This window comes from Dermacentor silvarum, chromosome 11 (assembly GCF_013339745.2).
Source record: "Dermacentor silvarum isolate Dsil-2018 chromosome 11, BIME_Dsil_1.4, whole genome shotgun sequence".
Classification (NCBI taxonomy): Eukaryota; Metazoa; Arthropoda; class Arachnida; order Ixodida; family Ixodidae; genus Dermacentor; species Dermacentor silvarum.
This window is the reverse complement of record NC_051164.1, coordinates 101,041,394-101,111,882: the sequence shown is the minus strand read 5'-3', so window position 1 is coordinate 101,111,882 and position 70,489 is coordinate 101,041,394. Positions and strand designations below refer to the sequence as shown.

Sequence of the window (70,489 nt, the reverse complement as noted above, 5' to 3'; positions counted from 1 at the left end):
GTGATAAAAACGGGGCCGCACGTTTTAGCTTCGCTGGTTAACCAACTGTACGGAGTGCTTGGGCGGTGATACTTTTTTTTTTTTGTGATTGTTGCTATGTGCGACGCGGCTGACGCGAGGGAAATTTGTAACGGCGTTCTATTCTTCATTTTAGGCACGCGTCCATGGTCTATTGAAAACGCACACACAAACACACACACACACACACACACACACACACAAAATCGCCTCTATTCTACCTTGTGAAAGTGAATGTACAGCAAATCTGTGGAAAACCGCTACTGAAACGGCTGAGGAGGTATTCTTTATAAATACGAAATCATTATATGACCCATGAAGCGACAAATCCGGCGTTAGCATTCGATGGTACCAAAATCCATGTGACCAAGTAGTGACGTCATCTCTGACATGTGACGAAACGTGATTACGTCAAAATCTCAAACGTCGCGTGATGACGCCATCACGTCAAACGTTACTTTACGTGATAACGGCATCGTCACGTCACGATATCGCCTGACGACGTCATGTGATGATGTCATCACGTCAAACGTGACGTCACACGATGACATCTTCGCCAAGTGATGATGTCACCTGATGACGTCATGTGATGCCTCTTGGAGAAGCAGCACACTTTGCACTGTCTCCGGAATCGGCCCACATTTTTGGGTGAGCAAAGGTCGCCCACGCCAGACACGAAAAACCCCCACCAACTAGAGGCTAACAGGTTCACTGTAAAACAAGTCCCGGGCCTAAGTTAGAGCATCGGGATTATGTGCTGGGTGAGCCTGGCTCAAAACCAACCATTGGAATTGTATTCACACAGACACGCACTCACGCACACATACAAAGAACACAGACACATATGAGCCCATGCCAAAATCACACAATTGTCCAGATAGAAGCATACAAACAGCGAAGTTGGTGGAAGAGCCAAAGAAAGCTATTTCTTTAAACGACACTTTAGCAGGACGTTGTAGAATTAAAAACTGTAAAGAAAATGCAATGCGAACAAATGTGCTTACTTTCATCCTACGCAATGAAGACAAGGGAATGTTTTATACAACACTGCGCGCCATTTAGTGCATTGAGGCTAACTTGCGGTGCGCATCGGTGATAAACGCGTCTATAACTGCCGCATCTTTAAAACGCATCTTTAACTGACGCACTCGCATACGCTTGCCAAGGATTGCACTGTGTACTCGATGCAGACTGGCGGCACCTTAACTGATGATGATGATGCTTTTTTGGCATACCCCTTTGAAACGGGGCGGTGACAAATAGTCACCTATAGCCTGCTCGAGCTAATCAAGTAGTTTAGTCGGGAATTTAGTCTACATCTCCTTAATCTTTTTTATCTTCCTTAAAACTTCTAGAGCTACCTTGTACGGTTACCTATGCTTGTAAGGGATCCGGCCCTACCAGTCCCTTCGCCCACCAATACTCTAAACGTCTCTTGCTTACGTAGACTGCATGCTGCCCAGTTAATGCCTCCATCTACTTTAAAAGGAAACCGTCCCAAGCGCCACTGAGCGGCCACGAAGGACATCGCCGCTGCAGCACGCATTCCAAATTACCGTGAACATCATCACTCCAACGTAGGACCCGAAGTCGCCTGAGCGGATCACAAGTCACGGACTTCCTCACAACGCACTTTATACGCCCTAACGCCTAAACAGAACTGCGTAGGAGCCAGCCACGCCAACCATCTCCGCAGGCCGGCCGGCCGGCCGGCAGGCCAACAAGCCGTGAAAACGATATTGCGCGCTCCAGAACGCTGTGATCCAAGCCGTGATGTTCGTTCGGACGCGTTGTGCGAGCGACGTTAACAGGGTGCGTGTTTTCTGCGTGTCGGACAGAGCACACATGCGCCGCCTGGCGGGCGAAACGCTTCGCACTCGGTCGCTTTGAGCGCAGCGTTCTGGCAGACTCGGCGAGGCTCGAGCGCTTGCGTCGGGAGGGTGGCCCGCCAGACAAATCCGGGGGAAACGGAACTGCTAATTATGTCCGTACTCTAAAACGCATTACGGCGCAGAAATTCGCACCAGGCGCCCTCGTCTACAACTGCTCGGCGGGGCAGGAGGCGGCCAGGCGAGCAGACGAGTAGGGCCGCTAGCAGACGACCGACGCAGACAGAAATGGCGGAATAACTACCGGACGCGGCGGAAAAGGCGAAAGGGAAGGGGGGGGGGGGGGGCTTGAGGGGGCGTCTACTGCTCAGCTTGCATTGACATGCACGTTCCCTCCTTTCCGACTCCACCTCCCTCTCTCTTGCGGTAGTACGTGGGCGATGGTGGTGAGATGGAAGTACAAATGGGTCGTCGTCGTCGACATGACTGGAGCGCTCGCCGAGAGAGACTGTTAGGCCTAACAGAAGCGGGAGGCATTTCAGATTTCAGAATGCGTGTGGCGTCACGCGCCCGCCCGCGCTGGCCTCGTCTGCCATCTCCGACGAGCAATCAGGGAACCGGAGTGATGAAAACTGCATTAACGACAGACAACTCCCGTTCACCTCCTCGGACCGTACGCGAGGATGTTTGAAAACGGCTAGTACTGAATTCGGATGCGCTCGGATGGCAGCAACTAGCGAAACGTCAGGCGGAGATGCACTGGTCAAAGCCCTCATATCAGCAGAAGGCACATTCTGCGAACGAAGAAATGATGCGCACGGATTAGCGCGCCAATTAAACCTCTATATAGTTAAAGGGACAGTACATAAAAATTATTTTGAGGCCGATTATTACATTAGCCTTCTACAATAAAAATAAAAGCCACTCTTGCTGTGACAGAGAAGACGCGCGCAAAAAAAAATAAAAAAAATAAAGCAAAATATGCGGGTGCAGACGCCCCCACCTTAAGGTTCCCCGCACCAGCTTGCAGTGACGTCATGAATTTTGATGGTATCAGCTCGGGCCTAGTTAGTTTCTATGGGTAAAGATGGACTACATTGTATTCTAAAAGAGTCAAACATTGAATTAAGCAAGTTCGGAGAAGTACTACATGAACCACGACAGCCCAAATTAAAAAAAAAAAAAAGCTTTTGAAATTTGTCACATCTACGGACATACCAGCAGCGGGCTTCCGGCGTGAAATTCAAAAAATGGAACTTTCATTTGCTATTCTAATATGCAACCTCTTACCGCAAAATGCACGCAGCTAACAATTTGAAACAATACTTGATTAGTCTAGAATGATTTAGTGTTTCTATTTAGTATCCTTTTAACTACGGCATTCAGTCCTCAACAGCGACGACAAGAGAACATCACGAATCCTCTTCATTAGGCAACTCGAGGCCTCAGTTGTGTTCCGTGCGACAGAGTTAAACAGGACTGAATCGAAACCTTCCTATTCTCTGCATAGACCCTTTTAGGAAAGCTTATTCTCGTACCCCACGCGAATAGGCTCACAAGGCCGGTATCAAAACACTCCATGTCTGATTGAAGTTCTGCATCCATATAGATTCTATACGCCCTTCAAGCTACTTACAATACATTGAGGACAGAGGTCGCACCGACTACTAACATGCTATTCTAGCAACATGATGCAGAACGGAATCGCCAACATGATACAATCTACCAATCTATGAGTTTACATATATCTCTTAACCACACGTCACACGTATAGTATATGCAGCATCTCGGATTTATGGGTATACATGTGCAGCAGCTGCGGTACTTGTCGAGGAGCAGTTGTTTGCAAGTTATGTCCGCCTGAAACTAGCAATAATGTTCCAATTGGCGCGTAACAAACAAGTATAAGCGAGAGAGCAAGCAAGCTAACCAGTCATGAAGCCAACAAGCCGGTAAGCAAGTTAGCCAATCAACCATCTAACAAGCAAGCCACTGAACCAGATGGGCCGCCAAGAAGCAAGCAAGCAAGCAAGCAAGCAAGCAAGCAGCAAGCAAGCAAGCAAGCAAGCAAGCCAGCCTCCAAGTCAAAATGCAGGTAAGCGAGTCAGCCAACAAGTAAACACAAGCAAACAAGCCAGCCAGCCAACAAGCCAGCCAACGAGCAAGCTGGTTTTCTATTATGGACACTGTATAATTCCGACATGTTGTCGAATTCCTCCAATTTGGCCTATTTAGTAGCAGCCCTGTTGACCAATTACAGCTGACAAGATGGCGACTTTGACAATATGGCCGAATGTGACCATGTTTCTTGCAATACCAAAGCAAAGCAAAGCAAAGCAAGCAATCAAGCAAGCAAGCAAGTCTCATCGAGTAAGCAACGCAACAGTAGCTATGATATAAAAGTAGAACCGGAAAGTTTTCGCGACTTGCATCAAACCAGCCACGGAAAGAGTTCATTGTTGCCCGCTGCATTTGACGGATAGCAGGCCGGAAGGACAGACAATCTCCATTAGCTCTTCCTTGGCAGTCATAACTCACTTCTATGTCAACTTCCTCCTTTTCGAGATAAATAGAAAGAAAAGCGTCAATCTTGCAGCGGATAGAAATCAACAGTCACAGCGAAAGAAATGGTATAGCTCGGCCGTCGGAGTGGTGTCATGGAAAACTCATCCTGATTCTTACGAACGCGTACGTTTCCCCTCTCCCCTTCTTCCTCTTCAAAGAAAGCACAAAAACAGACAATGGTTTCCGTCCTGAAGCTCCAAGAGACGACCTTCTCAATACAGACCTGCGTCAGATGTTGCGTGCAGCGCAGGCGTGATAGATATTTCCGTGCAGCCTTTCATGTCATTGCGCAACTAATCCTGTCGTATACATACATCGATAGCCTCACTATGCCACTTCGTTTCTTTCAGCCGATATTACATCAATGTCTGACATCGCTGCAGCATTTGGTACGCCAAAGCAATTAGTTTAATACTAATAATCATGCAATATGAACCAAGCGCTCCCGTGAAACACCCACAACCTACACACCAAATCAACGCACCAAATCGCATCGCTCTGGCTTCTGTCATTCTGCACGGAATTATCAACGTGGAGTGTATGCAAGTAGTAGAGAAAATAAAAGAAAATACGCGTCAAGCAGTCATGCGTGCTTCCAAGAGCTCGCGCAATCGCGCAAAAAAAATATAATAATAGAAAGAAAGATTTTCTCGCATTTCTTGCACATCTTCGCTGACTCGACAAGATGCCGCCAGGCTCACGTCATAAGAGGACTAGTATACTGCGCTCCGTTATCTTCACCCCGGCGGCTTTTCATTCGCACTTCTCCGGCCTTATTGCTTTTTCATACGCCTGCAACGGGTAGAACCCACCGCATCATTACGGTTTCTTTGCTTCCGCGCGCACGTCGCTTCAGCCGTTGTCTGGTTCTCCCTTCTGGATTTCTTAAGTAGTTTCTTAAGTACCTTACGCAAAAAGGCTCGCGCCTCTCGCGAAGCTGTCGACGCAAGCCTTCCGCCGGCGTGCATTAAACCGAGCAGGCCTGACGGCGATGATGGCCTCGAGTCGAGTCTTAAGACGGGCGGCGCACGCCGGCGGTTTAGGTCGGTCGCTCGGTCGGTGGGCCGCACCGGCTCACGGAGGCTTCCGCGTACGCGTCTTGGCGGTCACGAGTCTCAAGTTACGCGAAAGAAAAAAAAAAGTTTTGTTTGAAGCAACGGAGCTTAGGGCCTGCGGATGCCAGGCAGTAAGTCAAGGTTGATTATCGAGCGAGACCCGCGTAGCTTGCTCAACTAGACGATGGCTGACGAGGCTCACGACCGTTAATGCATACATAGCCGAGCCGCTAACAACGTTTACACCCTGCTTCATGTCTCAACGCGCTCCTCCTGACGCTTATTTCGAAAAGAAACGGCCTGCAGACCCAGAGGCAAGGGAGAGAAGGGTTGTGGTTGTTAGCGTATAAGCGGCATCGACATCGTGCGCTGCTTCTGACTATCTGTTAGAGTGAACTACGGAGGAAGACAGAGAGAAAGAAAGACCTCTAACGATCCTTTGTTCAGCGTTCGGGGTTGTAAAACGGAGATGGGTATTCCTGAACACCCTACAGCAAGACAGCCTATACACTGCGGAAGAAAGAAGCACTGCTTTAATTTGCAGAGGCGTGCAGCGGATATTAGCATAGCAAGCCTTGCGGTGGAGCCACCAAAAAGTATGAAAAGAACATGACCAGATCGCCTCTGAGCTATAACGATAGCTTTCGATCGCGCGACCCCTCAAAGGTTGAATTGGTAACGAACAACGAAGAGCTCGCTCTAGGGATAATTCAAATTTGAGTCTACACGCAGGGCATGCAGGGCGTTGTAAGAAGCATACACATATAAGGCGCACACGATCACTCTTGGTGCAAGAAACGGGCATGAATGCACCGCACAAAAGAGCGAGCCGGTGCCAGAGGGCGTTGCGGATGAGGTTTAGCGAGAGGCTTCGAGATACCGTATGCACTCGTGCAAGCTAGGGCCGCATTCTTCTATTTCGTGATCTTTACGAGGGGTGGCGCCTATACGGGGGCAGGTCATTTCGGTCCAATATTTTTCTGGCCGCGCTTAATACACATGACACTTCTGTACCGAGAGAGAAAACTTCCTGTTTTCATAACGTTTATTTGTTCACGTATGCACACGAAACAAATATAATTCCGGTCTAGTCCTCAGCACTGACGTTGTCAACACTGCCCAGACTCAGTTCAGCCACCCACTCGTGGATACAGTCGTCCTGCGAGAAATCCACGGCGTTAGATATTCCTGTGGCAATCAAAACGTTCGCAACAACGTCCCAAGACATTGCACGCTACGCGCAGTACCTTCGCACATTGAATTCTTTTTTTTTAACCCTTAACTTGTAGGCTGCCAAGTTGGACGTCCGAGTCTTACAGGAGTGCGGCTGTTAATCGAGTGTATACGGTATCCTCCGTCCTCTTTCAGGGTATCTGTGAACCCCTCTTCGCAAACCCCCCTGACTTGGGCCTCTGGGGCCCTTTCTATTTGCCGGTGTGTCAACTGGGCCCCTAGGGCTGTTCGTTAGGCGCCAGAGGGCAGCCGTGTTCTCCATCTCCCCGCATGCCCATCCGTGCAGCCCGCAACTTTCCTAGCGCAATTAAAAGAACGGTGTATATCTGACAGTGTAATGGGAAACGCCGGGGTTCAGACGCGGTGTCGCCGTTTTTTTTTTCGATTTTCTCTTCCTCTCTCTCGCTCTGCTCTGGCCCCCATCAGCGGAGCCGGTGAAACTCGTGATCCGTTACAAGAATTCATTTCACACACTCAATAAAAAGTCTACAACCGTTCTTTGTATTTTGTTTCTGAGAAGTCTATAGATTATTTACAGACGGCCTGAGAAATTACTCCAAGAGGTGTGGCTTCTCGGATACTTTTTATTATGTAGTTGTTTGCAAGTCAGGCCCCATGCAACTGGCAATAATGCTAAGAAACCAACATGAGCGAGTAAGCGAGTAAGCCGTGAAAGCCAGCCAAGCCAAGCCAATTAGCAAGAATGCAACCTTGCAAGATTCGTTGGTGGATGTTTCTAGACTGTACAAACAAGACACACCCCTGTTCACAGACTTCTCTTCAGAAAATAATGTAGAGCCTTTGTGTAGCCGGCAAAATTTATAAGGGAAAAAAGCCTACAAGGTCCGCAATACACTGTGCGACTGAAAAAATCATTTCAAAAAGCGTGGTTAGCAACCTGAAAGTTTCACTTTGGCAGCTGCTCCTATGAAGGTACGCTTCCAAGTGTTTCTGTGATGACTTTCTCCAAGTGATGATTGTGATGATGATGATGATGATGATATTTTCTTATGTGGGAGAACAATTTCGCTATGCAAGTATCATCTGTTCGCTAGCTCAAGGAGGCCGTGAACTTGTGGCTTGAACGATCGGCTCAAGCACTCCCTTAGAAACATTTTCTTCGACTGTCGATAAAAAGCCTGTATACATTTGTCAATAAATTTACAGACCCTCATTAAACATTTTAAAACAAGTTAATCGAGTCTATGATTTTACGGATTTACTATTGTACACTACTCTATGATACGAGTATGTCTATACCGGCGAATGTCTGTAGACTGTGAACTTATGGCTTCACACATTTTGTAGACTACTGTCTATAAAATGTTGACAGATAAGTGTTTACAGATTATTTCTATAGGCCAGTTTATAAGCTCACAACCTCACCCTTTTCGTATTATAGTCTACAGACTTTCTATAGACAATTACTATAGACCTGTCTATAGACAGTTTTTAAACTTGTGACCTTCCACTCTTTATCAACTATTGTCGAGATAAATTTTTGTGCTGTTTGTATATGAACACTCGCTTATACGGGTTAATTTATATTCAGTCTGCAATAAAATTGCTATAAATTTGACTCGCCTTTATAGAAACGTTCATATTAATTATTTCAATTCTGGATGTACCTTCATTATTATTTTCCTTCTGTATTACATTGTGCAAACCTGAAATATAGCATGATGAGTGAAGGAACGAACGAATGAACGAACGCGATCGTACGCTACCTACAACGCATAGCTGCCGCTGGAAGTAGAACAAGTCACTGCAAAAACCAGCCACGGTAAGCCCTAAACCTCCGTTAACGGTGGCACCGGGACTGTGCCTCGCTCAGCCTTCACTATATCATTTTTTGGGTCCTTCGAGAATAATGGGAACCACGCGCAAAATGTAGCAGTTGCTTCCACGTGTGCCGTTCTTCGTTTAGGTAAAACATTAGGCAAATCCAAATACGCACACAGAACCACGGGCGCTGAAAGCAAATAAAGAAAAAGAAAGGAACCCTACTTTTGCTCTGGCCAACGACCCTACTGTTTAGCCGGCACTACTCTGTTATTAATGACGTACAATACCTTTTGTGCCACGTTCACAGCAGTTCATACAGCAAAACGAGAAGCGAACAAGAAAGAAAGGTCTCCTAGCGAGCGGAAATGAGCGCTACGTATACAACGCACGGATGATACATTGTCGATAAGCAATAGGGAAGGCGCAACAGCCGCATGGCCGAAGAAATATGTCCGGCCGCGCTTACATGCAAAGCCTCAGGTGCATCCAGTCGTTCTACACACAGACAACAAAGAGAAAAAAAATCGTACCAAGGCGCTAAGCTTGGCCAGTATCCTAAGGTCTGCGTGTAAACGGCACCGGACAAGACGGCAGATGTCCTCGGGGGATTCAACAAGCTCCTGAGGGAAACGCGAGAGGCAGGCAACAACAAGCGCCCTCTGGTGCCCGGCGAACGCACGAATAAACGGGCTGTGAGCGCAGACGTTAGCCGTATATCACCCAGCAAGCCGCGATCCATTATAGCAGAGCCCCTCCGCGTCAGCCATGACTCGATGCGCACGAGAACCTGGGAGAGCGCGGCTCGCTCGATAGTCGGCCGTGCTGATCGGTCGCTTGGCTACAGGTAGACAAAACGCACCGCATCTCGTCACTCGGTGACGTCAGCCGGTGGCATGCCGTCAGCCGGTGGCAGTCAATGTGAATTGAATTGAGCATAGGAGGAGGTGAATGAGACAAATCGTTTATCCGTGCGATTACTTTAACGATCAATATAGACAGTTTTGGCGGGCACCGTGTTGGGGCCTGCTCCAACTGTCTATATAAAGTGGCAATGCTTGTTGGCCCTTGAGGCAGTTTCGCCCCAAGGGCCAAGCACTGCCGGTGATTCAGGGTGTAAGTGAATCAGGGTGTAAATCAGTTTATTACTCACAACCTTACGCCCAAAAGGGTGCAAAACTAGCTGTAAGCTAATTCACTTTAAGTGTATTTTAACTGTATATGACTATGAAATCACTTTCGAAATCATATACAGTAATTTCGATCACGATCGAGCCCAATCCGGATCGAATTTCTCGGTCACGATTGGCGCCTCTGTGCGCAAGCTGTGGGATGGAGCTAATCGCGGTCGAGAATTTCGATCCGGATCAGGCTCCATCGCGATAGAAAGTGGCTGTGTGACACCGGTATAAGTCTACCCTGGCGTGACGAGGCGTGACTGGCATTGAACGAGTAATGAGACAGAAGGAAAACAGCGAGCGTTTGTAGCTCGAAGCGTACTCTTCGTTGCGTTCAGACAACGGCATGAACACAGCTGAACAGCTAGCACTTGTCAGCACGCCGCTCGCGCCAGCAGTGCGAAGCACCAACGCTGCAGAGCTGACTGAGCAGAGCGTGCGTCCAGTCGTCTTCGTCGTTCTTGCATCCAATTAAACGCACTGCGCAGGCCGCACGTGCGCCACCGATACCGTGACAGCACGGCGGCGGCGGCACCGATAGCGCGAGCGCGCCTCGTGTGTCCACTAGAGCACTGCACGGGCCGATTTTTTCAGCCCGGGCCCGGCCCGGGCCCGTTCTTACGTTGGGCGGCCCGCCCGAGCCCGATCAAAACTTAAATGGCGAGACCCGGGCCCGGCCCGGGCCCGGAAATAATCTACGTTAACCGCCCGGCCCGGCCCGCCACCCCTCTACCTTAGGCCCGAGCCCGACCCGAGCCCGACTCGAAACCGGCCCGAACCCGGCCCGAGACCGAAAAATAATGTTTCTTGGAGTTGAGACGCCCGAGAATAACTCGCTGCACGTTAGATGCACACCACCAGAAAGCCCGAGCCCGGCCCGGGCCCGCATCAAAAAACCCGAGCCCGGCCCGGGCCCGAGTCAAAAAGCACACACCGTGCCCGAGCCCGTGCAGTGCTCTAGTGTCCACGTCCCTGCTCTCGCGCAACAAAAACACATGCAGCTGCATATATGCGTCGCCGAAGTCAAAGTACACATTCGGGTGCCCATCGCACACATGTTAATGTGTACAGAAAAAAGTGGCGCTTAAACGACGATTAAAGTCGACATGGCTGGAACTAGAGAGAATAGTTGCTGGAAAGACATGGTGGCCAGTGACGGACTTAATCCTAAGCTGTCCGGTCCGACTACCCTTGTTTCACTGGTTAACTCGCTTAATACTGTAAATTACATTTACAACGAAATCACTCAGACAGGAAATATACTTCGTAATGAGCGTTTTTTCGTTAAAAGCGGAGAAGGTATAACAGAAACCATAGAAATACAGGGAAACTGCATTACAACGGCCGCGGAACCCTTAAAACATATCGAAACAAAGCCGCACCCGGTCGTGGCGAGATTACAGCAGAGAAATTCTGCTGAAGTCCGTGAGCAGCTGGCCATCACCTGAAATAATGGCAGTAAAAAGTACACTCGCAACTTACAACTGCGACAGTATTACGTGGCCAGGTAGAATTGCGAACTGCTAGGACAACTCAAGGTCATCGGTCATCCTGAACGAGACGAAACATTGAATGGACACGATAGAGGAAAACACACACGCACGCACACACGCACGCACGCACACACACACCACACACACACACACACACACACACACACACACACACACACACACACACACGGGCGCGCGCGCGCACGCACGCACGCACGCACGCACGCACAAAGCGACGTATCAGGTCTTTCGAAGAACTCCGTAATCGATATCAGCGGGGAGATAACTATGTGACGCAGGAACACGGCGCATTCTCAAACCTTTTGTTCTCAGCAATCTTCTGGGCTCTCACTGCCAGCATTAACCGAAAGCGGTGAAACACGAGAATGAATAGAAGCGTCGCGATGCCCGCGTCGCACGTGTTAATCATCGTGGCGGCAATCACGTGTTGTCTGCTGGCGACGCGTGCCCGCGGAGAGCAGGTCAAGTTCAACCGCTCGTTCACAGTAGACTACGACAACGACCGCTTCCTCAAAGACGGCGAACCGTTCCGATTCGTTTCCGGTTCCATTCACTACTTCCGAATCCCCAAGCCTTACTGGCAAGATCGCCTGCTCAAGATGAAGATGGCCGGCCTCAACGCGATCCAGACGTACGTCGAATGGAGCGGCCACGAATCGGAACCAGGCCAGTACAACTTCGAAGGTAACTACGACCTGCTGACCTTCCTGGAAACGGCGAAGGACCTCGGCCTGTACGTCATCCTGAGGCCCGGTCCTTACATCTGCGGCGAGCGAGACAACGGCGGGCTTCCGTACTGGCTGCTCAGGATCAACCCCAGGATGAAGTACAGGTCCTCGGACGAGACGTACATCGACGCGGTGGACCGCTGGTTCGACCTGCTCCTGCCCAAGGTGGCGCGGTACTTGTACAAGAACGGAGGCCCCATCATCACCGTCCAGGTGAGGCAAACTGTTTCAGACTTGGCCCATATCGATAAAACCAGAGATTCTATAGCTTCCGCCGCTGTCACCGATGCGCTTATTTGTTCTCTATGCACATCACAGCAGAATGCACAAACGTTGCCAACTATTCTCAAACCGTGGAACCCGCGATCGCAGATGACGCCGGGTTGTGTAGTTTGGGCACTCAATGACATCTCGAAAACTCCAGCGGCCTGGAGAGTTTTATTTCCTATCATTGACGCCTTAAAGGGTTTTTGAATCGAAGGTAGCACCCCACTTGACCCCAATGTCACGCTTTCGTTATTTTGAGCTGTGATGTGAACCTGCTCTGTTTACGGGGGAAGTTCACATTATCTGTGCGCATAGATGCCAAGGGTGGCCCCAGTTTGGCAGGGATTACCTCGCTCAGTACTCCATATTTGTTCAGGAATCAACTCGCTTCGTTTGCCAAGGCCTCCAAGTGTTATTTTCTAAAGACTGCTATAAACGGCTTAGTTGGGGCTGTGTAGTGTGTTTGTTGTTTACAATGGATGAATTGTGTACGGACTGTATTAAATTGCGTTTAAAATAAAAATAAATGTCTTACGCATTTCGCATTCATTTGTTTGTATTACATTGTCTCTTTCTTGTTTTGCTAGTATACGTAGATTGTATTTCGAATATATTCCGCCCGACATGCCCAGTTTATTGCGCTGTTCCTTTGTGCATTACACCACCAGAGGCCTTTAAGACCAGATAGCGATGGTGATTACGACTGTTTATGATGATGAAGCGGATAAAGTGTTTCGCGCCCTCGGATATATACTCAATGAACGGCATACATGATGGTCTGCACCTTCAGGAAATTACAAGTGTTTGTTCAACATCGGCCCAGAACTCCAGTCAAGGCTAACACAATGTCTACCACGGCATCTGGAGACCCTCTGTCTCCAGCTTAGAATAGAGAGATAGAGAGAAAGCAAAGAGAGGAAAGGCAGGGAGGTCAACCAGACGAACGTCCGGTTTGCTACCCTACACAAGGAGTAAGGGAAAGGGGAATAAAAAATGGAAAAGAGGAAGAGAGTGAGCATTGTCTGTGCAGCGAAGCACCATGACTCCAAAGTCAAGTCCCATAGCTGGTGATGTGCGTTGAAGACATCTGACATGAACCAAGGGCCAGTGGTCGTTGCGTGAATAGGAGGCTGCGGGTGAGCCATGGGGCTTACTTAGAATAAACGTTGCATAAACGAACCGTCTACTTTTTGGAAATGGCCACACTACAAGTCTATGTGGCGATAACTGCGGCGCCGTGGAATCTCTAGAGCACATCTTGCTTGTGTGTCCAACTTACAGGGGGACGAGCGACACCGATATAAAATGAACATAGAAAACCTCGACCAAGGCCCCTTGACATTGACAAGGATGCTGGGTCCTTGCCCTTGACCATCAAAACAGATAGAAGCCTCGGACTTCTTGTTTTTATATATTGAGTCAATAGGGTTGCTGTCTAAACAATGACCCACGCACCTCGGCTTATCAAGGAGGAGGAGGAATAAACTTTATCTACAGAAATAAGCCGACGGTGAAATCGTTCGAGGTGGGCGGCATCCCCAGTCCAGGAAGCCGTGGGCCTGAGCCGATAGCTTGGCCCTGCTCACCAGGCGATGCTTGTTCGATGCTTCAGGCCTCGGGCTTGTTCGGCTCATCAAGATTGTGACTTTATTTTCGTTTGCATTAACCGTTGGGTTTTACCAAGATTATCTATCTTCATGGCATCCTACACTTATTCTACTGCCGATAACATCACAAAACCTGCATTTTGTTTTTGTTTTCACCTTTTGTCTTCAGGCCACCTTCTTCTAGGGCCTTTCGTTTAATTTGTCCCATTCCCTGCAGAGTAGCATACAAGCGAAAATACGCTGGCTAAGCACTCTGCTCTTTCAATAAAGAGCTTCCTCTCTCTCTCTCTGGGGGGGATTAGGTGGAGAACGAGTACGGCCTCTACGACGTGTGCGACAAGGTATACATGCGACACCTGGTGGACAAGTTGCAGCAGCACCTGGGCAAGGACGTGGTGCTCTTTCGCACGGACACGCCGTGGGACAAGGCGTACGAGTGCGACCACGTGGACGACACTCTGGTCACGACCGACTTCGGCCCCACCAAGTCCACGGTGCAACACGCCTACGAAGCGGTCAAGAGGGCCCAGCCACACGGGCCGTTCGTCGTTACGGAGTACTACTGCGGCCGACAGGTACGGTATAATATACAACACAATGAGAGATAACTGAAGCCCCCCCCCCCCCCCCCCTCCCCGCCTCCCCTCTAGCTAATCCCGCCATCTGAATAGCGAAAAACGATGGCTGTTCGAACGCGTAATTTCGGATTCGAATCGAATACGCATATTCAACAAAAACGACCTTCGTACTAGAATGAATTCGTCCCACTCAGTTGTTGTCTATGTTGTTGCTAATTATTTCTAATGGGGAAGGTCCAGTCTACTTGGGAGTGGACTGTAGACAGAAAGTTCTGAAAAAGTAGCTTGAGGACACCTGGCGCCCAGGAAACAGGCACAAACATACATGGCATGCATCATACAGGGGCGGTACAAAGGCACTATCTATGTCAGCATGCAATGAAAAAAAGAAAAAGAAAACATTAACCAATAAAGGACCCAAGATACAAAAAGAATCATTGGGAACAAAAGATGTATGAAGAAAGAGCACACGAGAAAAAAAGTGAACTAATAGAACATTAGCAAAGCAGTATTTTTGGATAGTACTATTAAAGTATAGCTTAAAGAAAGCGAGAGACAAAGTACAGACGACAAATCGAATACCGATTATTTCCAATTGCTAAACAAAGTGAAATACATAAACTGCGTGTAGACCATACAGAAGAAAAAAAGTTTACATAACACATATATTGCTGTTAAGCACTCGATGTCAGGTCAGTGGAAATGCCTGTAAATGAAAAAAAAGAAAAAAAAAAACCGTAAACTGATCGTATACCTACTGCACCACAACGACAGTTATGAAACAAAGGAACAGTCCGTCACAACGTGAATGTAGTTAAGTGCTGTTTTTGTTGAAGGATATAAGTGCAATACCATAGCATTGCACACTGGTTTAAAAGACTCGCAAAACGGTGAGAGTGGCCAAACAAATTTTGTTTACCTGAATCGAGACATCAAATTCGTACGCTGCCTAAGGCAAGCGAGTGTTCGTGCAGGAGCCGGCGCGTCTGTGCGACAGCTCCGGTTTGCTGACAGCAGAATAATACGCAAGAGTCACCACTTCCATTGGTATTTCTTTCTGTAGGCTTCAGCAACTGTTGTTATACGTTAGGGTAACCGAACAGAAAATATTCGGTAACTTCGAATAGTGAATTCTCGAACCAAATAGCAAAGAACATTCGATTCATACCCGAAATGCGAAATTTTCGCACATCCATACGAAAAACTCGAGTGCGCTGGATAGCCAAATACGACATCCTTTTTTTTTTTTTTTGTATCACCTGTGCCAAATCGTGATGTTTGCCGCTGCGTATCTTGGAGCTTCATTTTCGTTTGATCCAGCGACGTTGTGATGGTGCTGACCTCGGCGATTTCATTCTTTCTTTCTTCTTTTATGATAGAAATACAAACGAAGGGCGAAAGCATCTTTGAAACACCATTTGAAATAATATAGTCGAAACAAGAAACAATTCCAAATGCGAATACATGGTCACGTAGCCTTTAACCCAATACATCAAGAAAAATTAAAACAAGTTGTTCGCCTTTATTCTTAGCCATAGAGAGCACATGTGTACAAAGAAAACAATAAATTTGAGTAAATACCTAATAAGTATTGCAATTATTTGTTAGTAATTTTGGCCCTTGCACCACAAAACACTACCACATCATCATTATCGGTAATTGATTTTCAAACTCTCCAGCACTGAAACACAGCCCGAGCGTATAAAAATGCTACTATAACCTATGCGTTAAGTTTTCGTGCTTGAAACATAATCTGGAGCTATAAAACTTTGGGTAGCGTAACTGATACGTGGAGCATTGCAGAGTTCAGGATACGGGTGCACGAGTTCAGCATTTATAAACGCATGCCCACATCTCGAGGCTCATTGGTCCAGAACGCGTCCTCTCTCTTTTCTGCCGGACAGGACGTCTGGTCGTTCATACACGACAAGGTGGACAAACGGCGCGTCGTCGACACCTTCGAGCAGATCATGTCGCAGTATAACGGCTCCGGTCAACTTCTACATGTTCCACGGCGGCACAAACTACGGCTTCGGCAACGGCAACCGCCCGCCCCCGCAGCTAACGAGCTACGACCACGGCTCGCCGCTCTCGGAGGCCGGCGACCCCACGGACCTGTACTACATGATCCGGAACGCGACGGCCAAGTTCCTTCCGCTTCCGCCTGGCCCGGTTCCGGTTCCGGCTCGCAAGTTGAACATCGGAAGTGTATCGTTGACGCGTAGTTCGTCGCTGACGGAGGTGATGGACTGGTTTCGGAACCGGGGCTACCTCAAGACGGTGCGCGCCGAGCATCCGCTGACGTTCGAAGAGCTGAGCCAGGCCTACGGCTACGTCGTCTACCGCACGCGGGTGTCGTTTAGGCCCAAGAGTCCGTCCATACTGACGGTTGCCGGAATTAAGGACCGGGGCTACGTGATGACGAGAGTGACCCGAAGCGTTCTCAGCTGGGACGAGAAAGTGTTCAGCGTGTCCGTGGTGACGGCGGCGGGAGAAACGCTCACGATCCTCGTGGAGAACCAGGGTCGGCCAGAATTACGGAGAAGGAAACCACGACCCCAAGGTGAGCGTCAACGGGTCACTTTTTCGCCGTTGAACAATCAGTTCACTTCTATGCACATGGCGATGATTGTTCAAATTCAAAGACGTCAGCTTGAAGGAGTTTAATACGGGTGCAGGTGAGAGTGCCTTGCAATATGGACCGACAATTTCGCTCAGCAGTATGTGAAGAATTTATGTGATTATATGTGAAGAACGAACATCTTTTGAACAATATATAGGCCCTTCCAGGTTTGCATGACTAGGTGTAATTTTTACTGGTTAACTGGCTGCTGGGGCTCGGCGTCCCAAAGCAACGTTGGGGCTATGAGTGACGCTGTAGCGGAGGATTGAAGCAGTCTTGGCCAAGCTGCAATTCTGGTAGCAGCCCTATTTTTCTATCACGTACACTGTTAAAAAGCCAACGAGGGTTTACTTTCCAGTTGTCTGTCGTTAAGTTCGTGTACTACGTCATGCATGCTTTTGAAAAGACGCCACAACGGCCATGGGTAGCGCTGGCCAATACTCCCGGGGCTAATCTTTTACAGATGTAAAAACACGCCCACAAGAGCCCTAGGAAGTGCATGGGAGTGCACGTAGTACCTGTTTGGGAACAGGTTTGGGAACAGGTACTACGTTTCGACGACACATCATGTATCAGTCAAGGCGTTGAGCAAAATGTGAGCGAAACTGCATAGGCGCACTGAAAGTCCCTAAGTGTGGACGACAGGTGTACGCATGTGTCAGGCGTTTTCTCCGCACTGATAAGCTCACGCGCTTTATTGTATTGCTCGACTACACAGCATATATTGTCCCGAAAGCTTATCAGATAACTTGAACCGACGCCGTACCGGCTACAAAAGGACGAACGAGAGTGATTGATGGTCGGGGACACGCAATGCGTAAGGTGTTGATGCGAAAGCTTTACACGGAAGCCTTCCCTCGAGTCCCCTTTATCCAGAGAAATAGGAAACGTAGAAAAATTCACTCGGCAACGCTGAATGATTCCGAGTGAAATTTATTTATATTAAATAGAAATTCATAAGGTCTGGCGTCTGTTGCGAGCAGATCTTTCGCGTGCAAGAGCGTCAGCCTTCTCAGTACTTTCAATTTCAACACGTGATGAGGTCCACTGAAATATCGCTGTGAATACCTTGCTCCTAAGGTTCTTGAGCGCCAGAGATTGCCTCATAAATGTCTTCCAAGGCACGCCACGATATAATTGTAGTAGTGGGATCTGAGTCCGTGAGAATAACGACATCTTGGACAGAGTAGACCCTTGGGCAAAGAGTTGGGCAAAGTCTGGTGACACAGCCTCGCTAAAAATGTATGAGATGCTCGGGCGGAACAATTGCCGGCTAAGTATGGCAGGACAGCCTCGCAAGCTGCCCCCCCCCCCCCCCCCCCCCCCCCCGCCCACCACCACCACGTTTATGTAGTGTTTAGATGCGCAGTGTGAAGTGTTTGTTGTTCGAGAAAAGTGCGACGAACTAGCAAATTCGGAAAATGATTGGTGAGCTAAATTTAGAACTCACAAAACAGGAACGACACTATTTCAAATTGCCGTTTCGGAAACACCATGCCTCAAGAGTCTATTGTAGACAATATTATTGCATTGCATGTTGCACTAATGAAACAAACAACGCATGAGCAGGGGTCTCCCGAAAATCAAGTAAATAATGCTGCGACTACAGCGAATATGGCGGAGAAAGAGCTTACTTTAGTCCACTTGAAGAGCTTTAAGATATGCAGCTTACAGAACTATAATAACCGCTTTTCAGTGCAGAGGTTGCACACTTAATTGTTTCAATGTCTCGAAATTTCCCAATTTGAGACAGATAGTGTAGATAGATATATGTGACGTGTTGATTCAAAACTACCTCGAAAAGGTACCACGCTCCACCAATTTCTTTAAAAAAAAGTGTTATGAAGGGTTCAACAGTTGCCAAAAGACGACATTTCTGCATTTCGCATCGGTTCAATTATGTGCATTGGAGTTGGTCGCTAGATAAAGCTCTTTCGATGTAGAGAAATAATGTTTACTGATATCATGAAGAAAGCTGACCGTAATGTTTGAGATCCTTCATGTATAAATACAATATTACTGTAGCTGCACTCATGCATTATTACACTACAAAAAAAAAATGAAAAGAAGAGAAGCGCAATCGGGAAACATATCGAAAGGCTCGCAAACTATATTTAGTCCTAACTCAAGGAATTGAATGTTGTGGATATTGCATTAAAAAAAACGAAAAACAAGAAAACGAGGACACCTAAGCATTTCTTATGGAGTTACGAATGCGAAAGCATTAATGTGCAATTGAACGCCGCTGAGCAGTCCTTCGAGTTCGAAGTGCAGGAGTGCAATGAAACCAAGCCAGTAAAACGAGTTCCTATAAAATAACAAATTCCCTCATTATTATTATTTCTTTTCCCGACTTGGCAGGGCATCACATCAGAGGTGACACTGGGACATGTCGTACTGACCAACTGGACAATGGAAGGCGTGCCACTCGTTCAAGAGGAAGATCTGGATCGTCTTGGCTCATTTCTTTCAACGCATGGCCACGCACTAGAAAATGGCACGCACACTCAGCCACCGTGGTTTTTCTACGGCACCTTCGCATTACCGCAAGGGCAGGAGCCATTGGACACCTTCTTCGATCCCACCGGCTGGGGAAAGGGCGTGCTTATAGTTAACGGCTTCAACCTCGGTCGTTACTGGCCGTCGATCGGGCCACAAGTGACCCTGTACGTACCAGGTTCGCTCCTGCGACCTTATCCGCAAGAAAACACGTTTATCATATTCGAGACGGAGCTAGTTCCGTCAGAGCTACCCGTGGTGAAATTTGTGGACACGCCTAACATTGACGGGCCTATTCCAAGCACAACAACAGGAGGAAACCACGGTTGAAGCCTTCCAGTAAGACTAAGCCAACCGGAAAACAGGCCGTTTCCACAAGCGTGATGTGCACTACTGTAACGTTATTTACACCCGGCTTTAATGTGAAAAAAGCGTGTAGATCTGTATACTACTCACACGTTCACACCAAAAAGGGTTTAAGGACGTGAGTTATAGGCAGATTTAGACCCATTTTTTAACGTGTAAGGATGTAAATTATTTTACTATGTGGGATCTTACAACCGCTCTATGCGTTTACCTGCAGGGAACTGATGGTTCCACGAGACTGTTGCCAAGCTGTGACGTTCAGTATTACTGAGGATAGGATAGGAATAAACTTTATTTGTACAGCGGTTAAGGCTGTTGGTGCCCGGGGCTAGGCTGCCAGGGGTCCATCGCCGGAGAAAAAAAAATGTGGTTGATCCCTCTTATATAGGAATCGGTATAGAACACGAAAGTGAAACGTGTCTTCACAGAAGTAGTGTAATGTTTATTGCACATTGATATATAATGTCTATTGGTGTTTTGTGGCTAAAGCGCCCTTAGGCGTTGATGCACCCACGCTGACGCCTGGTGGCACGTCTCCTCCATCACGACTACCAACGTCGATGACCATGAGCAACCGTCGTGCATATGGAAGCTGCACTACGCTGCACACGCTAGCACAACGCGAAAGACGAAGCACGTAACTGACACACTAATACAACGCGCAAGACAAAGCACGTAACTGAATCGTCACCGAGTCAAATCAGCGCGTACAGCGCGTCGTAATTGCAGCCTCCGCGATCAACTTCAGAAACATTTTCAGAGCTAATTGCGGAGGCCACGCTCCGCTGTGCTGAGTACGGTGAACGCCACCTAGGTGGCGTTGGTAGTGCTTCTTGATGCCAGCGTCCCTTCGAATGCTGGCATCGAGGCGTCGTAGTGCTGAGACCACCGAAGCGTTCACTGTCGGTGCACGTTAAGGCCGGAATACATGAAGCGAATAACCGGCGTCCGAGCGAAGAACTTCGTCGGGCGGCGAACGTCCGACGGCCGGCGTCAAGAAATTTGCCGTCCGCAGCCGATCTGCCTGTCCAAACATTTTCGTCGGGTGAACGCCGCCGCCGGAAGCGTCTAGCGCGCAGCGGTGGACGACAGCCAATCAGGAGGCACTAGTTCCGGTCGCAATGCATGCTGGTGTTTCGCGCGCGCGCGCCTTTTCGCGTCGTCTGCAATCGCGTTGGTGTTGCCGTGTCTGCATGTCTCTGCACCGATTGAGTAGTTCCTAGTATGATCTCTCAGGAATCGCGTTGTATTTGTACATCCCATATCCGCTGATCTGCGAGGAAACAGACAAGCAGTGCAAGCTCTCTACAACAACCTTCAACAGAAATCTTTTGATCTCAGAGGCCACATGCTGTCGTCATGCCTATCTCCCGACTTCCCCGATAGATGGCGCTGGCATCGGATATTTCTTTCGCTAGGCTTAGACGCGTTCGAAACGAGAAGCGATCTCGAAAACTACTCAAGGTTATCCATAATACTCTGTCGTCGAAGCGGCCTGAGACTAAGCGAAAGCCGTTTACGCAGTCATTTGCTTCCAACTAAGTGAATTCTACAAGGACAACGCCAAATTCAGTTCGAAGCGGGCGGCCGGGACCGCCGCCAACACGGCGGCCAACGCGCGGCGGCGTTCGCCGCATGTATTGCAACACAGCAAACATCCTGCGTCGTGTCGCCGCGTCGTTACTTGACGCGTGAAGTTCGTCGAGAAAGTTCGCTCCATGTATCCCGGGCTTTAGTGTCATAATGCAGTACTTCTCTTTTCTGCTCGTAGGCGGCGGCACCGCCCCGAGCAAGAGCGCGGGTACACGGAGGAGTGTTAGATATATAAGGCGCGTCTGTGTAGCTCTCTGCAAATGCGTTTGTGGCGCAATGGGTTAAACGCTCGGCGATCTATCGTCGCGGACCGAGAGGTCGTGGGTTCGATTCCTAAATTTTGCATGTTTGTGGAACTTTTTCTTCTGGTTTCTTTCTTTGTATTATGTTCTATGACGTATTTCCGTGACGGAAATACGTCAGTAGATCTGTATACTATTCACACGTTCACACCAAAAAGGGTGTAAGGACGTGAGTTATAGGCAGATTTAGACCCTTTTTTACGTGTAAGGATGTAAATTATGTTACAGTGTGGGATCTTACAACCGCTCTATGCGTTTACCTGCAGGGAATTGATGGTTCCACGAGACTGTTGCCAAGCTGTGACGTTCAATATTACTGAGAGCATGTGCGAATTTATCGGTCGATCTTGGTGTCACGGCCGTCTGTGCAAAAAAATGCGCGAAATAAAGAATTGTGCGAAGCAACGATTTCGCGGGCACAAATCATCACGAAAAACTAATAATTTCAGATTGCGAGAGAGAGAGAGAGGTTTCGGTTGCAGGAAAGGCGATGCGGCCGGCCTGAGCCAGTGGGCTCTTGCCTGCCAAGAGTGTGAGGTAAGTACTTATACGACGCCCTGAATTACAGGTACCCCACTGCATCATCGAAGTTTAGGTTGTGCATCAGAATCAAAACAGCTGAAATTATTTCAACACCTGCGCGCGTAAATTCGTACAACATATGGTAACGTTATAGTCCAGCATAGAATAAAAGCTGATTGACAGCTTTAATCACAAGATAACCGGAATTGGTAGAATTAAAGCCTGCAACTTGCTAAAACCACCTTAACAAATCCTAAGCGCTAGTTTTTATGGGTGTGCCGAGGACTACGGGACACGGTTTTTAACGTTCCCGATAATAGTTCAAAAGCCGTTCGTGCACAGAATAATGAAGAAGGCACTGTCAGCAATATCATCGCACAAAAGCAGCTAAAATACCGAGCTGTCATCAGGGCAGGAAGTGGGCTCTAGTGCGGAGCGCGTTCTCACGTCAAGGCGATACACGATATCCCAGCAGCCAGCCTTTTCGCTTTGTGCGTGTTTCTATCGAGCGATAGGCAAAAGGCACGGGTGTCGTATGTCTCATTCTCCCGCAGCGATCTGGAAGTCGCTCGCCGTGCCCTCTTTCTCTCGAAAAGCGCGATCAAGCCAGGAAGTGACGTCAGCGCCAACAAGACGTTGGACGAACTCCGCTGCCACGGCGCGCGCGCGTCCCAGTATACGGTCACTTCGAGAGGGAAGCCATGGGCAGCTCGCGCTGCTTCGCGCTTCTCTTACTGTGTTTCGGACCCTCGGCAGCCGGAAGCGTTGGTAGGTCTTTCACCGTAGACTACGAGAACGACCGCTTCCTCAAGGATGGCGAGCCATTTCGCTACATTTCCGGTTCAATGCACTACTTCCGGGTCCCGCGGCCCTATTGGCGGGATCGCATGGACAAGATGAGAATGGCCGGACTGAACGCCCTGCAGACCTACGTAGAATGGAGCGGCCACGAGCCGGAGCCGGGACAGTTCAACTTCGCCGGAGGCTACAACCTGGAGGATTTCCTCGACACCGCTGCGGACGTGGGGCTCCTGGTCATACTGCGACCGGGTCCGTACATCTGTTCTGAGAGGGACAATGGCGGCTTGCCTTACTGGCTACGAAGAATCGACGCCCAGGTGAGGTGCAGATCTTCGGGCGCGTCGTACATGGCGGCGGTGGCGAGGTGGCTGGACGTGCTTCTTCCCAAGGTCAAGCCGTACTTGTACAAGAACGGAGGACCCATCTTGACAGTTCAAGTGGAAAACGAGTACGGAAACTTGGGGCCTTGTGACAAGACGTACCTGCAAAGCCTTGTCGCTCAGTTCAAGAGACACTTGGGAGAAGACGCCGTGCTTTTTTTCACTGACTACCCGACCGACAAGGCGTACGAATGCGACCTCGCCAATGGTCCGCTGGTAACGGCCGACATCGGAGCTACGGTGAACGTGACGCACATGTTCGACATTGTGCGAAGAAACATGAGAAAGGGACCGCTGGTCGTCACTGAGTACTATCCCGGTTGGATGGACAACTGGGGCAAGCGACACGCGAGGGTGGATCAGCGGGCATTCCTCAAGACCTTCGAGACCATTCTCATGATGAACGCCTCGGTCAACGTTTACATGTTTCACGGAGGCACTAACTTCGGATTCGCGAACGGAGCCGATCCAATCCCGGAGCCAACCAGCTACGACTTCGAAGCGCCTCTCAATGAAAGCGGGGACCCGACGGAGACGTACTACGCCATCAGAAATATCACAGCGCGGTATTTGCCTGCACCGCGCGGGAAATTGCCAGTGCCGGCTGCTAAGTTGAACCTCGGTCCAGTAGAACTCGGGTGGTGTTACTCGCTCAGCGAGGTGCTAGACTTCTTGCGAGCTCACAATAAGCTGAAAACTGTGACGTCACAGTTCCCACTGTCCTTCGAAGACATCGGGCAGGATAGAGGTTACGTTATTTACACCACAGTTGTCGAGTTTCAACCGCACAGTCCCGCCATATTGGCGGCCCCTGGCGTCAAGGATAGAGGTTACGTGTGGACTGCGGTGACGAAGGCTGTTCTGAGCAAAGATCAAAAAATTTTCAGCGCTCCCATTGTTGTGCAGCAGGGAAAGAACATCACAATTCTCGTAGAGAACACTGGACGTGACAACGGCGGCCTTTGTGAAACAAAGGTAAGTCGAAAGAACATGATACACCCGCTCGCGTACGCGGGGCTCTCTATGTACCAGTTTAACTGAGCGAAATTCACACTTACAATCTATTAAGACAAGCCATTTAAGCTGGAAGTCCATTCTACGTATGGTACACAAAAGTTGCGGCGCGCCTAAATATGACGCTTCATAGTGCCCTTTGCTAGCTTCCTGTCGTTAGAGACTTAAAGAACAGACTCTCTCTGCCTGCCGGTCGTAATAGGTTCGAACTGCAGAGCAGGACCATATCCTCAACCTCAAATTTAGTTCATCCAACACTAGGGATATATGTCTCGGTCTCGGTTCTACTATATGTCTACTTTAGGTTAACGGAAAATTTCTATTACAGAGCTAATTCTGTGGTGTGGGTGTCTTTAAAATGTACGCAGTTACCAAAGTTACTTCTTAATTACTGGAACTTGTATCTTTTGTGATAGTGTTGTCAGTGGAGATGAATGAGCCTTTCTGCTATTCCGTCGCAGAAGTACAGTGCGCTAAATTTGTGGAGTTTTGAGAGGCGCCTAGGCTTCCACGAACACAAGTCTAAATGACAAGTCTTAGCTCATGGCGGGGATAATAGTATCGATTGGCGCAGTCAAAGTGAAGACTTTGTTTACGAACAAAAGCCGTGTACAGTGCACACAGCGGATACTAATTTCTTAACATACAGCAATGTGTGACGTAAGACGTCGTTGCAAAAATCTTGTTTAACTTGGTCAAGTAAGGACTTTGGAGTGGTCAAAGTTTCCCGATATAATTTAGTTGCGGTTACGGGAAAAATATAACTGCGCCCACTTAAAACATGCAATGTTTAAAGGAAGTAAACATGTTTACAGGCACGTTGTTAACCAACATGGTAAACATGTTTACAAAAACATTGTTAACCAACATGGCTGTAAGCGTTGATGCTAACGAAGCGGGGTTTGCGCTCTTACAAGACGAGTGCCTCCAGCAGCTGCATTATATATTGCACTTCGCATTTCCCTTACCCCCAGTGTAATGTAGCAAACCGGACGCTCGTCTGGTTGACCTCCCTGCCTTTGCTCTCCCTCTCGCATCGGGGGACCCGATTCATGATTTAACTATTAACACAGCTTCATATAAATCGACATGAACTAACAAGTAGCATGACAATTATTCAGCCAACCTCCCGTCGTAGCTGTGTTTCGCTTCCTACTTTTCGCAATGGAATCTGTCAATTTCTTACGCACCACCTTACTGAAACACAATAGCTGCAAAGCCTCGATGCCTGGCCCAGCGTTTTGAACGCTAAGACATCGCCACTGGAATTAGCCTACCCTTCAGACCGACTTTTTAGTTGCCGTTTTTCAGGCAACACGATCTCAGTCTGGCATGAGAGGTACCAAGCTTAATATGCTCCCGATCTCTCGAACTGAACTTATCGTAATTTCAAACGATAAGTGGCCTTTCAATACTACATCCCAACAATGATATCAAAGCGCCCGACTACACGTCTTCTGTTTGCCGGAGCCCGCAGCTATGGCAACTATCTATCTTTCATCCCACTCGAGTTGTTTCCGACTCCACGCCCACCGCATCCGAGCGCCGGCGTTCAGGCCGCCGATAAGCGAGAAACCCCGTCAAGCTCACATTGCAAGGCCGGCTCGGGCGAGACGAAAGCCGTCGGCACGAGCACAGAGCCGCTGGCATGGCCCGTCTGACCGCACTCTTGACGCTGGTAGCGTCGCTGCTCGTGTGCTCCAGCTGCCACTCAAGCAGCCGCTCGTTCACCGTCGACTATGCCAACAACCAGTTCCTCAAGGACGGCCAGCCCTTCCGCTACATTTCTGGTTCGCTGCACTACTTCCGCGTCCCCAGGGCGTACTGGCAGGACCGCATGGAAAAGATGAGACTCGCGGGCCTCAACGCGCTCCAAACCTACGTGGAATGGAGCGGCCACGAACCGGAACCCGGAAAGTTCAACTTCGAGGGCGACTACGACTTAAAGGCTTTCTTGGACACTGCCAAGAAAGTCGGCTTGTTCGTGATCTTCAGACCGGGCCCTTACATATGTGCCGAAAGAGATAACGGTGGCTTGCCCTACTGGCTCCTAAGGTTGAACCCGAACATGAAGTACAGGTCGTCGGACCCTTCCTACCTCTCCCGAGTGGACAAGTTCTTCAGCGTTCTGTTGCCGATGGTCGAGCCGTACCTTTACAAGAACGGTGGTCCCATCATCACCGTGCAGGTGGAAAACGAGTACGGCCAATACATGTACTGCGACAAGGCTTACATGCGACACCTGGTCAACGTTACCCAACGCTACCTCGGACAAGACGTCGTTCTCTTTAGGACTGACGCTCCGAGCGACGCCTTCTACAGGTGCGACAGAGTCGAAGGACCGCTAGTGACAGCTGATTTCGGCTCAAACGCGAACGTGGCCGCAATGTTCGAAACCGTCAGGAGGGCCATGAAGCAAGGCCCGCTTGTGGTCACGGAGTACTATCCCGGATGGTTAGACCACTGGGCTAGCCGTCACGCCAAAGTAGACCAGGGGCTCGTGATGAGGACCTTCGAGAAGATCCTGCAGTACAACGCGTCGGTCAATTTTTACATGTTTCACGGAGGAACCAACTTCGGATTCACGAACGGCGCCAATCCGCCTCCACAGCCGACGAGCTACGACTACGGAGCGCCTTTGACCGAAGCCGGCGATCCCAACGACACCTACTTCAAGATAAGGGAAGTTGTCGGTCGCTATCTGCCCCTTCCGAACGGAACGCTTCCCGTTCCGGCTCCCAAGTTGAAGATGGGTGCCGTGAACCTGGACTCTTGCGCGACGCTTGACGCTATCCGTGATTTCTTGCGCAAACAGGGGTACGTCACCCCCGTCGTGTCTCACCGACCTCTGTCGTTTGAAGAGCTCGGTCACGCTTACGGCTACGCTGTGTACACGACGCGGGTTTCATATCGGCCGGCAAGCCCCGCCTTTCTGAGTGTTCCGGGCATTAAGAACAGGGGATACGTGTTCACTGCACAGACGCGGACGGTGGTGAGCACAGATCAGCTCGTGTACACCGTACCTGTCGTGGTGCGGCGCGGAGAGAACATCACCATTCTCGTCGAAAACACAGGCAGGATCAATTACGGAGCTGGGAATCACGACATGAAGGTGAGGAAGTGAGAGGGTTCTCGCGGGAGGGGGTCGCAATTCGTTTGACGGGGCATCAGGAATATCATAATGTAAGGACATAACAGTACTGTATACTTACCGGCAGAGAGTGCGGAGCAATGCTGTAACCAGAGACTTCTGTTAAAGGGACACTACTCTACAAAGAGGTAACAGTACTGGTTTAGTCGGTAGCGCTGTTCGGTAGCCCTGTGTTGGTAGCGCTGTTTTTAAGTAACATGGTTTAGTATGTTAAGCCATCCTGTCAATACTCTATTTTCATTGATTTGGTGGAAAAGTGTGGTGAGAGTGAAGGCAGGTGAACAAGTAAGATGGCTACTATGCGAGATGGTAAACATTCCTTAGACGGTTTTCAGGCATACCACTATGAGATAACATTATAATAATGCATATTTCAGGCGAGGTTGTGGAGCTATTTCTAGCCAGACACTCATGAAAAAAGAGGCTCTACACTACAAAAAAGCAACACTATGGGTTTAGTCGAGTAAACTACCCCGGTGAAAGCATTATCTTCATTTATTCGGTCGATAAAGGTCGATTTCAAGCGGTAAAACGATGATCATGCTATCATTTTCAAAGCTTCCCCCCAAAACTCGCACTAGCACGTCGGTGGCGCATCACAGATTTCAAAACATTTCTCGTATCTTGGACTATTTCGGCAGAGGTACGCGTTCTCAAAATTCGCCAGTGTGACTGATTCTTTTGAATGCAGTGTAGGTGGTTGTTTTACCGCTAACAATTCGGAAGACAGACGAGCAGCGGCTGTTAAAATCGTCCATGCCATGGCGATCTTATGGGGGAACTTGAGAACTGACGTGGCTACCGGCCTTTCGTTGTTGCGTCTTTTCCGACTTTAAATTATGATCGTTTTGCAATTGAAGAATCACAGTTTACTTTTGCGGCTTATGTTACCAGTCCTGCCCCGCTTTAAATCCATAGCGCTGAGTTTCGAACCGCACCAAAAGATGGAAAATCGAACTATTTGGTGTCAGTGACTCTTTCTATCTAAATAACTCAGTATGCACAGCACGTCCGATCAGACAGGCTCAATGCAGACCAAACTGCATGCAGAAGCTCGTATGACACTCCTGTGACCCCCTTTTCCGCGCTCATATGTTAAACTACTCCGGCACGCAGACACCACCAGTGAGCAAGTTTAAAAGGGTCAGCCCCATGTTTCGTATATTATTATAAATTCCTAACTACGTTAGCGCAGTTGCTTACACAAGAGTTACATGAGTTACAGGACAAACATTCAGATGCGCCAACTGTCTTGAGAACGGAATGCACAGAAAACTAAGCATCGTGACTGCGCTGGAGATTATAAAATGGTGGAAGTGCTGAGAACGAGGTCGTGGGTTCGATTGATGAGTGCGGCGGCCGCTTTCAGATGTAAGCCGAATGCAAAACCGCTCATGCAACAAGCTATAGGTGCACTGATAAGGAACCCTCCGTAGTCGAAATCAATCAATCAATCAATCAATCAATCAATCAATCAATCAATCCAGCACAGTTCAACTGATACAGCTCATAAGTTCCGTTTGCGCAGGGAATCATCTCCAACGTCACCCTGGACAACCACGTGCTCTCTGGCTGGACCATGGAACCACTGCCGTTGGACAAGTCCGATGTGTTGACACACCTGATTGAGGCCTTTGACATTTCGAACGCAGTGCCACGGTGTTCTCATCCATCAGCGTGTTACGGCAGCTTGTCGAATGCAGTGTCCCAGTGCTCGGCTCCCGGAGCGTTCTTCGGGGCGTTCGTGCTGCCCGAAGGTCAGAAGACGTTGGACACCTTCCTAGACCCGACAGGTTGGGGTAAAGGCGTGGCCATTGTCAACGGCTTCAATCTGGGACGGTACTGGCCCAGCATCGGGCCACAGGTAAGCCCTGTGGACAGTGAAGTTATCATGGATGTGGCCCGTATATCACTGAGAAATTAGCAGAATTACAGTACAGCTTCCTCAGACGACGACAGCGGTAGCTTTCGCGTGATTATTCATCCGCCAAAAGAAAAAAAAATTACTGCCAACAACGTAAGGTCGGAGCGTTCGCAATCTTATCAATATTTTCTACGTCATTCTGTATTATCACTGAAAGCAACTTTTGGAGGCTGCCCAAGGCAGCGTCTCAGTGCAATGACTGTTGGCGATGCACTTACGGAAGACAGCTGGGCCGCGATTTTGTAGCGATGCCTTATGACTTATTTTGGAATAGTCTTATCATCTACCGCTCACGGCCGGCTGATCCCGTTGATAACGCGAGCGGACCGTCGCTCTGACCACTGACAAAGCGCGATAAGCGCGAAAAGCGCGAAAAGGCATTATTACTTTAAAGGCATCGCTACAAAATACCGGCCCTGGAATATGGACGGTCTGCTTGCGAACGGTGGCTAGCGCTTCGCTTAGCGCGAACAACATCGTCTGCAGTGAAGATACAAGCAGCCTTTTATATACAGATGCAAACGCTAGTGATGCTTGCTTTTTGACCCCTACTTGCTACTTACTTACTGCTCGATGTCGACTACGTTAGGAAAGAGCCGGCGAATATACCACACCGTAGGTGACCTTAATATATTCTGATAATCTTGAAGCACACGTAATTCCATCTCGATATACAGTGCGATTATGCACTTGTGTTCATAATGACATTCACATATGCCGCAGTCCTCCATAAGCGTGCTTTAAGAGTATAGGGATGTGCGAATAGTAATTTCAAAAACCAAATCGAATACGAATTGAATAGAGATGACGCCGAATCGGATATCAATACGAATCGAGTGCTTTACGAATAGTTCTAATAAGACAACTTCTTTGAATACATTGCTCGAGTTCCGCAGTATTCTACTTGAAACATTCCTAAATTTCAACCAAAAACAAGATAAACTCAGAACGCTATGCACTGAAATAGGTTCCTATACAGCAGCTACTGCAAAGTATTTGGAAGTGAAAATTTTTCACAGTGTATTAAATAAAAGTCAGGTATCACAATTAAACCGAACAATATCTTCAGCAAAATGGCAGCTTCACAAGTTAAGCGAGATTATATGAGTACCACCGGGAGCATGGTCACCAGAAAGTTTCCTTAACCAGAATATAAAATCTTATTGGTAACATATCGGTATCACGCGAGTATTAGGCAGCACTATTCCCCCCAAGATCAATACTGCACCCACATTGGTGCGAAAGCTAGTGCTATGCGTTAGATCCGGGTAGCTCAAGAACTGAAACGAGAGGAATCGATGCCCTCACATTTTGGATTTTCCTATTTGGAGTGGTAAATCTCCAGTTCTGATTATTCGGAAACTACTCGATGTGCGTTCAGTGATTTGGATATTAACTATTCAATCCGATCTCCGAATAGAACACATATATATTCGATTCGCTATTCAGTATTACCTAATGTATGCCCACCTCTAGCTTATTAAGCATGAAGCTCACTCATTGGTCAGCGCGAAAACAACTGAAGACACAGAGGTAGAAGGATACAAAACGAGCGCTGCACAGCGCTCGTCCTGTGTCCTTCTACCTGTGTGTCTTGAGTTGCTTTCGCGCTGATCACTAAGTAAGAAGCCTTTCCAACTCGCCCATCTTTCTACTTTACTGGATGAAGCTCTTACGAAAAAAATATATATATGAGAGAATATGTACGAGCATACAAAATGCATTAACAGGTTCATAAAGAGATTAGTAAACTATGCGTTGTTGTAAACCGTTACAGGTGACCCTGTACGTTCCCGGAGTGCTGCTCCGCCCGTATCCGGAGATCAACACCATCCTGCTCTTCGAGACCGAGTCCGCGCCGGAAGGCAACAGGACCGTCAATTTCGTGGACGTGCCAAACATCGACGGTCCCGTACCCGGCGACACATAGTGCTTGGGAGGCTAGCGTTCCGCGTATGACAGGCTTGCATGTGCAAGCACGGATAGGGTGCAAAATTTAAAACAAGAGACCACCATACTCGTATACGGACAAGTACTTCACATTGTAAGAGCCAGGCTAAAGAAAGGTACAAAATCTATCCGAAAGTTTTGAAGTCCAAAAGTTTTGAAGCAAGCCTACTGCGCTTCTTGAGATAGACCGGCCTGTGTGAACGCCTGTGATTGGAACACCTTTTCTGTTACCTGTTCTTGTTTTACAGCAAAGCTGTATACCTCTCGTTGGTCGGAAAATTTCGTGGCGTAAACACAAAACTCCAGGTTAGCAATTGAAGGCAAACGACATATCTTTCTTTGCAATCAGACATACAGCAGATATATATATATATATATATATATATATATATATATATACTTAGCGACGCGTCACCATGATTTCATACATAAAAGGGAGAGACCCGTCCGGCAACTCATTTAGTTGATTCCAAGACTGCCATGGTTAGACCACGGAAATTAAAGACACCAGAAGAACAGCGTGAATACAATGCTCGACTATGTGTGGTGTTTGATACAGCTTCGCTGGACATTCACCTTCGCAGGGCGGGATGGCGGCCAAATTCTTTTTTCTCTCTCTTTCTCTTTTCCCTATTTGCAATTGCTGTATCCCCCACTGCAGTACAGGGTAGCAAACCGGCAACTCGCCCCTGGGTAACCTCTCTGCCTTTCTTCTCTGGCTCTCTCTCTCTCTCTCTCGTTGATGTCACTTCACGCGTGACCGAACATGCCGTGGGCCTGCACAGTGGATCTCGGCAAAGCCTTCATTGACTTAAATCCCAAATAACTGAGAACCGCGCCCTATAACTTGCCTTCAAGAAGGGATGCGGGGCTAAAACCTCGATTTTGCTATGAAAACGACATTTTCGAATTTTGTCTATTTTGGGCTCGCCGACGTATAAAGAAGCTCGTCATCAAGTTTGGTTGCCATCTGCGCCGTAGAAATGAAGAAAATGCATTCTCCTCTCATGACTGTGGCGAGTGCTCGCCGTCGAGAGCGCCCATGGACGCTGTATTCAAGACGCGGCCGCAGAGCTAGCAAGAAAGCAAACACGGAGTGAATGCGCACAATAGAAAGTTAGGTTTTCACGCGTTTGAATCAAGGGAGGCCTTATATCGAGAGTGCGAGGGTCAACAAAATGGAAACTAAAAAAGGAAGGGTATAATTCTGGCTGCGGCACCCTTGTCTACGAGCGCAGAGAGGGTTGCTGGACTGCTCCACAGCTTAAAAAAAGAGCGAAGGCGACTTGAAGCAATTGCCGCAGAGCAGGTTCGAATTGAAGAGGATGGTGAAACCAATGGATCAGGGCTTTTAATTAATTATTTTTGGTCCTAAAATAAAAAAAATGCATGTTCTGAAATCCTTGAACTTATTTTTCTCAGTTTGCACTTTTTTGAAGGAATAACACTCTTATGAAAACTATCATTTCCAAACTGCTCCGGCAAAACTGCTTTCAAAGTAGTTTCCGGGTTGGAAACAAGATGAGGTACTTTTTTATATTTCTACATTTTTATTAACACAAAAATTATTACATATCTTACATATAGTGACAACGAAAATAAAATTGAACTTAGCCTCAAAGTGATGACATTGCAATAGAAATGCCACGAAAAACACGCGTCTGGCCTTATCCTGCACTGTAACCCCCATCGAACACATGCCGTGTGATGTCCATTTCTAAAGTCCATAAAACCGAGCGTTCACAGGAAGCAGTGTATACACAACCCGCTCCAACAGTAACATTAGTAGTTTGTTCGGTGCTAGAAAGCGTGCTGCAAGCTACTGACGTGACGTCCTCATGACCTCCCCCCCCCCCCCTCCCCCTGTTTTTGTTGTTGTTACGACGTCGAGGAAAACGTTAAGCGACGATAGTTATTTTAATTACCAAAGTCAGAAACTTAATTTAGCAATGGCAGGCTCCAGCTCTGTAGGATGCAGAAGGAGACGCCTCAGCGATTCCACTGGTCGAAGTGCACACCGATTCCCGCCGATTCAGCTGGAACTCGTAACCTGACAAGCGAGCAAGGAATAATAGACACGCCTTGAGAACTTCTACCACGACGCAAACGAGTGCGCCGCGACTGCACTTCATTACGCGAGGTTTCTCTAGGTATATTTCATTATAAGCAAACGGCACGTTAACGTAAGTTTGAATTAAGTAGACGTGGTAACCAAAAATACATTTTGACGCCACTTATCTGCGAAGGTACTAATTGTTTCAAAATTCATTCCAAGAAAATGAGTCTCGACAATTCGCCAGATTCGATTCATCAATCGCAAAATGTGCTGCAATAGAATTCGTGAGAAAGTTAATAAATTTGGCATTTAAAAAATGCCTACCATGATTTCTCGTGCAATTCATGTCGCTAACCCTGGAACCATACCTCAGACACTATATTTGTACATATCATCCCCAGACAACTAAAAACAGCACCTGGTATATAAAATATTAGCCCCGCCGATCGTACTTGTATTAAACTGTACCTGGCGCTCAATTTACGCCGACACCCGTTGATCGACTGCATTGACAATTTTTTCGTTTCTACTGAATTTTTCAACCTACCTAGCGGGCACACCTCGCATTTCTTCGTGTTCTAATGAAATATGACACATTCTTAAGGTGGAGCTGGCTGAAAGACGAAATGCTTGAAGGCCTCTATTCTCGGTCCCACGAGTTGAATGCAGCAATATTGCTCCCGCAATTAGCTTTCTCTTCACGCCGGCCTTTCACTATTCCACGATGCCGGTTGCAGTTTTTCGGTTTCGGGCCAATAAATTCCCGTCAGCTCACAACAATAGAGACTCCCCTAACGTGCTTTCTTTTCTTTATTGTCCCATGATAACAATGAGGGGCGTTTCAGATTCGCATCCGACAATGTTGTCACTGAGACATCCGGTAACATTTCCTCCGTTCTATACCGACATATCGAATAACACAAAACAGTTACCCTTAAAAACGCACGCGTTATTCACACATCCAAGCCGATATGCCTAATCACCGGCATTGGGTCTGGCAAAAGCAACAGAGAACGTCAACTTCGGATTCAAGGTTGCCAGGCTTGGACAAGACGAGGGCAACACGAATGAGCTTATTCAGGCAACCCCCATGGCTCATTTGACTGCGCTCGCTTTCACGGTGACAGTATTATTAGCCTCCTCGCATCGCGCGTCACACCGACGCTCCTTCACGGTCGACTACGCGAACAACCAGTTCCTGAAAGATGGCCAGCCTTTCCGCTTCATTTCCGGCTCCCTACACTATTTCCGCATCCCAAGGGCGTACTGGAAAGACCGCATGGTTAAGATGAGACTCGCCGGCTTAAACGCCTTGGACGTGTACGTCGAGTGGAGCGGACACGAATTGGAACCAGGAAAGTTCAACTTCAAGGGCGATTACGACTTGCAGGTGTTCTTGGACATCGCCAAGGAAGTCGGGCTGCTGGTCATCTTCAGACCCGGTCCGTACATATGCGCTGAAAGAGACAATGGCGGCTTGCCCTACTGGCTGCTGAGGTTGAATCCCGTCATGAGGTACAGGTCGTCCGACATCACTTACATCGCTCGCGTGGACAAGTGGTTCGGCGTGCTGCTGCCCATGGTGGAGCCGTACCTCTACCGGAACGGCGGTCCCATCATCGCCGTGCAAGTGGAGAACGAGTACGGCCACTACGTTAGCTGCGACGGCTTTTACATGCGGCACCTGGTCAGGCTTAGCCAACACTACCTCGGACGGGACGTCGTCCTGTTTAGGACAGACGAACCGAACGACACGTTATACAGATGCGACGAAGTCCAGGGACCCCTGGTGGCAGCCGATTTCGGTTCGGACAAGAACGTCGACGTAATGTTTCGGTTCGTCAGGAGCGCCATGAGGCACGGTCCACTCGTCGTAGCCGAGTACTACTCCGGTTGGATGGACAACTGGGGTCGACGTCACGCCCACGTCGATCAAGGTATGGTGCTCAGGAACTTGGAGACGATCCTGCAATACAACGCGTCGGTGAACTTTTACATGTTCCACGGTGGAACCAATTTCGGGTTCACGAACGGCGCGAATCCGCCGGCTCAGCCGACGAGCTACGACTACGGAGCCCCCTTGACGGAAGCAGGGGATCCCACCCATACCTACTTCACGATAAGGAAGATTGTGGGACGCTACCTGCCGCTGCCGAACGGAGCATTGCCTCTTCCGGCACCCAAGCTAAAGCTCGGTGTCGTCAGTCTCGACTCGTGTACGTCGCTTGACGCCATTGCGCGATTTTCTACAGAGACAAGGGTACGTCAAGCCCGTAGTGTCTCGATGGCCCTTATCGTTCGAAGCGCTCCGTCAAGCCTACGGGTACGTTGTGTACACAGTGAGGTCTTCGTTCAGGCATGCGAGCCCGACCGTTCTGAGTGTGCCGGGTATCAAGAACAGGGGCTACGTGTTCACCGCGCAGACGCGCGCGGTACTGAGCAGCGATCACTTTGTGTTCAGCGCGCCCGTGGTGGTACAGCCCGGTGAGAACATCACCATTCTGGTGGAAAACACCGGCAGGATCAATTACGGCATTTTGAATCACGACACGAAGGTGAGGAAATAAGTTTCGTGCCCCGATTATCGTAAGTTTTCTTTTTCTTCTTTTTTGTCGCGTAACTTCTTCCTACGACAACGTTTACCATCGCTTGACGTCTACTTCCGGCGACTATAGTTTGTTAGAAAATATCTCAATCAGTGTCGAATTTATCTTAATAATATTACTCGCTGTTGTATCATTTGTGTAGAATTCCCTAGCTCTTTAGCTTTATGTTTTTTTTTTCTTGTCAAGAAGCGTATTATTGTTTCGTGAATAACCGCATTATGACGATAATGCCTGCTTTGAATATTGGTGAGTAGTGATTCATAGTCAAGCTGATTTCATGCAGCCTAATTTTGTTGCAGGCTGCGTCACTTTTCAAACTTGTCTAACAGTTAATTAAGCTAATCAGACATAACATGCACAAAAGACATTTTTCTAGGATGCCCACCTGTATCTATTACCCTTATACAGCACTGTTCGAGGTAGAGAAATGGAAACAAAAGGCTAAAAAACTGTCGAAAAATAGCAAACGTGCGTGCCATTGGCAGGGAATCATCTCCAACGTCACGCTGGGAAACAGCGTGCTTTTTGGCTGGACTATGGAGCCGTTGCCACTGGACGCGTCCTATGTGATTAGGCATCTGATTGACGCCCTCGAGAGCTCGAGCTTGGGTCGACACTGCTTCGCGCCCGCTGCCTTCTTCGGGACATTCATGCTGCCCAAGGGTCAAAAGGTGTTGGACACCTACCTGGACCCCACGGGCTGGGGCAAAGGGGCGGCCTACGTCAACGGCTTCAACCTTGGCAGGTACTGGCCAAGCGTAGGCCCACAGGTAAGACCCTTTCATCCACGCTGCAGCAGCAGTGCACTCATAACCACGGAAAACTAGCTCCCAGTCATGTATTTTCGACAGCCAAGTTAGCCAAGATAAAATAAGTATTTTTTCCCTGTATCGTTTACTATAGGTATACGTTCTCGATGTGTTCAGATATAAGAAAAGTTCCCCATGCGTGGAGCTCACGTAAATAGTTTTCTTGTATTTAGCAGTGAAATTATTTGTCAAACATTGCAACCCTGCAGCAACACTGGTGTCAGCTGGAGAATTCTTTATATTTATAGGTTATTGTAACTTACGCTGTCACTTTTACCCACCAAATTTAGCGGGGTGTTACAGAGACTGGAATTTTTTCGGGTGCCGTGAGTATAAACGTAAAGACAAATCGCAAATGACGTAATCTTTGTTGCGCTATTACTATCAGGGTCTGAAACGTTCTTCTGCACTCTCCCAGAATGCAACGTTTGCTGCTTGATGAAGCTAGTGCAATCCGAGGATACATCAGGTGTCTATTTTCCCAATTTTATACAGAATGTGTTTAATTTAACCAGAACGTCCCCTTACAGAGAACATAATTCTCGGAGCCTGGTCACAACTGACGTCTGCGCTAGTTGTTCTAAGACCACTGGGGTGTTTAAAAAATGACCACCGGAACTGAATAAAAACCTATGGTTATCAGCTGCCTTCGTCATGTTTCTGTGCACATTTTACCTTCATATCGTCCTTTCCCCTCATCTGTACCACCCTTTCCCTATCCCGAAGGCAGAGTACCCTACCGGACAGTTAACCGGTTAACCCACCTGCCTTGCACCTCTTATTTTATTACGAAAACATCTTAAGGCCCATGAGGCGGGAAATCTGGCGTAGTTCCACGACCTTTGGTGTTAATTAAGGTGAAGTTAATGCATTCGAACCCACAACCTTTGTTGGGAGTCGAACTCTCGAACTTTGGTGGGAGTAGAACCTAAGACCTTGCGTAGTGGCATAATGTATAAGCATCGAGCGGTGATCACAATCCATTTTTTTCTTTTGTGCAACAGCATTTATCCACGTAGAGATAACTAAGTGGCCCTTGCATTTTCTCTCCCTCTCTCTTCACTTACTATATCTTAAAGGCGTTGCAAACAATCAATAACGTCCAAGGTTCAACATGCTGAAATTTATGCGACTAGCTCGAACGTACAGCTTGTTATTTCGTTGATAACGCTAGTTTTTCAACATTTATTCAATCCTCGCAGGTGACTCTGTACGTTCCCGGTGTGTTGTTGCGTCCATACCCGCAGAAGAACACAATCCTGCTCTTCGAGACGGAGTTCACGCCGCCAGGCAACCGGACCGTTAGCTTCGTAGATGTGCCCTACATTGACGGTCCCATCCCTGGCGACACGGTGCCCTTCGGGGGATAGAGATTCACGCGTCTCGTTTCGAGCGTTTTTGCGTACGAGTGCAGCTACGTTTTACAGCGGCCGAGTGCTTCTTGTAGGGCCCGCTAGATCGGCACGAGCTTCATATAGAGAGGCGAGAGCGACGGATTGCAATCGTAAACTTGAGAGGCGTACCGTACTACATTGCATTGTCTGCTACTTCAGATGATTATCACTGGTGGTGAAGCAAAAAAAAAAAAAAAAGGAAGAATAGCGCAAATGAACAATAAAGGCAAAGCGTAAACGAATAAAGAGTCGAACCAAGTGCCCATCGACAAAGCATAAAGCGGGTGTAAGAGCTTATTTCTAGGAGCTCTGACTATGTGTCGATAAAGAGAGAGAAAGGAATTATATAAAAAGGAATGAGGTTAAATAAAGGTAGTTCTTGTTTTTTTCTCCGGCTCCGCTGTGAAGTGCGAAGTTTGCTTAAACAAATTGTCAGGTAGAACCATTACCTATTTAAATTATCGCGGGAGACTTCACCTGCAGAGACAACTGCAAAAGTTATTCAGCCTACAAGAACCATACATCACCAACGGGAAAAGCGGAGATATGAGGCTAAGGTTTAGTCACACTTCGTGCTCCACCATGGAAGAAAGTGACCGACATGAAGCTACCTGTATGTACACCCGCGAGCAAATGTATACAGACCACAGAGTCACCAAAAAAACTTCATTTCTTCGTAATTAACAAGCATAAATTGGAATTGACGAGTACACTGAAAAGTTTGCAATGCCAAGTTTGGACTGCAGTCCTCAATTAGAAGTTGCGTTTAAATGCAGAGGAAATAATCGGCTTGATCGCGCAACTCCTGGTCCGTATACTTTTGCTCACGGGTGTACGTTAGTACATCACAGATCAAGCTGAAATAAGACTGCAATTGGCTCGTAGAGGTCAAGACAAAGTTTCAGAACACCAAATGCGTAGTTGATGCAGCTCAGGTTGTACCTCGAAGAGTTAATATATAAAGGAACACTGACATTAAACTTCCGACTTTTCATTTCTTTTATTGCGTTAATTGGAGGTGCCAGACCTCGAAAACGTATAAAAAATACTGGTAAGCATCAAAGTGCGGTAACTATTTAATGTTATAGCTTTCTTATGTGCCAGTTTCTATTTAGTTTCCTAGAATGTACATGCGCAATGACGTCATGCATGACGCAGAAGGCCGGGTGCGAAATGGATGCGAAACATCAGGATGTTTTGACACTCTCCCCTGTTCGCTCAGTCACCTATTACGCTATTTATGCAGCTACTCGCTGTGGACTGAATATTGAACTGCATATCGACAAGAACAGAAGCACGACATGGCCATTGGTGACGGGGTGGGAAAGGCAGGGAGGTTAACCGGAAGACATTCTGGTTTGCTACCCTACACTGGGGGAAAGTAAGGGGAAACGCAACACGGAAGGAGTAGCCTAGAGAAAAAGCAAAGGCACGAAAATAAACAAAAAAACTTTTTTTTTGTTAAATGTCTGTTGAAGGTTATAACTGATCAGTTACAAAAAAAAAAAAAAAATAAAAAAAAACACGTTTAGCGCAACGCCAGCTTCACTTCTAAACTTGAAAACCTGACATGCCTTAAGGAAAGCGACAATTAGAATCACGTCACGAGGACGCGACAGCGCAACTGTCACTTTTGGTGTAGGAGAAACAGACACGACAGTAGTGGTCGATTTCATAGCTCAGCATACGGATGACCTACTTTGAATAAGCGTTTCATTTGTGAGCCAGCCATATTCCGTCCTCCTTGAAGTGTGTCTTGTCCCTGATCTTATAATCGGTGACAATCAATTTCAATTCGTGCGCCTGAATTACGAATAAATTAAGTTTTTTCCGACAAGCCTGTGGTCGTGTACTTTTGCTTAAGAGCGTACGTGCTAGCGGTGGTCATATGGCACAGGCGAGCAGGCGAGGTAACCGTAGCGACGTTAATGCCACGGTGAGCTCTGCTTTCCTTATTTTTCGCTATTACCGTTCCCGATGCGATACGCGAAGTGCGATATCTTCCTTCCACCCTTTCATATAGACCTCGAGTTCCCATTACTGTGCACATACACACTTCCTCATAACAACAGCCTCTTCCACCTGAAAAAAGAGAGCAGTTGCTTTTATCGCAGGCACCGCCTAAAGTACGCCGTGATATAGCAAAACATGTTTCTTTTGTAAGAGTGCCGGTTTCTCTGTCGACACTACATCCTGGAACGCGGCCACGCCGAGGCCGATAACGCAGGAGATACGCCGGCGTCGTGTTCAACCACGCGCAGCGTTCTCGGAGTTTAAGTGGACAAGACGGCTCGCAAATCTGCAGCGGCATGGGTCGCGTATTCCTCGTGCTGCTTTTCGTGACGGCCTTGACCCTCCGCACCGACGGTGCCGGGACCGCGAGGTCTTTCACAGTCGACTACGTCAACGATCGCTTCCTGAAGGATGGTCACCCCTTCCGGTACATTTCTGGATCCTTGCACTACTTCCGCGTCCCCAGGGAGTACTGGAGAGACCGCATGGAAAAAATGAGACTCGCCGGCCTCAACGCTCTCCAGACGTACGTGGAATGGAGCGGCCACGAACCGGAACCAGGAACTTTCAACTTCGAAGGCAACTACGATCTCAAGGCCTTTCTGGACACCGCGAACGACGTCGGGTTGCTCGTGATACTCAGGCCGGGCCCCTTCATATGCGCCGAGAGAGACAACGGCGGCTTGCCGTACTGGCTGCTTAGGCTTAACCCGCAAATGCAATACAGGAGTTCGGACCCATCTTACACGTCTCGCGTAGAGAAGTGGTTCGACGTGCTGCTACGAATGGTAGAGCCGTACCTGTACAAGAACGGCGGTCCCATCATCGCCCTGCAAGTTGAGAACGAGTACGGCCAGTACGTCACCTGCGACAAGCATTACATGCGGCAACTCGTCAGCCTCTTCACGCGCTACCTCGGCCAAGACGTCGTGCTGTTCAGGACGGACACGCCAGGCGACGCCGTCTACGAGTGCGACAGGGTGCCCGGAACGCTACCGACCGCCGACTTTGGTGCCACCGCGAACGTCACGGAAATGTTTTCAATCGTGAGGAGGGCGATGGGACGCGGACCTCTCGTCGTTACCGAGTACTATCCCGGATGGCTCGACCTCTGGGGTGTCCCGCACGCGAAAGTAGGCCAGCGCGCGATGCTGAAGACGTTCGAGGAGATCCTGTTCCACAACGCGTCGGTGAATCTTTACATGTTCCACGGCGGTACAAACTTCGGCTTCACGAACGGCGCCAGTCCGACCCCTCAGACGACGAGCTACGACTATGGAGCTCCGCTGACGGAGGCCGGCGACCCCGCGGAGAGCTACTTCAACATAAGAGACATCGTAGGACGCTATTTGCCGCTTCCAAACGGCACGCTTCCGGTTCCGGCCCCCAAGCTCAAACTCGGCTCCGTGAACGTTCCGCATTGCGCGTCGCTGCACAAGATACAGGAATTCTTTCGTCAAGACGGGTTCGTCGAGACGGCGACGTCCGAGTACCCGAAGACATTCGAAGACCTCGGTGCAGCCTACGGTTACGTGCTGTACAGGACGAGAGTGCCATTTCGCCCCAAGAGCCCGGCTATTCTGCATGTTCCCGGGATCAAGGACAGGGGCTACGTGATGACCGCGCAGAGTCGAGCGGTAATCGACAGTCATTCGGCCGTGCACAGCGCGCCGGTGGTCGCGAGGCAAGGAGAGAACATCACGATTCTCGTTGAAAACACGGGCAGGATTAACGTTGGAGTCGGGAACCATGATCCCAAGGTAAGCAATAAAACTCGTAGGAAGCTTGCAACGAGCAGCAAAACGGTTAAAATTTTGTGCGCGGCGCAGAATAGAAACCAACACATTGGGAGTGTTCGAATAGTAAAATTATAGAATCAAATGGAATACGTATACTCGAGAAAACAGCTTTTGGGCACCGAATCGAATACCGAATATTTTTCTCATTTATAAACCATGGGGAATGTAAAGGTTGTGTGTAGAACTTTTAAAAGCTTATTTGCATCATTTGATACATGTAATGTCGTTCAGAACTCAATGTCCGATAGTGTGTAGAATGATGTGTTCGTTAAAGGAGCAATTAACAAGCATCGCATATTGCTTTCAAGGCATGCAAGCATGGTGGCATCTTCCAAATAACAAACTGCATTGCGAAAATCGAGAAAAATCCGTGCGCTGCCTAAAGGCGAGGCATCGTTCGTGAATGACTGAGAATTATTAAGCAGAAGTTAGCTGCAGCATGCGTTTGCTCAGCAACTGGTGCGTCTGTGCAGCAAACGCAGCTCCCCTACAGCAGACTCATTCGGAAACAGGTACCAGTCAAACTTGTCTTTCTTCCTGTGCACACCAATCAGTATTGCTACCCTTTTATTCGCGCAGAAACGAATATTCGAAAACTTCGAATAATGAATTCTCTAACCAAATACGAATCTAATATATAATAAAGAATATTCAGTTCTTATTCGCAATTCAGAATAGAGACTTTCAGTATTGCGGAAAATGCTTGCGTTAGCGTTAGCGTGTTACGCACGCTAAATCTTTGCGGAACGCTGTTCGATAGAGTTTTAGTATAGCGTAAGATAACGATGCTCCGCTAAGCGCAAAACTACGCCGCGCTATCTAGCTGCGAGTAGTCAAAGCAGAAAACTGAGCAGCTCGACAACCAAACTAGCCGTGTGGATCCACGCCAAGCCTTGAAACGAGCCTGCATGTCAAGCGCTCCGGCCGAGGGTGCCACCATGTTTGCAACGCTAAAAACTTAGCGAGCGTTTAGTGTCTCCGCTACATTCGAAAAATAGCGGACGCACGCTACGCGCAAAACTGAAATAGAGTTCTGAGCATGCGCAGTCTGACCCCGCTATTTCTTTGCGTTTAGCGTGGTGCAATTTCCGCAATACTAAAACTGTCTAATATTCGCACAATCTTAGGGAAGATGGAATGAGTAAAGCTTTGTATTTTAGCGACATCCCATGCGGCCGCGCACTAGCACTTTTTTAAATTATGCGGTTTTACGTGCCAAAACCACGATCTCGTTGTTACGAGGCACGCCGTAGTGGGGGACTCCGGAAAATTTCGTCCACCTTGGGTTCTTTAAGGTGCACCTAAATCTAAGTGCACCGAAATACCTAAATTGCACATAAATACGCGTACGGAAGCGTCCAAATGAAACGGCTTATGAACAGTGCGATAACTGTTACGACAAATCATTACATGCTATTTGAGAAAAGAGAACACGAAGCAGCAGTTTGGTACACAACGACGAGCTGACCAGAAAGCACTGAGACACGAGCCTTTTTTTTTTTTTTTTCTGAGTCTGCAACGCTCCTACAACACTCGAAAAAGCCACTCTTACGGTCAGGATAAGCTTGACAAGCAAGAAAAAGCACAATGACGAAAAACAAGTGGCGACGCCACTGTGTAGTTCCTGCACCACAGTTCTCGATGACGTTAGGAATTTGGACGGTGGCTGCTAGAGCCTAGTTAACCATTTTTTCCCCTTAATATGCACTACATCGTACTCCAAGAAAGTCAAAGACTGAACTTCGTCAATTTTAGGACCTTTGCGGTGCTCTAACGGCTGGAATACGCAAAAGTACTTTGAACTGCATGACGTCACGCTGACATACTAGTGGTAGGATTTCGGTGCGAAACCTAAAGAAACAAAAACCTAAAAAAAAAAACAATTGAACTTCACTGCCACTTTTAAGTACCAACCTGCTACCGCGGATCTCATGTATATAGAGCTTTGCAAGGATGCTCGTAATTTAAAACTGATTTATTGTTTCTCTTTAGCGCTCCTTTAAATCAGTCTGAGGCTATAGAAATTGAGCACGAATATGCTAACGTACCGATGGCTGTGGTTTAGTCGCCATGACAGCGCTGCTACGCACGAGGTCACGGGTTCGAGTACCGGCCCAGCAGCTGCATTTCTAGGGAGGGGGGGGGGGGGGGGGTGTGAAATACATAAACGCTCATGTGCCATGCATTGGGTGCACGTTAAAGAACCATTCATAGGTGGTTAAAATTCTTCCGCAGCTCTCTACTATACGGTGATCATCATTACCCACAGTGCAGTTGACGCCATGACTTGTGACAGGGTCTGTAAAGTTTGACTGTCTACCGGTAAAGATGGACTACATTGTATTCCAACGGAACCAAAGGCTGTACTTCGAAAGTTTCGAAACCTTGTAATTCGCACAACATCGCAGATGTGTGAAAATATTTTGAAATACACCATGTCATGGTGATGCAGCAACGCTGTGGTTCAGGCGCGCGAACGATCGAAGAATATGGAAGTTTCGCCTTCATTTCCTGTTCTAGTAATCGATATCTTAGCGCGAAATGAGTGAAAGGCCCCTTTTAAAACAAAAGTAGACAAAAAGTTTCAGTGGCCATTTAGCAGGCCACCGTCAGTTGAACTATATACATCTATATACCCCGTGATCTACCACGTGACTGGCTTCCCACACTTAATATACACTTTTTGTCCACTTTGACACCACTGCTCACAAATTGCAAAAAAAAAAAAAAAAAAGCGCGTTTCAGTCTGACCTGATTTCCTGCTTCCTTTTAGTGTCACAAACTAATCATCGAGCTGGTAACGCACACAGTGAACCCATTTTCGTTCCAGGGAATCCTTTCGAACGTTACACTGGACAAACGCGCTCTACTTGGCTGGACAATGGAACCGGTGCCCGTGAGCAACCCAGACGCAATGAGAGATCTGAATGAAGCCTTGCACTCTGCCACCCACGAGTCGCGCTGTTCCGCCCCTGGCGTTTTTTACGGCTTCTTCGTTGTGCCTTACCTCGAAGACAACGTTCCCGACACCTTTCTGGACACGACTGGCTGGGGGAAGGGGGTGGCGTTCGTCAACGGCTTCAACCTGGGCCGATACTGGCCTAGCATGGGGCCGCAGGTGAGGACAAATTAAGTCTGGGCTGCTCAGCAGAGTGCTGACTACACGGCCATGCGTTAAGTAGCATCATCGCCTACTACTCTAGTTCGCTTGATTATGCCGAGAATGTGAAGCAGAATCATTAAAAAACTCAAACATAAACTCTAACTCAAACATGGGAAACTTAATGCATAGCCTACAGTAGCGTTCTTGATACGCCGGTCTCTCTCTCTTCTTTCTTTCTATTCTCGCGTTACCCTCTCCCAGTGCAGAGTAGCGAACCAGACACTTTTCTGGTTAACACTCCTGCTTTCCCCCTTTCATTTCTCTTCTATATCATGATACCCTGGAGCGAGCTTTCAGTTGTGGATAGATCATCAAACCAATTGTTAATTAGATAATTATTAGGACTCGTATATTACACCTCAAATACAATGTCAATGTGTTTTGCACAGATGCGTTCTCCGTGGTCCAGAAGCAAAGGGCAACCAATGTTCTAGTTTTCTTGATGTGGAACTGGGTTTGCGAATTACAGGTTCAAAGGAGTGCTGACGTCATGCTTTCCAATTTTTTTTCTAGTTAAATGAAGTTCCTCGACTTCGAAACACTAGAAAAAAAATATGCTGGCGCACATGACTCAATAGCGATAACTTAGCGCCCTACATAGCTTGATACAGTCGCTTTGCTATGAACCAGTTTCGGTTTTATTGTTTCAAGGAGATGTTTGTCATGATGGTCATGACGCAAAAAGTGGTCACGTGTTAGCGAGAGGTTGTGACGTTTTGCCCCTCGCTCCTTCCTGCTAGCTATTGTCGTCTGCTATGCTCCTACACTCGTTCCGCGGCCCAAAGTGACAGCGAAGCAGACGACCGAGCAAGTGGCAAAACGCCGCAACCTTCTGCTCACATGTGACCACCTTTTGCGTCATGACGTCATGACAGAGACACTTCACAGGAAACGAAAACCTAAACTGATTCGTAAAATGGCCAATATAAAGAAATTATGAAGGCCAATTCGTGACTCGAAAGTACTTTTTCTTTATTATTATTGTTTTACGGAGGGTTTCTGCAGAGGGTCTGGAAACATGAAAATTCGAAAACGCCATGACTGGTAATACGAACACGTGAGTCCGATAGCAAAGAGTTCCTTGAGAGTCACGACTAATGCCTCAAACATCTGCGCGATCCAACATCATGTGCCTATGAGGAATTGCTCGAATGGCCGAAGATATGTCTAGCGGTGGTTAACTGTGACCATCCGTGCACGCACATACCAATACAAGGGAGGCTGGAACTAGCGATGAAAGGCATGCTCAGATGTGATATCCTGCTGAGGACCAGATAATTTCGGGGAAAAAATTGCTCTCTGTCATTGAAAACGCTACGAAAACCGTAGACATATCGCAGACTGTTGATTCCACAGCCAATGGTTCTTATGGGCGTGCTGTGGTAGGTATACCGGAAGGTACTGCAGAGAAAAGTGACGAAGAGCCGTACACAAATGAAAGGGCTCTGGCTGCTGCATTTGCAAGCGCTAACGGTTCATGGGAAACGAGACAAAACTTCGCACTCACCGAAATTGTCGTGCACGCCCAGGCTACTAACTCACACAGTTCTACATTTTCACCCTGCGTAGACTGTTACATTGAAGTTCTTCTAGTTCAACACTACTGGTTACGAACCTCGCAGGTAACCCTGTACGTTCCCGGCGTGCTGCTCCAACCGTTCCCGTCGCAGAACACGATCTTGCTCTTCGAGACAGAGTCTCCCCCAGAGGGCGCCAGGACTGTCCGCTTCGTGGACGTGCCGAACATCGACGGTCCGGTACCTGAAGGCTCGATGCGCTCCCGAATGATGTAAGGAACGGGCCGGCCGAACTGCTGCGTCGACACGGAGACTCATAGCTCTGCCGAGGCCTTGCTCGTGGTCGTGATTGTCAACTCTACTTATCCACAGCTGCAAAGCTGGGTGTGTGAACTGTTTAGCCTGACTGCTTTCCAACGTCGGCAGCAAATAAACTACCGTGAGTTGCGATACGACTGCACGCACGTGAAGTAGAAGAGTGTGCTTTACGTCTTCCCCTCTCTCTTCTTTTTGCTCCTTAATATACTGTGCAAACTTTCTGTCGTGAACTCTTTCGCCGTCAATGGCTTCGCTACTTGCGACAAAGGTGGGAACGCTTTTCTTTTTTGGAAGGGGGGGTCCTATCATGCTGCCATTTGCTTCCTGAAAAGTTCAGTAGCTGGAGAAAGAAAAAAAAATAAATCAGGACGTTTGACCGTCCCCACATGGCCAAGTCGGGACATGTCACGCTAAATGCGGGACGGTTGGAAACCACACTTTGCGATGTAGCCCGGAACTGCATCATACTAAACATCGATGCGGGCGCTTGACTTTGCTAAACACGCATAAAATTCATGCCACGCTTTAGTAGACGTAAAGCCAGAACGCACTGTCATTCATCAGCAAAACTGCCAACAGTAACCGATTCATTCCAGCAGCGTGTCCAGCCCGGCTTAACCTGCCACTTGAGATTTAATCGGACCCGAAATTTCCCGAAATGTGTCATGTGACGCTAAATTATAGACTACAATCTCCGCAAACTGGCACAATGCTATATCAGGGTAGTCCATATTGTTGTACTTCGGAGTTAAATTCAAAGAACTTAATTAGGGATCTTCAACATGCACAGAAAGCGCGACAAACGAATGTTTTACTGCGCTAAGCAATTGTGAGCTATGAACCCGGCTATTTCTGCAACATCACGCTAAACGTAAATAAACAGCAATTTATGTCAATTTTTTTATTCCACCCAAGAACCCCATAGCTATGATGCGAGTGCTTCAGCGTCATTCAATGGACGCGCTCTGCTGCACGCAGAAAAATGCAGTTTTATACTTATGCTAATGGTTCACAAAGTGGTTTTGAAAGATCCCATGCATTATAAGCAGTATAAGAAAATACGAAATCCCTCACTTCGTGACTAAGGTTGAGCCTGGAAAGTACTCAAGGGCAGATCAAGCAAGGAACACTGCGACTCGTCGTCTGGTGAGAACTGGCCACTGCTCATCCAAGGTCGAATTGCGTTGCCTTCAAAACTAACAAAATAATCTAAAAAAAAACATGAATATTCAGCGCATCTGTTGGAATCAATATGAAGCGAATCTTTAGTGAAGCGTTTATTGAAATGCTTTAGAACTAACGGAGGTGCGTACAATGTTCGTTTGGTTTCATGCTATGCAACGTGTAATCTCATGGAATGCTTATGCTTATTCACCACAAAGGTCACAACTTTACTGCCATACAGTTTTCAGGTTTATGCACTATACATCACTCTCACGCTAGGCCGAAGTACAGTGCTCAATGGAGTTATAGTGAAGAGCAATAGTTGAGGTTACTTGTGAAGCTTGTTGCGACTGTTATTAGGTGATCTTATACGTAATTCAATTTACGCTCCGAGACTATAGTATTCGCAACCCTTCTCTGTTATTTCGCTAAGCTCCGCTCAATACGAATAGTTTTCCAGACAAGCTGAGAAATTTTTTAGATCTTTATTCTCTGTTCTGTGTCTCTCCTGAAAGGTTGGATCCTCTCTTTAAATATTACCTAGCACAACAATGCACGGTAACGTCCAATCAACTGACAGTTTTCCTTTCCCAGAATTTTTCCATTGGTCCGGAATGTGGAGGTACTCTTTCCCAGCAGCTGTTCATTGGTCGTGACCATGGGCGCAGTCTTTCCCCGGAGTTGTCCATCGGTCTCAGACTCGGCAGCAATAATTAGGATGGCACAACCACAGTAATCACTGGTTCTGGTAGGACACCAATCACTCCAGCATTCATCCACCCTCACAGACATGGATCAGCGCACGAACAACTGCTATGCAAGTGTTCTTTTTTTGATCCTCATAACAAGTGGCCGTACACAGGGTCTTCGGGATCACGCTTGGGATCCCTTGGGTACAAACAGTCGAAGACTGCCGTAGGGCGCATGTCCGGGAATCCACTTCTTCCGCATCGTGTTCATGCAAACGCCGTCGCTTGGAGGTGATGACCCCCGCAGAAGCTTGCCCTGCAGACCACCAGATGGCGAACGCCTTTCCCACTGCCAGGCACGCTCTGCCTCTGTGAATCCACGGAGCAAGTTGGAGGAATGCGCAAGTACGGTGCGTGGCAAGTGGTCTGGATGTCCTGCGAGTTGAGCCGCCAACTCTGGTTCTCCGCCGTCTGCGCCTGCAGTCAGTCTTTCGAGCACTGTTTACATGGGTCGCATTGTTTACGTCCGCTCGTTGAGGAGCCGGCTCGTTCGGCGTGTAGCGTGGGGCTTGAGAGCAATCCTTTAACATTGCTTCTGTAAATATTCGTTCGGTCATATGACTGCAATTGGTATGCGTCATGCGAAGAGACCCACGGCATTGGTGCTGCGTAGCGCAGTCAAAAAATGTCAGACGAGTGCTCGTTTCTGGTTGACAGAAATTGCAGGTTCAAGGCTATTTAAATTAAATAAAAAAGGAGGTGCGAAGATAATCAAGAGTTCTTAAAGTTCAATTGCAAAAAAAAAAAAAATGGGCACGGTATGGCAGGTGCCCTTAGGCTCACAACGCGAGGATGAAATACGCTCGCGTAAATTGTTTATGCAAGTGATGTAAAGAAATGTGTAATGACGAAGCGGCAAGTCCTGTACGATTCACTTTTGCAAAGCTAGAGTAAGAAGGACGTAAAAGTGATACTTGTACATAGATCACTGCTACGCGTGACTTTCGACTTTGTTTCACAGTTTTTTACGAATAAGCAGCGTAGGCAGTACTAACCCAAGGATTTGGGGGAGTAAGTATTCACGCGCACTAATGCGAATTGTATGGCGATTGCTAAGCTAGCTAAGCTGAGTTGCATCGCTCAGAAAAGACAAGACGACGACTGGTCCCGTAAGTTCACGCCACTAATTGCGAACAGCAAGAAAATAATAGAGTGCCTGCGACAACAACTAACACTTTGCCTGACTGCATCATAGGGTTGATAAGCGGCATAGTTTGCGTTGATGAAGAAGTATTGAGAATGGAATTCTTGCCAAGAGGAACTAAGTTTATTTAGGCCATTCCATTATTAAGCAGTTCTAGCCATAATGAAGTTTTATGAAACAATTCGTGCAGAACATAAGGAGACGTGTCATATGCCTGCCAATGGAAGACATTGTTTGCCACGATATACTCAAGGTATGAAGCTCCGGAGAAACACATTGACGGCGAAGTATCGGCTCCCATCAATCACAATGCCGAGAAACAGGTGGAACGTGTATACACCTCTGAATGGCCCTGGAAGCGCAGGAGCGCAAGAAAGAACGTTTCTCCGAACTATTCTCGACTACTATACTGCGCGTTCACCATAACGACATGGAAGGAAGGAACGTATGTCTACTAACTGCCACTCTTGTAGTCCTTGGCAGGCCGGCATTGAGCGATCGGTCGTTTCACATCGACTACGACAAACACACTTTCGTCAAAGACGGCCAGCCTTTCCGCTTGGTGGGCGGGTCGATGCACTACTTTCGCGTACCCAGGGCATACTGGGACGACCGCTTGCACAAGATTCGAATGGGCGGGCTCAACGCCGTAGACTTCTACATCGACTGGAGCGGCCACGAGCCGGAACCGGACCAGTACAACTTCCTCGACAACTACGACGTCGTGGCTTTCCTCGAGGCCGTCAAGAAGGCCGATCTTCTAGCCGTTGTCAGGCCCGGTCCATTCATATGCGGCGAGGTCGAAAACGCCGGCTTCCCTTACTGGCTTCTGCGCAAGCACCCGAACATGCACTACCGCACCATGGAAAAAGAATACCTGGAGGAAGTCACCAAATGGTTCAACAAGCTGCTTCCCATGCTCGTTCCACACCTCTACAAGAACGGAGGCCCCATCATCATGTTCCAAGTCGAGAACGAGTACGGTCACCTGGACAACGGATGCGACCCCAAGTACATGGAGTTCATGGTGTCGCTGCAGGAGAAGCTGCTGGGAAAGGACGTGGTCATGTTTCGAACGGACTTCCCCATAGAGCGACGTTTCAACTGCGACAAGGTGCGCGACATACTGGTGGCAGGAAACTGCGATCCCAAGTGCAACACGTCAATCTTCAACACGATTCGCAAGGCACAGGTCAAACCGGGAGGACCCATCCTCCTGGCTGAGTACTACACGGGCTGGATGAACTTCTGGGGCTGGAACGACAATCCTGCGTACCCGCCCGGAGTAGTGGAGACCTTCAAGAAAATGATGGACGAGGGAGGAAACATCATCTTCTACATGTACCACGGAGGCACCAGCTTCGGCTTCAAGGCGGCCACCAGCGGTGACTCGCCGCTAGTGACGAGTTACGACTACGACGCCCCTATTGGCGAAGACGGGGACCCGAAGGCTTACTACTATCCCCTGAGAGACGCCATTGGCAAGTACTTACCACTCAAGCAAGGAGACGTTCCCAAGGGATCGCCGAAACTGAAGATAGACGCAGTGTCCATGTCCCGAAGTATGGCTCTTGAAGAAGTCATGGACCACTTCCGGAACAAGGGCTGGCTCAGGAAGACCAATTCCAAGTTTCCAGTGACTTTCGAGCAGCTGGGACAGGACTTCGGGTTTCTTATGTACCGCACGGAGGTGCGCGAGGCCTTTAACGAACCACAGTTGTTAATAGTGCACGGTCTGCGCGACATGGCGCAGCTCTTCGTCAGGGATGAACGGCACATGATGCGCTGTTTCGACACCAGCCGCTTAGAAATAAGAATGAACGCGACCGTGAGACTCAACAAGGGAGAAAAGATCTCAATCCTCGTGGAAAACATGGGCCGCGAGGACTTTGGGCAGAAGAATCGCGACCCCAAGGTAAGCGTATTCTTAAACCATGGCCAAAAAGAAGGGCAGTACTGAAATATAGAAAATCCGCATCCTCCAGCGAGTAACGGCCAGTCACACATCACGCACTGGATATGGACAGAGAAACATGACCAAGATAGAGCAAGGCTCAAATAATTCTCTAAATCACTAGATATGAAATGACTCACGTCTAAGGAAAGCAGGATTCTTGAGCTGTACCGGCTACTTATTCTTACATAGCTAAACAGAAATGACATTCAACATTCCAAGGAATTATAAATTATGGTGTCGAGTTTCTTCATCACACTTATCTCCCTGAGAGCTTTCCCTAAGCACTGCAGGACATAAGGTTGCGGATCATCGACTTACTTCGCGGCAGATATTGGGTAGAAGTTTCCGAAAAGTTTCGCAGATCGCAGCATTCCTACTAAGTGGACATGATCTGAACACCGATTAGATTCAAATACACAGTATGCTCCCCAAAGCGGTCTATTCGGCGGATGTTAGTAATTTATTTGCTATGTAGTAAATATCTCGCACTGCCTTGTGGCGAGAATAATGTGTCCCCTTCCAGAGAGTATTTTTACCTCTCCACGAAAAAGCACGGAACTAGGCAGGCGCGGATAAACGTAGTGGGCCCTATAGAACTTTATCTTCCATCTGTATGTGTGCATATCTTGTCCCACGCTGTATCATGAAGTCAGGTTACACCCAGTCGCCAAAAACCAACACTTAGTTCTTTTCCTCTGCTGAACTCCCTCCGAGTATAATTTGAGTGTTCGCCGGAACACCCGGTTTATTCGACTTCATCATGTTCCGCTTTACACCCAGGGTCTCCAGAACGTGACGGTGAAAGGTGCAAACATGACCGACTGGACCATCGAGGCCGTGCCGGTGACGCAGAACAGGGACGTCAGCGAGCTGATGCACTTGTTGGAAAGCCGCGGTAGAGAAAACGTTGACGGCAAAAAGACACCTCGCTTCTTTCACGGCTCGTTCAAGCTGCACGACTGGACAGAGGCCGTTGGACACGTTTCTCGACCCTTCAAACTACAGCAAAGGAATCGCCTTCATCAATGGCATCAACTTGGGTCGGTACTGGCCCGCGGCCGGACCGCAGGTCAGACTCTACGTTCCGGGCGTGTTCCTGAGACCGCATCCCGAAGAGAACAAGCTCATCTTGTTCGAGCTCGAAGGGCTGCGCAGTAACAAAGGCGAACGCGGTGTGAGCTTCGCCGACAAACCTTACCTCACCGCCGATACAGGAAGCCCCCATCCTTAAAGACTGAATCTAAGCGCAGTAATAATGGCGGACATTTCCAGTGACGCGGTGTTTCGGCATTGTCAAGCATCCGCATCCAGCTCTACGTCAAGTTCGCATCGCTCCAACTTTGCCGAATAAATGCGCTACCGTGACCGTCTGACATTTCCTCTGCCTTCATAGTACGAAAGGTTCTCTGACTATGGCCTACTGCGGTTGCAATGTACGAAGTCACACAAGCGCGACTGCGGTTCTTTAGATCGACCAACCTCCATGACCGCATGTGAATGAGTGAATGATGAACGCTTGCGCGTGTGTGTGTGCATACATACTTTGAACTTCTCTAGTTCTAATTATCTTTGAAGAAGGGGAATCAGTGCCGGGTAGCCAACGGGGTTCAGCCGGGTAAACCTTCCTGTCATTCCCTTACCACTTGTTTCTCTCTCTCTCTTTCACTGTGGCAAATGTGATATGACTCTTCAAGCTAAACGCGGCAAGAATTTAACTGCTTTGATTGAGCTGAAAGTAAAAGGGCTTGGCGTGTCTCTCAAAAGCCCAACCTTCACGTGCTCTGAAACCTGTCGCACACAGGCATAAACCCTGACAATCGGAAACGTCTAATTTGCTGAATGTACCAAATTAGGAGCCGGTGATAACGAAACTGCCTTGAGACCTGGGTCTTCAGCTTTTGATTCATGTCATAAATGACATCAATCGATGTTTCTAATGAAGACATTCTACAACTCTGTAACGACTTCAGTGTCTATAAAAATTTTCTCAACGTTCAAGTCCGGCGCTAAAATTATTTCGCGAGCATTACCGCGATTTGTTTTGAACTTGACTCGCCACGGAAAATTCCAAGTATTCTGTCAACGTCAAGTCCGTTCAGAGAATTCAGATCTCTCTTTGGTGGAGTCTCACGACGGTGGACATCATCATCATCAGTCAACAGAAAAGGAAAGACTCTACGATCTGACCCCGCAAAGGGCTACGAAGTATATCATACCGCTCCTTTGGTATAGATACAAATATACAACTGGGCTTGATATATTTGTTTATAATGCTGACCAACTTTGTCTACCAAAAGAATTTAGGATATATCTTAAGTGGCGTTGATGGTTTATTTCGAGACCATTCACAAAGCGTCTACGACCTGACAACGCGAACAAACGGCCACGACGCATTTCTTACATAATCGTTATCATCTATGCCATAATAAAATTGGGGTTTACGAGATTACACTGATCATTTAACCAGTCTCATTGTTGGTGTTGATTGACTGCGACAGTATGGGAAGTACGGCTACTGGCGAGCCCGCTACCCCAAAATCGTAGTTAATCCCCCCCCCCCCCCCCCCCCCACACACACACACACAACTATAACAAAAACTACACGAGAGAACAGGTTCAATATAAAAATAAATCAGAAACACTTTCTCAATCGCACAGAGTAAAACTCCCTAATTACACTCTATAGATATGCAAAAGTCTTGATATACATTGTAAGTATTGAAGCGGCTTGACTTGGTGGCGTTCGCGAGTAGTCTTCACCAAGAGCAAGCAGTTGCAGGAGCAGTCGAAGGAACAGTATGAATGTTATTTTATAATTAAAGATTTGGCGCAACACGAGCTACAGGGTATTAGAAATACGTCAAGTAATGTCGCAACAAACTTCGTGATAGCGGCAATCATACTCGAGCACTGAACAGTGAACCTTGGCCCCAGCAGGGTCCTCAGCACACACACGAGCAAACTGGCCCAAAGCATATTTGCCGCTGATCGTGAGTTCAGTCGGCTTATCAAGCTTTGGCGACGCATGCGCCATCGTGCGCACAGCGCCACGCGACCAGATGGTCACCGTCCGAGCTGTCATGTAGCTGTGATTGCTTATCATTTGTGGTGAATCGATCTTAGCAATCGCCACAATTTATAGAAGAATAATGCAGAGCCAGCGTGTGACCAGTGACAAGCACGATTATACTGCGCTCATGATTAATTGAATCAGTTGAAAGCAGAAGCGTACAAAAACGTGCGTGGTACGATAGCTTTCCGGATAATAAAATGAGGTAAAATCAGAAAAAAAAAAACGCCAAGGACACAACATGTCAAATGGTACGACAAAGTAATCATGGCGTTATCGCCAGGCAACATTTATGTCACTTAATGACACTATTCACGAGGAATTAATAAGATCACTGTCCACAAGAAAATTCCGGAAGGATTCTCTTTGTGTATAGGGACAGAACCAGGGATCAGTAATTATTTTTTACAAAGAATGGACGTCTATCTAAGGCGTCAGGACGATCACAAAGTGTCACCATATATTGGAAGGATTGTCGACACTAGATGAGGATATGTTCTACAGAGTCTTTCGAGGTGCCACAGTGTACACCGTCTGAAGAAGGCATTTTCGGTGTGTGACATAAAAGCGGGGTGTGTGCGCCACATCGAGACGTAAATGATGGAAGGGCGTGCATAAAGCCCGTTCTACCCTGACGTACGGCGAAAAACGTAATAAAGGGTCAACGTTGTACAAAAAGAAAATACGATTTTTTTCCGCTCATCCAACTGGCCTTTGATAATCTGCGTCTTAGTTCCTGAAATGCTAATTCGGCGTCGGATACAGCGAATGGTATAGGCGTGCGTTTATTCAAATTATGCGCCGCAGCAGCCATTCTGTCGGCTACTTGATTTCCCGTGTTTTTCAATGTGGCTTGAGATCAACTGCAAACGAATCTGATGACCGGAATAAGAAGCAAGGGTCAACTAGATGCGCGGCAGTATCTGTGATACGGCACAAGCACTACAGAGTTCATTTCCCCAACAATACCGGCGGTCTTATTGATCTCCAGTGAACGTCATCATCTTTGGCTGTTAATGAGCGGCAGTTGGACTACAGACAATGCCGTAGATCTAGGTAGTGTGTTACAGCCCGTCCCGAAGTTAACAAGCTTGCCTCGTTCGAAGTGGTTGACAAATGAGTAAGTAAGGCGAATACGGGGTACAAGCTTACCTCAGCTTTGGTGCTGGCAGTACCGCTTGCCGAACATGAAGACCTGTGGGAAAGAAAAAAAAAAAAAGAACGGACGGGTTTAGTTGCGGCTAAGACTTTGAAACGTTTGCGTCACACTAAAATATAAGTCGAGTGAAGCAACGGGACGCCCCATCTATTTCAGTATAACTTAACAAGGTATACAGCAAACCTATGCGACCTGAAAAGAATAGAATAGAAGAAAGGGGATGAGTTGCCCGGTTGAGCTCATTTTTCTTGTAAGCATGCACTAACTTGCCCAGCTGACATACTAATTGGCTGGTTGGGAGTGGTTTCTGACCTAATTTTCCCGTAATTCAGTGTCAGGTGGGGGAACAGTCAACCAAATTGAACGCAAGTTTGGGCAAGCCAATGTTCCTGAAATATTAGATGTGGAACGAAGCCTAGAAATCTGCAAGCTCGATCTTGTTGTGAAAACTTGGAAGAAGTTTATATCAGGATTTAAGCAAGGCACATAGTAGTTAAAGTAATAAAGAAGCAATGTAAAGATGCAAGTCTTCGCGTTCAATTTTGTCTATAACGGATGCAAGCATGTCCAGAATTCAATAGGTTCACACAAAACACTTGTCAGCAACTACTGACTGCACCCGAGTTAATTCACTGTGAATAGAAATTAGAAAGAAGTTATTTAGGCTCCCTCGACCAAGTTGCTCTTTTATCGAGTTGCCAACAGACAAGAGTAAATTATAACACCGAAGTAAGCATGCAGCTCGATCTTTGAGAGCTCGCGCAACTTGGGCAAGTCAATGTGAAATGACAACTGCTAATCAAATATGGAAATCTACGCGAAAGAGAAACAAGCACAAATCTAAAAAGAAATGTCCAGGAACGTTCTTGAAGAAACTTAGCTTAAGGGGAAGCTTTAGCGCGGGGTTTGTTATACACATACATGGGAAAGGAGAAAATGTTCTCGACAACCGCTAGCTGCACGGAATTTGATCCGGTAACATTTAAAAGAAATATGAAAATCTAGTGGCAAGGTTTTTTATTTAGGTCGTCGGTATTTTTACAAAAATTGTTGAAATTTGCGTGATTTAAAAAAAAAACGAAGCAATCGAGTTAACAACTTCTTAACTCAGCAATGAAAAATGATAACACAAATCGGTAAATTGCACTAATAGTAAATCTAAAGCGGAGGAAATTGATTATTATACATGGCTCCTAAATACATTAGTAATATGTGTGTAGGACTTTCGCAAAACCTTTGCAAGCACTGTAACAAACTTACATAAGGCAAATTATTATATCAAATTTGTCCGCTGCGGATGTTCTATAACGTATGCAGATTATAGAAGTGTGATGTCTGTACTCAGTGAAGAGTTACGAATATGTAAACTTCGTGCTTCTATTTTATTGCAATAAGAATTATATGCACTCCAGGCGAATTTCCGCGTCGGCATGATGTTCCGCACAAGTCCAAATACGAGATGTTCGCGGCCGCGCGACGCGTCGAATTCTGTAGGTGTTAGGGCAAGCCACTATCCTTCTCGGCTCAGCCGAGAAGGATGGTTGCTTGGTGCGGCGGTGTCTTCTCGCGCGCGCAAGGAAGGAAGGCGGGGAGGATGCGCCCGACTTTTTGCGCGCGAGAGGGCGGGGGGAGGGGGGGGCACGGTAGCACGCGTATCCGCTTCTACTCCGGTGGCGGCTGAGCGGCCGCGCGCGTCCTATATCTTAGAGGCAATCTCTGCGATGGGTTCGAAAGCTACCCGGCCTGAGATAGCTGATGGCTTCGTGCACGGTATGTTCTCAGACGACTAATTAGCGTTGAAGCGAGAGGCATCACGAAGTAGGAGGGAATTCGTTTGCTGCTGCTGCTCTTCGACACGCCAGAGTTCTGACAGCGAGTGTCCGCGGTCATCGAGTGAGTTGTGTTCACGTTTGCCAGTGCGCGCGTGACACCGTGCTCGTTAATTTAGTTCACCCACCCACCCCACCTAATTTTCTGCCGGCATCGACTGCACTTCCCTTCCCTTGGGACTTAATCTGTAATTCTAATGGTCCACCGGTTATCCATCCTACGCATTACATGGCCTGCCCAGCTCCATTTTCCTCTTTTAATGTCAATTAGAATATCGGCTATCCCCGCTTGCTCTCTGATCCACGCAGCTCTCTTCCTGTGTCTCTTAATGTTACGCCTAGCATTTTTCGTTCCATCGCTCTTTGTGCGGTCCTTAACTTGTTCTCGAGCTTCTTTGTTAACCTCCAAGTTCCTGGCCTATGTGTTAGCACCAGCACAATGTTTATAGAGCGGATAAAACTACTAACTTTACTGCGTATAGCTGCATAATAATTTGCTATCGCAATCAATGCTTCGTCTTCCGGGCGAAACTGCGCCATTTTGTTTTCGAGCTTACCCATTACCGACAATTTTAGATTAAAAAATGAGGCTCCATATCCAAATTCCGCCTTCAACAGCCACTAGAATTAAACTTTCGCTTTCAAACGCAACTAATTTCAATAAAATCGGCCCATCGGTGATCTCAGAAAAGCATTTCTGCGTTTTACATATCTTTGAATAGGCGACATCGGAGTCGGGCTCGAGCTAAAGCTTGCGCTAGGCAGAGAGCCCAAAGCTGCCTGGAGAGCATGTAAAATAAGCAAGACATTCTGAATGAAAGCACCAGAAATGACGCATAAATGAGCCACCTGTTCGAATGACAAAGGGAAATCAACATTGTGGCGCGTTTTGTTGGCGGCAAGTCCGTAAGTGACAGGGCCACGGTGGCTATTCTTTGCTTGACGTAAGTGACGTAATAAAGCCTGACTCTGTTGAGGTCCAAGAAGCAACAACTGAACGAAGGCCAAGAAAACAATTGGACACATAACACGTTCGTTACGTGTTCTGTGTCATGTTATGTTACATATATAATACCATACGCGTATATATACGCCTTGATAACGAAAGCAGCTGAAATAGCGGAAAACGGGGCCGCTCGTTATGCGCGTGAACGGTGGTATGTAAGAATGGGTGATTGAAAATACATTTCAATTTTTGTTTTTACATTTGCTGTATCTCCAATAGAGGCACCGTGTGAATTGATAGGTGTCGCTAGTTGACATGAATCGCAGTCTCGGCTTTCGCCTTGAATCACTTATCATTTCCTTGCCTTTCCTACTGCTTTCTTTCATGTTGTCTGTGTAGTTTGAGGCAATTAATATAAAGTGAGTATGATTAGACATTTTTTCAGCGTTCCAGGTATCAATTCTCGCGAGGTCTGCTAAATCAGACCATAGCCAGAGGGAAAAAAAGAAACACAGATGACGCACGTCTATACAAACTGACATCAATTACTTTGGTCATCCATTCTCGTCAATACATTAATTTACGTACGCTCAATTCGCAAATAGTTGTTTTTAAGAAAAAAAATACAAGGCACAATGCCTAATGTGTTCGCCCACATTTTAAAGCTGACAACTAAACCAAAACATTGACAAATAATTGCCTTTCCTCCTCCATTTTAGTATTCTTTTCTTGCAAAAAGTTTTTGGAACGGACTCCAGTTCATCGCAGCAAATGTTTCTCGATGATAACCACCACAGAAACATCCCATATGCTTTACCCAGGTAGTCTCCGTAAATCACGTTTCTAAATAGTCGCGAACGAACAACGTATGGAAACATAAACGGACAATTTGAAAATGGTATGCAGGTGCAAGAAGGTATGCTTAAAAGTCATAAAGCATGTGTAGCGCGCATTTTCGGGAGTCGAGTATCATAATAATAAATCTGAAGAACGTTCACATATCATTTCTTTTTCTTTCAATAACATGTTACATTTCAAACTTGAATTTCGCAATCTACTAAGACTGGACAATTGTTAATAAACAAGAAATATGAAGATATGTTGCATAGTAAAAATAGGAAGCCCGAATCGACGAGTACAAGTTCTGTGTCTTTGAAAATTACGTATTTCTCTGCGCAAATTACCGCAGTAACGTTTCTTCAGCTGGCTAATTACGAAAACTGAACCATTGACAGCACAAATCAGTCTCTGAATACTCCTGGCAGAATACCGCGCCTTGCAAGAACAATATACGGCCGTGACGAACATCGACTGGCTGCAGAAGCAGCACAACAGATTTCTTCGTTTTCGTTTCCACCACCCGAAATGTTTCATTCGTAGACCCGTTTATGCCAAAGTGCTCCGAGACGCAATAACACCGGAAACGTGTCGAAGGCATCGCATTTCCCGAGAAATACGCAGCGAGAACAGCTGCAAACAACCGTAGGCACCGAATAGGCGCGGAAAAAACAGGGCGCCGAGCGGGACAAGAAAGTTATCGCTGAACGTTGCAGTTGGCGTCACAGAAAACGATATCCAGTCGGGTCCCTTCACAAAGCAAGGCGCCAAATCATGCGCGCATGCGTGCTCGCGCCGGTTCTCGTCTTCTACTGCGAGATCTTCTCGGGCGCCGGAAAGAGGTCGTTCACGATCGACTACAACAACCACACTTTCCTGAAGGATGGCGAGCCCTTCCGGTTTGTGGGCGGCGCGATGCACTACTTCCGGGTCCCCAGGGCTTACTGGGACGACCGACTTCACACTCTACGCATGGGCGGACCCAACGTCGTAGACTTCTACATCGACTGGAGCGGCCACGAGCCGGAACCGGACCAGTACAACTTCATAGACGACTACGACGTGGTCGCCTTCCTCGAGGCGGTCAAGAAGGCCGACCTCCTGGCGGTTCTCAGGCCGGGACCGTTCGTATGCGGTGAGATCGACAACGCGGGCTTCCCCTACTGGCTTCTGCGCAAGTACCCAAACATGCAGTACCGCACCATGGAGAAGGAGTACGTGAAAGAAGTCACCAAGTGGTTCGACAAGTTGCTGCCCATGCTGGTCCCACACCTGTACAAGAACGGTGGGCCTATCATCATGGTACAGGTAGGCACAAGCCTGTTATACATATGCGGCATGTTGACCGAACCATCGCTGCCCAGTACATCTAGGTGTTTTCGCAATCCGGGTTGCAGCAACTGATTTGTGGGTCTAGCGCGGCGAAAACATGGTTATAGTGGCGTATAGATGCCTCCAGTGGTGTGGAAAAAGATAAAGATGGCTAGGACAGCGATGCTTCCGTGGAAACCGAGCAAATGCCTTTCAGGACATTGCGAGGAGGCGTTATCAAGCTCCCGTTTCAGTGTTACGTGTCTAAATGTTTACCTTCATAGGTCTGGTTTCTTTATGACCAACTTCGGGTCTCCCTGACTATTTGTAGACACGGCGCGCGCCTTGTGTGTGCGTGACTAGTGCTCTCTCTATCCTTCTTTTCCTCCTTTCATCCCCTTATTCTTTTCCCACAGCGCAGGGTAGCAAACCAGACGGGCCTCTGGTTAACCTCCCGGGCTTGATCTTTTCCTCCTTTCATCCCCTTATTCTTTTCCCACAGCGCAGGGTAGCAAACCAGACGGGCCTCTGGTTAACCTCCCGGGCTTGATTCATTTTCTCTTTTTCTTTCTCTCTCGTTTTCTTTTTTTTTCTTTCTCTCGGCGCTTTTCGTCCTTCGGCAGAATATTTCCCGTACTTCCAATTACGTAATCTAGGGTTAACTCACTCCACATCGAACATATTGTCATTGGGAGGCGCTAACCATACGTCTAATACAGCTGACTTCCATAGGTTCATTGAATAGCTTGCAAAATGACGCTTCTAGGTGTGCGGACCATAGTGGAACTTATTTTTATTGCGATAGCAATTATATGGACACTCCAAAGCCGATTTCTGCCGTCGGCGTCGCCGTCGCCGTGAGGTTCCGTATGACGTCAATGGAGATGAAATCGTCGCCGCGCGCCGCCGAACGCTGTATGTGAGAGTGAAAGGGCGCGAGGGACGCGCGCTTTCACGGGGAGTGAACGCACGGCGGAGAACAAACACGCGTTCTGCGCCGTGCTCCCTGAAGGGCTGCAGAAGGAGGCGTCTCTGTCTCTTTCCTCCTTTACAATCACCATATATGTAGAGCAAACGCGCCCTCTTCCGACGCGCGAAAGGCCGGGGGGGGGGGGGGGGGAGGCGACGTTTAGCTGCGGCACCAAGTGCCTATTTATATCAGAGGCTCCGGCAACAGTCACCAACGCTGCACGCATTTTGTGCGAACGCGGGCAAAACGCCGACGGCGTCAACAACATTTCTGCGTGTTGCTGGTGCTGCTGTTTTTAATGTTTTGTGAAGTAAACCCTATTCAAATTTTGTTATGCTCAAGTTGCGCAGTGTCTACATTTTTATTGTTTTATATCTCCTTGTGTTCTTTGTTGCGTGTACTTTTCGTTACCTCCAGTCTGGCGAATCACCCACTTGGGTTTGAGCCACGTGTTGAGTCAAGAACAATAACAACAACATGACATCTTTGAAGTCGCACGAATACATTCCTCAATGTACGCGGGTATTGCGCCTAATCAAGACTTCGACGGAAACCCGTCTGGCGAGGGAGAAACTTGGTGAAATAATAAAAACTTTCGCCAAACGTATTAGTCCTTCTATTTTTACCTTCAGGGGGTTGTTTGTTTTATTTCAACGGGTACTGTTCGTGCGAAGCTTCCACGAGATTACTATGATCGAGGCTGCTACACAGAAGTCGTGCGAGCTTCTTCCGGACTTGTGAGAAACTAAGGTAGCTTTTTCTTACATAGGGGAATCTACTCTGGCTTATAACTAGTGCTGGCGCTATGAATACCGCTTTGATATCAAAGTAGCACGCCGCCCAGCTTTTGTCTCCGCCATCACTGCATGCCCATTACAGAAGGGCATGAGTTTGCACAATCGTAGGAAATACAAAGGGGAACGCATGTTGTTACATAGAATAGAAATGCTCTTCGATGGCAGACTTGAAAGGAGAGACCTTAGTTATAGTTACACTCAAGAAAATACGTTTCCATCGTATGTTGACAGAGGCCGTGAGAAAAAGGGAGCTTCGACATTAGTCAAAATTAAAGTAGTATATTTACTTACAACTGTGTTCAATTTCTGTACAGCATTCGCCTGTAACGGCTTTCAGTGTCATAGACATCAGTCTTTAGATAATTGCCTACACATCGAGAATACTTTTACGGTTTCTAAACGTAGCCCCCGCGGTCGAACAGCGTTCCGAGACTGAGAGCGACTTGCTCTATGCTGACCATGTTGCAGGTCGAGAACGAGTACGGCCACCTGAAGGGCTTCTGCGACCCCAATTATATGGAGTTCATGCTCTCCCTTCAAGAAAAACACCTAGGCAAGGACGTCGTCATGTTCCGCACCGACTCGCCGTCTCTACGCCAGTACGAATGCGACAAGGTGCGCGACATTTTGGTGGCCGGCAACTGCGACCCAAAGGCCGACGTGAAAAAGGCCTTCGACATCATCCGCAGAGGGCAGGTCAAGCCGGGAGGGCCCATCGTGGTGGGCGAGTACTACACTGGCTGGATGAACTACTGGGGCTGGAACGACAACCCCGCCTACCCGCCAGCTGTCATCGACACATTCGAGAAGATGATGGAAAGCGGGGGCAACGTCATATTCTACATGTTCCACGGAGGCACCAGCTTCGGCTTCAAGGCAGCCACCAGCTCAGAGTCGCCGCTGGTGACGAGCTACGACTACGACGCGCCCATCGGAGAAGACGGGGATCCGAAGGCATACTACTTCACGTTGCGCAAATCCATCGGCAAGTACATCCCTCTCAAAGCCGGAGACCTGCCCAAGGGCTCGCCCAAGATGAAGATAGACGCCATCAGCATGCCGCACAGCATGTCCCTCAAGGACGTTATGAACCACTTTCGGAAAAAGGGCTGGCTGAAGCACACAAAGTCCAAGTTTCCGGTGACTTTCGAGGAGCTCGGGCAGGACTTCGGGTTCCTGTTGTACCGCACGGAGATCACCGCGAACCTAGAAGGAGAGTACTTAATGACGCTTCATGGTCTCCGCGACATGGCACAGCTGTACGTTCGGAAGGAACGCCACATGATGCGCATTTTCGACACCGCCCACCTGATCATAAAACCCAACACTACGGTGAGGCTCAAGAAAGGCGAGAGGCTGTCGATTCTGGTGGAAAACATGGGCCGCGAAGACTTCGGTCCCAAGAACCGCGACCCCAAGGTGAGTAGGTCGGAATTTTACACGGATAGACTGCGTCTTACAAAAACATCTTTTTGGCTGTCACGGAAACCAACGCCGATAAACTGCGCAGGCACCCGTAATGCCCACACATGTAGCAGAAAGAGAGATATGTAAAGGGACATAAAATAAAGGAAACGCAGAGAGATTAGCCAGACGCACGTCCGGTGTGCTACCCTCCACTGGGGCAGAGGGGTTAAGGGACAAAGAGATAGAGAGGAGAGAAAGAGCACTAGTTGCGCGCGCACGTGAAGACGCGCAGAAAGTCTATAAATGGTCGCTGAGCCTTGTCGACTTGAGATTTCGGAGGAATATTCTCGCCGCTTCCGGCGCCAACAACGAGCACGGTCATGGTTTAAGGATCTTCGTTTACGAATAGCAATGATGTCTACTGTTGGCGTACTGAAGCAGAAATATTACAAGGCGTTTCAAGCTGTCGGTGTCTGGAGTTTATCAAAAAGTACGTGAAGAGCATTAAACAGTGACTGCAGCATGACGATGACCTGCTGGCCTTGCTCTGGCAAGAGATGTATAAAAATATAGTAATGGCGGGAAGGTCAACCAACAGATATCGTATATCATATTGGCAGCTCTGTAATGGAGAAGTGGCTAATGCATATGTAAGGTGAGAGAACATTAATAATAAAAAAAGTAAGGATAACCGATATAAAACCGTCTGCGTGGCAGGTTTCACACAGTCTATGAAGGCTCAAGGCGCCACACAGTCACATGCAGTGTCGGTGTCACATGCTGATGATGGTGGTGGTAGTGGTGGTGGTGAGGTTGAAGCAGGCGGGGTTAGCCTGGTATACATAGCCGGCAATTGTTCCGCCTGGTCCTCCTTTGAGTTGAGATCAGGGGTGTGTCACCAGGTGTCGATGAGCCCCGTGTCTCGCGGGAGGGCTATCAGCAGTTGTTGCGCTATCTTCCTGATTACCGCGGGCCCTCCGGGTAAAACGACGTCTTCAAAGGTCCTGTGCGTAAGACCGCTCTTTTGCAGGCTGTCGACCATCGCTTTTCTTTCTGTGGCAAACTGCGGGCATAGCCAAATGAAATGTTCGATGTCGCCAATGTCACCACAGAAGGCATAGTGGGGAAGCGCAAAGCCCAGTCTTGAATAACCAAGCTGGGGTGTACGCGGAGTCGGTTCTGATTACAACAGCGTCGCTTCTTCGCGAGTAAATCCATGAGTCACACAGGCTTCCTGTGGAGTCTTGTGGATCGCCCTAAAGTGAAAGCGGATTGCATCCTTAAGGTTCTGAAAAGCTTTTGGAGCTTTCTTTTTTTGGGCACATGTCAGCGCTAGGCGTGTAAGGATGTCACATGCTGAGACATTCAATGTCACACCATGCACAGTGTTACACAGTCACAATTTGTCGCTGAGCTCGGTTTCTATCAAGTAACTCATCGAGTGCCGTTATAGCCGCTCGCAGGAACCACAATTATTGGACACTCGCCTACATGGATAGCAGCAGCTAGCAAATGTGTAACGCTAGTCATCTGGTCCAATGCTGGGTGTTGAGCACTGCACGGGCTCGGGCTTACCCGAATGCCCGGGCGCGGCCCGGCCCGTGGGCCGGGCCGGGCCGGGCAGGGTAGGGCAGTTTTTTCATGGGCTCGGGATGGGCTCGGGTTTTTTGACGCGGGCCCGGGCCGGGCTCGGACTTTCTGGTGGTGCGATGTAACGTGCAACGGGCTATCCTCGCGCGTCTCGACTCTGAAAAACCTGTCTTTTTCGGTCTCGGGCCAGGTTCGGGACGGGTTCGGGCCGGGTTCGAGCCGGGCTTCGAGCCGGGCTCGGGCCTAAGGCAAAGGGGTGGCGGGCAAGGCCGGGCGGGTAACGTAGATTATTTTCCGGGCCCGGGCCGGGCCCGGGTTGTGCCGTAAAACTTTTGGTCAGGCTCGGGCGTGCAGCCCAACGTAAAAACGAGCCCGGGCTGGGCACGGGCTGAAAAAAATCGGCCCGTGCAGTGCTCTAGCTGAGTGCCGGGTGGCACTGAGCTAACGTGCACTACAACGCAAGAACAGGGGCGTTTTTGCATTTCGCCTCCATCGAAATGCGGCCGCCGAGGCCGGGATGCGGAACCCAACAGTCGCCATGTATAAATTCGCGTCGAACGACCGCTGTATTGAACCCATGCCGTTACAGTCACACGAACATCGTCTTGCTGTTGTCTCACACATGTACGTTCGCACCACACGCACAACTGATCGATTTAAACAATCTCATTGGCCCATCTGATAAAGCTTTGTGGAACTCCAAATAATGCCGGACAGCAAGGTACCCGCGAAATGCTTCGAATCGATTCCCCCAGTGCGAGGTATCGGCCCACTTTTATTAAACCACCATCCATGAAAACGTACGCATGCGTGACGGGGCAGTGGGTTATCGACGTGCTTTCTGCAAGTCAAACTAGAAATGCGGAGAGTTCCTTAGGTTAAAATATGTCACACGGAACAATCCTACGCAAGTTGTACGCATCCAGTACTCGCACAACACTCGTTACGAGCATAAACTAAAAAAATAATTGTGCCTTTTTCTCTACATGAATCATTGCTTTTTCAATTTTGAGGAATAAGAAAATATTGATTCTGTGTTAGCTTGGAAGATTCAACCGTACTTTTCAGAGGTACTCACTATTTCTTTATTTATATATTTGTTCGTGATTCCACTAACCAATTCCTCTATTCGAACACCTCGTCTGAGCCCACTATTTTGACCAGAATTTTTTTCGTTCTTTCAGGGAATGACGAACGTGACCGTGAACGACGTCACCCTGACAGACTGGACCGTCGAGGCCGTGCCGGTGACCCAGAACCGAGACATCAGCGAACTGATACATCTCATGCAACAGCCCAGGAACGGCGACGGTAAAACGCCGCACTTCTACTACGGCTGGTTCACGCTTCCCGAAGGACAGAAGCCGATGGACACCTTCCTCGATCCGTCCAACTATAGCAAGGGGATCGCGTTCATCAACGGCATCAACCTGGGCCGTTACTGGCCCGCGGTCGGGCCGCAGATTAGGCTGTACGTTCCGGGCGTGTATCTCAAGCCGTATCCCGAAGAGAACAAGCTCATCTTGTTCGAGCTGGAAGGAGTGCGCAGTAAGAAAGGCGACCGTGGCGTGAGCTTCAGCGATAGGCCTCTCCTCACCGCCGACACAGGACGCCCTCACCCTTAGAAGGAACGTGCGAAAGACAGCAAGTGGTGTTTGACATTGTTTAGTTCGCATTCACTCCTTGCAGACAAGAAAGACATAATGTCAGGACCGGAGAGCCACGCAGCTTCACGAAAGCTCCGACACTGATTTCATTTGATTGTATTGATTGCATGTAGACGTGATTTGCAAAGTATATTTTCATTGTTGTTATGCATCATCAACAGCCTCTCGGCGGCACGTTCGGACTCTGCACAATAAATGTAAACTTTTTTCGTGCCACTAGGCTGATCAACGAAGTTGTCTCTGGTTGAGTGGCTTCCGATACGGGTGCCACAAGGTGTACTTATGATCGCGATCGAGCCCTATCGCGATCGATCGCTATCGAAAGTGGACCTCGTGACACCCGTATAAGTAGTGCCGGTCGAATCGTCATGGGTCCTCTAGGTGTTTCGTCTTTTGCGCAGCGAAACAAAACGGGAAACCACAGAGGTGCTGAAACTACAGTAGATCCTAAAGCTCTATACACAAATTTGAGTTGCTGTCGTCGTTGTGAAATCTCGAAGCAAGAGCACCCATTAAACAAGGCGTGTACAAACTTACCATTAATGGAGATCTCGTTCGACCTATATGTGGACATAAACTTAAAGAGTAAAGTTTTTCCCTTCCACTTGCAGATGAATGCTTTAGAGTACAAGCTCAGGTTTGTTATCGCTGTACCATTTGTATTCAGTTTAGCTGGCTTACCGCGATATCATGAGAGACTACGGCTAAACAAGGGGGGTGGCAAGCTGAGCTTGAGCACAAGGTCCGCATACAAAGCGTTCGTGTACTACGAGGCATCAGGTTTTCACTTTAGATGAGCTCGAAAAGCAGGTAACCTCGAGAACGCTGAACTCGTCTTTTGAACTCTGTGCTTGAGTCAATGATAGCTCTTAATGGCACTGTAGCCTCGATGCCACTTCCTACTCCATTTTGTTTCCTTATGGCGAATACCAAGTATTTATCCACTAGAGCAACCAGCTGCTGATGCCTCCTCCCCCTGTTTCATGAAACGCGGAATCATTCAAACCATTGCTTCGTGCATTCAACAAGCGTCACTCTGAAAAAGAATCGCATCTGAGACTACCACTTGGGACGGCATTCGATGGTGGATTCTAATGCAGTTGCACGTAAAGCGTAGTGGCGGGAATTGTTAATGTTACCAGCGACATCGCCTTCGAGACCTCCGACGCGGTGGGTTGCTCCACACCGGAGATCTCGGGCATGCACGCCTGGCACGGTGCGAGTCGCACAGCGCTCTCTATAGGTGCCACCGCGACGGCGCAATGCTGATGTTACACGTTACGCAGAGAATCCAGCAGACTATCAAGTAAGAATGGCATAGACTAAATAGCCCACTTTTCAATTATTGTGTATAATTAACGAGATGATGAGAGTTAAATTTACAATCGACTTACCATAAGTAGAACAAAAAGTGTAATGAAGGAGGAAGTAAGGACAACTTCTGCCGCTAGAAAGAGCCGTATTTACAACCACACACATGAGGCTTTCGACGTTCAACCCCCCAGAGCTGAGCTAAAATCGGCCCCCACTGTCCCTCAGTCTTCTTTCCTGGGTAATTACGTTCGCTTATTTACAAACCATCGCTAGGGAGCACACCGGCGGACATGGTGGCGGAAGTGACGTAACTAACCAGAGAAAACAAATTGAGAGCCCTTCCACCAATGTAAAAATGGAAGCCAACGAAGCTGTCACTATGGTGGGTCTGCTGTAGTGAATATTGCCCCAAAGGTGAGAATCGGCGTATTGTCTGGTCAAAAAATCACCGCCCAAGCACTCCGTACGTACAGATGGTTAACCAGGGAAGCTGAAACATGCGGCCCCGGTGTTTATCACTGCGTTAATCCCGATGGTTCAGCAAAATCTTTCTCAATTATTGGTTACGTCTTTGTGTTTCTTAATCAGCTTAGACACACGCTCGGCTGCCACGGAGAGAACGACGTCACTGACGGTATGCCCGCAGTCCCCCGTTGTCGCATTGCCCGCTTGCGATTCTTCAGAATTAATTTGCTTAAAAATTAAATCTGTCCGTCATGTAAGACAATGAACGGCTCATACCCCCCTTAAGCAGTTGCACATACCACCGTAAACGCGGCCGCCCATTACGACGACAGAAGTGAAATTCTACGCTGGAATGATTAGCGGCAACGCAGCCAGCTGTGGAAGCAGACGACGACGACGAGCGCGGGAGCAGTGGCACGAGCGCAAACCGAGGGGCGTTCAAGAGCCAGCTGCGGAAGAAGACGACGATGCTCGAGCCAATGCTGATGATGACAGTTTTTTTTTCTACACGCGGACACGAACCTGGGGGAACTAGCCCTTAACAGCTTCGCTGTAAAGAATATGAACCCTCCATGGGCGTACCACGTGACACCTGCAGCGTAAGCCTCCCAGGGCTGGGTTATAACTGCTTGGGGATTGTCAAGGGGCAGGAAGAGGGCGGCATGGATCGCAGAGGACAAAGGTGTAGCTCAAGTTCTCTTCATACCGCTTTCGTTGTTCCTGTTAATTTATCGCTACTAGGCGTCAGGGCTGTCAAATAACGCTTCTAGGTTCCTTGTTGTTCTTCGTTTCCTCTACTAAACAACCAGGTGAGGCGAATCAAGAGTATCTACCGACTACGTATCACGTAGAACGATCACATGCCGATGCTCCATTCCGTGCATCATGCAACTTACGCTATCAAGACTACAGCGAACTATTTTTAATAGAGTTCTAAAATGTATCTGAAATCATTAAAG

The 70,489-nt window shown here is 48.0% G+C and overlaps 5 protein-coding genes and 1 pseudogene across 7 annotated transcripts; all 6 read left to right on the top strand.

Annotated features, from left to right (window-relative positions):
• Positions 1–11,490: 11,490 nt before the first annotated feature.
• Positions 11,491–19,996, top strand: LOC119433965 (beta-galactosidase-like; annotated as a pseudogene).
• Positions 19,997–22,860: 2,864 nt separating this feature from the next.
• On the top strand, positions 22,861–32,814 carry LOC119433770 (beta-galactosidase). 3 transcript variants are annotated; one of them, XM_049658825.1, is made up of 4 exons: positions 26,013–27,566; positions 29,134–29,261; positions 29,313–29,469; positions 31,307–31,809. In XM_049658825.1, exons 1-4 carry the CDS (start codon positions 26,103–26,105, stop codon positions 31,457–31,459), a joined length of 1,902 nt encoding a protein of 633 aa, XP_049514782.1. In that variant the 5' UTR covers positions 26,013–26,102; the 3' UTR covers positions 31,460–31,809. The 3 variants fall into 3 exon arrangements, with proteins under 3 accessions (XP_049514780.1, XP_049514782.1, XP_037556946.1); XM_049658823.1 differs by lacking the exon at positions 26,013–27,566 and adding an exon at positions 22,861–24,415 and having other exon boundaries at positions 29,134–29,469; positions 31,307–32,814; XM_037701018.2 differs by having other exon boundaries at positions 29,134–29,469.
• A 1,610-nt stretch (positions 32,815–34,424) lies between these two features.
• LOC119432793 (beta-galactosidase-like) lies at positions 34,425–39,655 on the top strand. The gene is given in 4 exon segments (XM_037699951.2): positions 34,425–35,765; positions 35,767–36,090; positions 36,627–36,911; positions 38,153–39,655. Coding segments are annotated over 4 exon segments (1,917 nt in total). The 5' UTR covers positions 34,425–34,625; the 3' UTR covers positions 38,321–39,655.
• A 741-nt stretch (positions 39,656–40,396) lies between these two features.
• Positions 40,397–47,336, top strand: LOC119432369 (beta-galactosidase-like). Its single transcript, XM_037699536.2, has 3 exons — positions 40,397–42,117; positions 44,987–45,274; positions 46,942–47,336. Exons 1-3 carry the CDS (start codon positions 40,654–40,656, stop codon positions 47,110–47,112), a joined length of 1,923 nt encoding a protein of 640 aa, XP_037555464.1. The 5' UTR covers positions 40,397–40,653; the 3' UTR covers positions 47,113–47,336.
• A 3,305-nt stretch (positions 47,337–50,641) lies between these two features.
• On the top strand, positions 50,642–53,399 carry LOC119432792 (beta-galactosidase-1-like protein). The gene is made up of 3 exons (XM_037699950.1): positions 50,642–52,126; positions 52,949–53,049; positions 53,120–53,399. The coding sequence occupies exons 1-3, from the start codon at positions 50,642–50,644 to the stop codon at positions 53,397–53,399; spliced, it is 1,866 nt and encodes a 621-aa protein (XP_037555878.1).
• A 7,165-nt stretch (positions 53,400–60,564) lies between these two features.
• Positions 60,565–67,953, top strand: LOC119433999 (beta-galactosidase). Its single transcript, XM_037701293.2, has 3 exons — positions 60,565–61,317; positions 63,556–64,506; positions 67,269–67,953. The coding sequence occupies exons 1-3, from the start codon at positions 60,784–60,786 to the stop codon at positions 67,707–67,709; spliced, it is 1,926 nt and encodes a 641-aa protein (XP_037557221.1). The 5' UTR covers positions 60,565–60,783; the 3' UTR covers positions 67,710–67,953.
• Positions 67,954–70,489: the final 2,536 nt, after the last annotated feature.

What these genes read in the sequence shown, in the direction of transcription:
- LOC119433770 (XM_037701018.2), top strand. Translation starts at nt 26,103, where the DNA reads ATGGCCCGTCTGACCGCACTCTTGACGCTGGTAGCGTCGCTGCTCGTG. An exon ending in CTGGGAATCACGACATGAAG is followed by an intron (nt 27,567 to 29,133) that starts GTGAGGAAGTGA and finishes CCGTTTGCGCAG; the next exon opens with GGAATCATCTCCAACGTCAC. An exon ending in GGCCCAGCATCGGGCCACAG is followed by an intron (nt 29,470 to 31,306) that starts GTAAGCCCTGTG and finishes AAACCGTTACAG; the next exon opens with GTGACCCTGTACGTTCCCGG.
- LOC119432369 (XM_037699536.2), top strand. Translation starts at nt 40,654, where the DNA reads ATGGGTCGCGTATTCCTCGTGCTGCTTTTCGTGACGGCCTTGACCCTC. An exon ending in TCGGGAACCATGATCCCAAG is followed by an intron (nt 42,118 to 44,986) that starts GTAAGCAATAAA and finishes TTTTCGTTCCAG; the next exon opens with GGAATCCTTTCGAACGTTAC. An exon ending in GGCCTAGCATGGGGCCGCAG is followed by an intron (nt 45,275 to 46,941) that starts GTGAGGACAAAT and finishes CGAACCTCGCAG; the next exon opens with GTAACCCTGTACGTTCCCGG.
- LOC119432792 (XM_037699950.1), top strand. Translation starts at nt 50,642, where the DNA reads ATGGAAGGAAGGAACGTATGTCTACTAACTGCCACTCTTGTAGTCCTT. An exon ending in AGAAGAATCGCGACCCCAAG is followed by an intron (nt 52,127 to 52,948) that starts GTAAGCGTATTC and finishes CTTTACACCCAG; the next exon opens with GGTCTCCAGAACGTGACGGT. An exon ending in GTCAGCGAGCTGATGCACTT is followed by an intron (nt 53,050 to 53,119) that starts GTTGGAAAGCCG and finishes GGCTCGTTCAAG; the next exon opens with CTGCACGACTGGACAGAGGC.
- LOC119433999 (XM_037701293.2), top strand. Translation starts at nt 60,784, where the DNA reads ATGCGCGCATGCGTGCTCGCGCCGGTTCTCGTCTTCTACTGCGAGATC. An exon ending in GGCCTATCATCATGGTACAG is followed by an intron (nt 61,318 to 63,555) that starts GTAGGCACAAGC and finishes ACCATGTTGCAG; the next exon opens with GTCGAGAACGAGTACGGCCA. An exon ending in CCAAGAACCGCGACCCCAAG is followed by an intron (nt 64,507 to 67,268) that starts GTGAGTAGGTCG and finishes TCGTTCTTTCAG; the next exon opens with GGAATGACGAACGTGACCGT.